The sequence below is a fragment of the Strix uralensis genome, chromosome 4 (genome assembly GCF_047716275.1).
Source record: "Strix uralensis isolate ZFMK-TIS-50842 chromosome 4, bStrUra1, whole genome shotgun sequence".
Taxonomy (NCBI): Eukaryota; Metazoa; Chordata; class Aves; order Strigiformes; family Strigidae; genus Strix; species Strix uralensis.
Window position 1 is genome coordinate 85,433,559 of NC_133975.1, and position 72,089 is coordinate 85,505,647.

A 72,089-nucleotide genomic window follows, 5' to 3' on the forward strand; every position below is an offset into this window, starting at 1 on the left:
TCTTCTAACCCTATGATGCAGGAGTAGGCTTATTCCTAATCATCATCAGATGAGAGATATATTTAGAATCCTCTTGTAAACAAAACCACAGATGGGGAGAATTATTTCCTTGCAGAAGAGGCTGCCAGCACATTTTGTGCCCTTGGAAGGGCTTGGTTTATTATTTATATCAACTCTGGATGATCTGCTCTTCAATAGTGCTCTAAGTAAATACCCCAAAGTGCAGACAATCACTGCACAGAGCACAAAAACCAGTGCCAAGGCAGCTTTGCCATTACATGTGCAAAATGTCAACAGCCTTGACAGGAGAGGGCCTGAGATTTCTGTCTCCCATGGACACATGCATTCACCTACACACACACTCCTCCTATGAAATCCTGGCTCATGCAGTGCACCTGACAGTGAGTCAAAAAAGCAAGAAGGGTCTTCAATAGCAGCTAAGAAGTGCTCATTAGCTCTAGTCTTTACGAGGTGTACTGTAAGCAACAATTCCCGCTGCTGCAAAACAAACATCGTCCCTAAAGAAGACAAATGACCAAATTTTTTGGCCTTGATAATTTTAGCGAAAATATAAGTAAAACCCCAACCATGATTAAAAATAGCTCTTCACATGTTGATCTTGTAGGTCTGGAGAAAAACATAGAAACCTCAAGAGGGATAGAGCAAAAGTGTAAGCCATTTTGGATTCGAGCCTTTCCAGAGATTCCAGGATTTTCAGAATCAATATTTAAATCCTTGATCAGAATATGTACTCAAAGTGGGTAATCATAGAAGCCTAAAAAATACCCTTAAAACAATTGGATTCTCCATTCAGGTCAGCTGTGGGCTACCAAGTCCCCTTCCCCAAGCTTGCTCTGCAGCTGCTATGTGTCCCCCATCAAGAGGGCACAGAAGGCTGCGGAGCCATGACAAGCAGTGTCTGCCACAACAGGGTTGCCTAAGGCTCACAAAGTTCTCTGGTCATTTTGGAGTGTTTTAGAGTTGATTGTAAGAGTAACTGGTATTTTAGAATTAAGATACTGAAAATCAAATAAATGGGGACCTTTCCTTTGGCATGTTTTTATTCAAATGAAGAAGATGGAAGAGGTGTTACCAGTTCTAGGCTTTTCACTGATACAGAAATTAGTCCCTTAGAGCTCTGATCCAGCAAATCAATTAATCTACAAACAGCCCCAGCAAAGCATGCTGCTTTGGATCTAAATAGCAGATATAAACCTAGATAGATAGTTATCAGTAAGATTAAAATGGGTTTACAGCTTCAGACTCTCTAGGACCTTGGAACACCACAGTACTGACCTGAAGCTGAAAAGCTCCATCTTCCTCACTGTGATGGTTTAGCCCCTGCCGGGGTCTGAGACCACGCGGCCGCTGCCCCTCCCCCACAAAGGGAGTGAAATACAAAGCCCCAGGACTGAAATAAGGAGAGGTTTAATACAACAATGCAATAGCAACACAACAAGCAATAACAATAACAGTAATAGTGACAGCAATGAACAGAGCAAAATAGCTACCAAATACAGCAGTTTGAAGCACGATGTACAAGACCACGAGTGCACCGTGCTCCCGCGCCAGGAAAAATGTGACCTGCCAGGATGTGAAGTCGGCATGGTATCTGAATAACCCGGCTAGAGCTCCCCCCCCCACTGCTGGGGAAACTTAACCCTATCCTGGTTAAACCAGGACACTCACAAACCTCCTGAGCCATCCCTAAATGACAATAACACCCCAAAAAAACCACGCTTTGGTCTGAGGAAGTGATTGTGCTAGCTTATTTCTTTCAACTTGTTTCATAAAAGCAGTTAAACCTTCCTTGAATGAGGGCCTAAAATAAACCTGTGAAGGTTTTAATTAATGAAGTATTCAATTAATCTCTAAAATAGAAAAGGTATCTCTTGGGTTTGTCCATCCCATCCCAAAAGAAACAGAGTATCAACTGCATTAGGTACTTTATTCCTTGACGGCTTGTGTATATTCTCCGCAGCCCTGTTCCTTGCAACTACGGTGAATGTTGGAAAAGCAGAACCTTGGGCATGGGTTTGGGAGGAGAAAAAGGATAAACAAATTCCTCCTGTGACTTTCATTAAACAACATCTTCTTATAGGATGATGCATTGCAGAATGTTTGTTTTAAACTAAACACATTTGAAGTCCTTGGGTAAATTAAGACTAAATAAAGCACCCATTTAAGAATGTTTATTTATTTGTTCCAAACTGTTTACATGCAGGAAAAAAAATTATTTCCTCTATCAGTTAGTTAACAAGAGTCTGAGAGGGTCACACTGGGCACACAACAAAAATTCAAAGCTACTTCTTAAAAATAGGAAAACCTCAGTCTTGCCCAAAACTTTCTGGGCATTTTAGCAAGCAGCAACAAGAAATGACTATAGCTAATAGACATAACAAGCCTGCAAATAGTCTTGAAAGACAGGAGACTAAAGGAATCCATGTAAGGAAACAACACAACAGGAGCAATCTAGCAAGCAGAAATCTAAAGAAAATACATATGACTTCAGCTGTTTCTGGAAAGATGCCACAAAGTCTTTCTAGTGTGGATTAAAAATCATGAAGCACTACCATGAAACTAATTGTTTCTGATTTAAATAAGTATGTAACTAAAAACGTTCTGCTTTTTTCCCCTCAATATGTTGAGCAGAGTTAGCTCTCCTTAGACAATATGGAAAACTATACAAGCTTAGAATCACCGTAAAGTCAGTCCTTTTTTTTTTTTTTTTTGGCACTGTACTCCAGCTCTTAGCACCCAGGCTTAATTATTTTAACTACATGTTTAGTTGGAATTCATATTTACTTTCATCAGCAGAGGAATGTAATATTTCCATACTGCAAGTATCTTGTTGCTTGAAACATGCTCTGAAAAATACTTCATGAAGTGAAATATAAAGTAGATGACAAGACACTAACTTTGGACCCACACCACTACTCGAGACCAGATTACATTTCTAACTGCATTTTGTGGTGGTGGTGGTGAAATATTATAAATCTGTAGCGAGGCTCCCATTGAATGAAGTAACTCTGCCTTCAAATTAGAGGGTAGAAGATGACCCTTAGAGAGAACATTCTCTGAAGAAACTAAAAGCACCATGCTGAGGGTACAGGTAAGAATGGGGCGATTATCTTACAGAATAAATGTAACACTTAAAGCAAAGGGCATCTAAATGCAGGTAAACATGCAGGACGTGTTCAAAGGGGGCCCTGGGCAACCTGAAGGCAGGAGTGCAGGGGAGGCAGTGTGCTCAGACCTGGACATTAGTGTTTAGTGAGTGACCCTGCTGTCACAAAGCAGCCTCGGGAGGGGCTACCTTCACTGCTTTGAGGAATGCTCCGAAGCCTCAGTGCAAAATATGACCCATTTTGACATAAAAGAATTCAAGATTATGAGCGAGGGTAATTTGCTCAGGCTAATTTCACACATATCCCCAGCCTCAGCCTATTTATCTCACAGCAGACATTCCCTGAAAAAACCCAGTCCATCACTGACTTTACCCACAAACCGTTCCATGCGGTCTCAAAGCGCTAAGAGGGTGCACTGGGCCGGATGTATCACCGGGTCATCGCCCTGCTCCTCGCAGACTCCCCTCAGCATTGCTACCAACCGCTGCCAGAAACACAGAGAAGGGGACTGCTGCACCTTGAGTCTCACCCAGTGCGGCTACTCGTGTACACCTGGGGTGCACTGCACTCATACTACATGGACACTCATGTTCGCTTGGTATTTTGAAATAATTATATTTACAAAAAAGAAAGTAAAGTCTTTAAACTGTGACGGCTAATGAAAAGCCATGTGATGGATGGTTTAAGGAACATGGCAAGTTCTCTCAAGGGAAGAGAACATGCTCGCCAGAGGCTGGTCACCAAGCAAAATATGCTTTTATATGGTTAAAACTATAATTTGGCCAGTCAGAGCAGAAATTCATGTTAGGCTTTGAAGTTGGTAGCACTCAAAATATTCATGAGTCAAAAGGCTCTTCCTTCAGAGCTAAGCTTATTTGCTGACATCTGAACTAAGCAAAATACATACAACAAAAATCAATGACTAAACAAACCTCAACTGGGTTTGAATTCCTAACCCTGAACAATGGTCAAGACCATAAGATTTCCTCAAACTTGCTACTTATACACTGAAACAGTAAGGCCCTGCAGTCAGGGATGTTGTCTTCCCTTGGGATGATTCTACTGCCCCATAAATAACAACTTGAACCAGAATCAAGCATAAACCAGCTGATGCTGGGCCTCAAAGCTTTAACTGATTATGCTAGAGGTTTAGATCCTACACTCATTTCAAAAGCCTCTTGAAGGAACCCAAGTATAACTTCTCTGCATTACCGGAATGTTTGCAGAGACACACTCTCTGGAATCTCAGGCTGTTTATATATTTTGAAAAACAGAAGATCAAGTGCAAACTACCAACACTAGTCAGAGCCTGGATCCAATTCTACCATTTTTATTTGGATTTCTCCCTCTTTTTTTTTTTTTTTTAACCACAAGGCCTGAAATACTTGGTGAAAAACAGTTCCGTGTGAATCTAATGCATCTCAAACTGATGGCTCGGTTCTTTTCTTAGTGTGGCAACATGCTGCATTACTACTAAAACCTACTGAAAGACCAAGCCAGTCTACACCACAAATCAGCTTTTCAGCAACCACAGCTAGGCATGACTCCATATTCTCTAGGTTAGCACCATCTTCTGGCATGTTTCACGGGGAAGAGGTGTCTAAGCGACAGAAGCAGAATTTTTTTTTGCGTGTCAGAGTTGCTGAAAAACCCCACCAATCAGTTTCTCCTCACTGCCACAAAACAACCTTGCCACAGGGACACTGAAACAGAGCCCTGGCACTCTGTAAGCATGATGGGGAGGTGCAGGGACTGGTACTGCTTGGAACAAACAAACAGCAGGGGCTTAACAACTATAAACGGTGAAAGGGAGCCCATCCAACATAGGCAAATGCTGCAAGGAGTTAACCACAGGTAAGAGAGAAGCTTCATCTCCCTACCAGCCCTGGAGAGGAAAAGAGCCAAGTACCAACAGAGGCTGGAACAGAAAGGCAAGGCTGGCGGGGTGAACGGGGAACTGCTGTAAAATCTTCTATGGGGGGACAGACTCTGAAAGAAATGAGCCCAATGTGATAAGAACTCCTTACTACAGGGCAAGAAATACTAAAAGGAAAGGCAAAAGGGACAGAGGGGGCAACAGACACTCCCTATAGCTGCCTGTGTGTGCCAGTGTTTGTGCTTCCATCTTGGCCTCTCTGGTAGAGTTTGCAACTCTACAAGCCAGGCAGAGGGAAGGAGAGGAAAAGGGGGAATCCATAGGCAAAGAAAGCAAGATGGAAGAGTAGCACAGCACTGAATCACCCAGATGTCAACAGACATGCTATTCTTTCCACTGTCACGCGGAGTGATCAGCTTTTTTGGACAGAGACACTTGTACTATATAGCTGCTTGTATGACCTCTCCCACCCCACACAAGGTGTAAGAACACACTCACGCATGACAATCCCAGTCATGCTATTTCTCTGCAGAACACACCACCTACTTGCTTAAAACCACCACCTTTAACACAATCTCTTATTCTGGTCTGTTAAAACCCTTCAAGTAGCACAGTAGACCACTAAAAATACACTGCTCTAACTCTCTGTATAGGTTTTTCTGTTGTTTTATAGCTGCTTGAATGTTTCTTGTGCTGGATTTAGCAATTCCTTTGGTTTTCCGTAGCCCTTGCAGAAATCCCAACAACTCAACTCCCTCACAACAGTACAGTTCAAAAGAAATTAATAATATCCCTGTGATCAGTAGTGTTTGGGACTCTCAGAGGTAAATTGCATCCAGCTTACCCATAAAATTTCTTAAGGAAACGTACCGAGTTCTGCAGCTGTAAGTACACATTATGCTGCAACACAAAAAACCCCTTTGGTTTCTCCCCTTCCTTCTCTTGCTGTCATTGCTTCAGCTTCCCCTTTCCTTTTTATGTTCCTGATCTCATTAAACTAGACTGAGTTTTTTCATCACTGTGAAGGACCAATTTTATTTTAAGCCTGTTTTATGGTGCAGGCGCTATGTTATTTGGGCAGACAATGAGCTAACATGTTCACTGCATTGCAGCTGGGGTTCTGCTTTCATGTCTCTGGGGCAGAACCATCACTGACTTCATTCTTGAGCCTGTCCTGATAAGTACTCTATGTAATTCAAAAGAGTGAGCTAAATTTAGCTCATTTTTGAAAGTTAAAGCAAAAAGAGCAAAAAAAGGTCTTAATTTGCACTATCACCGTTTTGGATCTCTCAATGTATCTCTTGAAATGGAATAAGGCAACAGAGTCTGCTTGACCTGATCTCTGATTTTGAGAAACTCCATTTATAGCAGTGCCAGATGGAAGTCCCAAGGTTACTAATGTACTATCAGGTATGAACTTGATCGTATAAAAGGAGGTTTGAGGAACTTCAGCCTCTTTAGTAACCCTGTCTAGCGTAGCAAGCAATTGCAGAAACCGTAGAGCTACATCTTCCATCCAACTCGTATTCCTCCTGACTTCCACAAGAAAACAGTACTTCTGTTTATAAAGGAAGGCCAAACACAATTAAGCTGATCTTTGAAAATAATTCCCTCTTAGGACTCCACTATTATCATGTTTGTCTATCCAGGGCAAACAGGGCTCTGCCAGTCATACCTCATTACTAGCACGAGTCCCCTCAGAAAACTGGCAATGGATAAATGACCATAACCATCACATGTGAGCTTTCTGTTAGTCCTCTCTCCAAACCTCACAGTATCCTAGCTATGCACTTCCAGTTTTTTCTTGCACTGCCTGTTACTGCCCTGGTGTCTTCCCTCTTATGTACACTCACTGTGTCTCCCTCTGTACTCAAGTCTGTGTCACACACACTATTTAACAAATTAATCCAAACAGACAAATGACAGCCAAAGCACTTCAAAGACATCTTGAATCCCAGAACTGGCTGATAGCCTGCATGTGCTGGAAAACAAGCATTTTAATTAATCTGACTCTGCTGTTGTTGAGATGTGTTTGTTATTGACCTGCTACATTACAACGCAAACACTTTACTCCTGCAGGCCAAGGTGTGCTATGAAATTCAAGAGAAAACCAAGTTCTAATGAGGCAAGAGATACAAAGAGCACAACTTGATCCCTAGATTTGATGAGAAGTAATGTCTCAAGTCCCAGAGGCATTTGGTGACTGGCCCTAGGTCCAGAATGAGTTTGGGGCATAATCAGAAGCTAAACCCACATGTCCTACATGCCATTTCTACTAGCGTAGAAAACACAAAACCAAAACGGAAACTCAGAATTGAATGGTCTTCTCAGCTATGTCTTTGCAGAAAAAAACTGTCCCTTGAGAGAAGCTGTCCTGCCATGCAATAATGTTAAGTAACTCTCTAAGCAGAGAACAAGTTACCTGAATTAATTTCAAGAGGCTGTGTTCTCATGGGGATCCTTTGATGTCTAATAAAAGGAGATATCATACTACAGCCTTTCCTTGTGAATTCCCTTCTCTTCAGCTGCTTTACTCATGCAGAAGCTGAATTTCCTTCAACCCCGTGTTCTACAAATTTGTAATGTCAACAGTGGCAACAGGGTGGGGAGAAAAATCACAAACATGTTATAAGCATGAAAAAAGCAAAAAAAAATCTCATTTCCCTAGAAAAACAGGCTGAAAGGAGACACCACCAGTACAGCTGTTACATAAAACATGTTCAAGTTTGCACGAAAGTTGCACCCAAATCTAGCAAGTCTGTGAAAGACTTTTCCTTAATAAAGAGACCAACCTGAAATCCTGAAAGAAATCACCCTTAACAACCAGAGCATACAGAAAACATTAGGGAAATTTATTTGAGTAATCAGGGCAAAGTCCTTCAAAAATATTGAGTACTGTAGGTAGCATCCATATCTTGAAAGATCACTATTCCCTAGATACACAGTGAACACGTTTACCCCACCAACCATTTCACAGTTGTCTGATGGGTAAAATTGCTAGACATCATTCAGGTGTACAGAACTGGATGTCCTGGTGGAGGCAGGCACCAGAACCTGCCAACTACTGTCTCTTGTGCCTGTGTGACTGAAATTAAATTTTAATCAGAGCTTTTATAAGCCACCCCCACCACCACTGTGCCAAAACCAACCACATGTGAATTAGATGCAATCAGTAATGTCAGAGAACAGCAACTCTAAGATGCCTGACCACTCGTTTGACAAGCTGGAGGACAACCTGTACCATTCAGGGCTGTCTTCAAACTAACACATCCCCTGTGAACAGAGGTGGTGCTTTTGGAAACAGGCAGCTGTCACCTAACATCCAAGTCCAAGGGAGTAATCAATGTCACCAGTGAGGCCAGTGACAAGACTGATTCTGTAAGAATAACCATTTCCAGACCATGTTTGAAAAACCATTTTTCTCATTCTTGCTTGGAGAGTCTTGCCATCAAACCCTATTATTGCCATAGTTAATCCTGTAACACAGTCCACGCACAGTATTTTCTGTAACAACTTGTGGACTTTCCAAAGCCAGTACAGCACAGAGTGTGGGTGTAACAACAGGAAAAACAATCACAGGCAGAGGAAGTAATAATACTGCATATATTCCCTGCAATTTTATGCCTAGAGATAAGATCTGATAGAAAAAGGTAACTTCATCTGCACTAACCTAGACAATATTCTTTCCCCCAAAGAAGTGTACTAGTACTAGAACTGCACGGTCAGAGCTATGAGTCAACAGTTGTAGATTAACTAGACACTAATTTTGACTAGTATAGGGAATGTAACAAGAAAACTGAAAAGCAGTTGTAGATGTGTGTGGATTGAGAAGGTCTATCTCCTCTCAGTATAGATTGTCCTGATACAAAAACATGTCTTCAGTGTTGCAACTAGCATTCCTGAAATGGTCTTTGATTGTTCTCCCAGGTGCTGGGCTTAATGTTGGAGCAGTCTAGGTGGAAGAGATCTTAACCAGTAAAAGAAGAGCTCCTGAGGCTGTTGGCCAGGTCAGCCTGTAAACTCTTAAAGGGTACCAAGAGATTCTCGATTCCACTATAAATTCAGTTTTATTAGGCCAAATGCTCAGACAGTGCTGTACACAACCACCACATTGACTTCAAAGGAAGTTGACAAGTTCTCATCATCTGTGAGCATCTGTCCCAAGAGGTTGTGTTTTATAGTTCTGGAGCAAGGGAGCATCCATGGAATAATGAACACACTGCTTTGTAGTCCTAGTATGGAATCGGAACTGACACGTAGGTATGAGGTTTGGGTAAAAGCAGTGATTGAATGCATACCACCCAAGGTAGCTTACTCTTTAATTATAAAGAAAGCATCAATCAGTACCTTTCTGGAGCAGTGGCTGCAGGAAAGTCCTTTTCACTACTGTCAAATCATTACCTTTCAATATCTGCACAGCTTCACTTCACTGTTTACAGGAATGGTCTCTGAATAGTGCTGCCAGTGGCCAATGTCAGAGCTTTACAAGCCCATCAAGTGGTGCACAAAGCCCTTTAGAGCACACTCAGCCCACCTTATGTCAGTCAGGCCTGTCTCCCGCTGTTCATTAAAGGCCAGATACTAAGACCTGCTGAGAACCTTCTGTTCAATTTAGCACAAGACTCACATGCTTGTCAGCTTTCAGGATTTAGCTCCAAGCTAAACTCTGTTTTTGAATCCTCATTAGCACAGGAACTTTCTATCTTTCATGCCAGCAATGCTTTTCATAAGGATAAGCCTAGAGATGCTAATGCTGACTGATTTAGAAAAAAAAGCTATTTTTTCTTTTTTGTAATTTCTATCAAAACATTACTCCTGTTAGAAAATGGAGTTGTGTCAGAAGTGACCTTTTCTGAGGGAAATGATCTATTCAAGTGGACTTAATCATCTGGAAAATCAAAGAAGTTTTTCAGCTGGCAAAGGTCAGCACTGGTCTCTGTACCAGAGTCAGCTACTGCAGTTTTGCTCTCCACAGGCTCATGTTATCTCTTGCAGGGCCCATTCCCTGTATGGAGTATGTGCAACTCAACAGTGTCTCTCAGCTGAACTGCTATGGAGTATCATTGAAGAGTAGGGTAGGTGTTACATGATAGATTGACTGTTCTAAGTCCTTTATAATCAATGTTTTGATTTCAGGATGAGATTCAAGAGGGAATTAGTATGTTCTGTGCAACTACTGCTGAAGAGTAAAGCATGTAGATTTATGTCATCCTTCTAGGCATTTTTGCCCTGTGAGAGCAATTCCATAGATCAAAGATAATACAAACAGCTTTATGTAACAGGTTTCACAAACTGTCAGGCTCCTGTCCCTATCTTTGGGAGCATTTGTGGATGCTATAGCTTAATTGCCATGCTGAAACAGCACTGAACGAGCTTCAGCTATGACCTGGGCTAACAAGGTGAGAGTTCACGTTCAGATTGCTGGTCCGCCATAGTGAACGGGAAGCTTTCCACTCTATGCCATGTGATTTGGATGACCAGAGAGATCCCATAAGGATCTGGAAAATGGCAGAAACCAGTTAAAATCAAGTAACACAAACTCTCCTCCTTTTATATTACACTGTCTGGCTAAGATTGCATGTGTCACCTACGGACGACAAGCTATGTGTTTTGCCCTTTTGGCACTTAAAATGCACATCTTTCCACCCCAATTACAACCTCAGTGTCATCAAAGACAGAATATTCTCTTAGATCCTGTTGTTCCTCAAATCTCCTTCAGACCCATCCCTCTTTTTGACTGCAGATGTACATAGGACTTGACCTCTCTCCTGAGGGCCCCTGTGAACAGGATAACATGACCAGGCAGCACGCTTGAGAAAACAGACCAACTCTTCTTGTCTTTTACCTTACCCAACAAGGGAGGTTTCAACAAACCAACTCAACCACCACCCTTCACTACTCAGCCTTGACTCTACAACACACAGTGACATATGTCTCACAGCCCAGAAGTCTGGGAACTATCATTTAGTTTATTTAAGAACCTCAGGTAAAAAGAAAAAAAGCTCCAGCAGCAGCAGCCAGATGTGACAGAGGGAACCTGAGCCTGCTTCCTGATGACCCAGTCCTCCCACTCACTCTCATTTAAGCAGCAGCGTATCAATTACAGCATAAATTAACTGCCACGGTGGGTTAGTTGGTTATTAAACACTGAGAAGCAGTCCAGCCTATAAAGCTGAGAGAGAGAGAAACAACAGAGGAAACTTGGGCTGGGTTGGATCTTCAATGCCCTCTCTGACCAAAGGGCCACTTTCCTGCCTGGAATAGCCAGGAAGCTGAGCTCCGGCATACAAAAGTCATCAGGGTGTGGTGAGGACACGCATGTGGTACAGTCACCTGGGAAACTTTTGCATCATCTTTCTTAAGTGAAAAATTACAAAATTAAATTGTCTCCTGAACTCTTGTTCACTCTTGAGCCTAATAAAAGAATGTTTTCAATATTCACTGAATTTATTGTACACAGAAATACAGTTCCATTTTACATTTCAAGTTATATTCACAAATTCATATCACAGTGTTGGTTATAAACCTATTATTTTCCTCATTAGAGGTTAAAAAGGATCTACGAATGGACATTCTGCACACCAGACCAAATCCAAATATGAAGGGTGTGAGATTGTTTAACTGGTTTCATTAAGGCATCTCAATGTTGGCCTACATCTATAGGATGTGTCAGCATGGTTTAACTGAAACCATTTCCAAGTGACCTTCTGAGGATAACCATCTTTAATACAATGCAAAATTCTGATGGATGAGGGCATATATGAAGACAGACAGACAAAATCCCCCAATGAAAAGATGTCTTTTTCAAGTCTTACACTTCAAGTCTAGTAAAAGACTTGAAGGACTAGATGATCTTCAAGGTCCTTTCCAACGTAGTTGATTCTGTGAAGTCGCAGTTTAAAGTACTAACACAGATCAGAAGCAAGTTCTCACCTGGTAAAAACTACTGCAGGCTTGAAAATAATGCTTGAGTTAGGCCTCAGAAATACATGCTTGACAGGCAATGCTCTGTCAAAGGCTCTTTGACTTGAAAGATTTCAGACTTTCACCTTGGTTTGAAGTATGAAAGTGTGGAAATTTGTCTGAAAGGCTCTGTTCACATCAAACTGAACAAATTAGATGAATGACCATTCAAAATATGAAGGTAAAGAAAACCTTTGGCATTGTTCAGAAGACAGCAACCTAAAATCAGATTAGAAACTTCTGGTTGTGAATTCAGTTCCCAAAATTTCGGGGAAGCACAGAAGTTAAAGCCTAACATGGAGAAGATAGATCATATACATAGAGCTCCAAAAACTTTGCAGAAAATACAAGTATGAGCATCGCCAGAGGAAGATGGAGCTAGAATTGGGAATTAAGGCAAGTACTCAATGAAGGAAATGAAAATTCAGCAGATCTTCTGTCATTCACACTTTCCTACTTAATGCCTGCCTGTGGTCTCTTAACACATTCAGAAAAAAAAAAAAAATCATGTAGAGACATAGGTAGTTTCACCAACTGGAGAGCCAGCAGGAAACTTTCTAGTGATCCAATAAATTGAGCTTATATGGAGGAGTTTGAGAAAAAACTGTTCAGCTCGGAGCATCTAAGAGCTCTAAGTACATTTATGTGGCTTCATGGTACTCCTTGTAAAATTTCACTTTTATTCCATGACACAGTTTAGCAATGAACACTGAATGCGTCACAAAGTGTGTGTTTAGGGCTCGATGTCCAAGCGGAGAGAAGTGATGAGTGGCATTCCTCAGGGGTCTGTACTGGGACTGGTGCTGTTTAACATCTTTGTTGGTGACATGGACACTGGGACTGAATGCACTCTCAGCAAGTTTGCCAACAACACCAAGCTGTGTGGTGCTTTCACACACTGGAGGGCAGGGATGTGCCATCCAGAGGGACCTGGACAGGCTGGAGAGTGGGCCTGTGCAAACCTCATGGAGTTCGACAAGGCCAAGTGCAAGGTCCTGCACACGGGTTGGGGCAATCCCAAGCACAAATACAGGCTGGGCAAGGAGTGGATGGAGAGCAGCCCTGCAGAGAAGGACTTGGGGGGTGATGGTGAATAGAAAACTGACTGTGAGCCAGCAATGTGCACTCGTAGCCCAAAAAGCCAACCATGTCCTGGGCTGCATCCAGAAAAGTGTGGGCAGCAGGGTGAGGGAGGGGATTCTCCCCCTCTACTCTGCCCTCCTGAGACCCCCCTGCAGTCCTGTGTCCAGCTCTGGGGGCACCAACATCAGAAGGACACAGACATGTTCAAGCAGGTCCAGAGGAGGCCACAAAGATGCTCAGGGGGCTGAAGCACGTCCCCTGCGAGGACAGGCTGAGAGAGTTGGGGGTGTTCAGCCTGGAGAAGGCTCCGGGGACACCTGATAGTGGCCTTCCAGGACTTAAAGGGGCTACAGGAAAGATGGGGAGGGACTTTGTCAGGGAGTATAGTGATAGGATGAGGGGTATCATATTTAAACTGAAAGAGGGTAGATTTAGATTAGATATAAGGAAGAAATTCTTTAATGTGAGGGTGGTGAGGCCCTGGCACAGGTTGTCCAGAGAAGCTGTGGCTGGCCCCTCCCTGGAAGGGTTCAAGGCCAGGTTGGACGGGGCTTTGGGCAACCTGGGCTAGTGGAAGGTGTCCCTGCCCAGGGCAGGGGGGGTTGGAACTAGATGATTTTTAAGGTCCCAACGCAAACCATTCTATGATTCTATGACTTAAGACCTGATAAATTACAAATAACACTGGGAAGATATGCCTGAGTAAAGCTTTACTTTCTTTTATTATTATTTTACACAGAAGATTTCATAGTTTTTGCTGTATTGACTATTTCCTTTAGTGTCCAGTACCTAAAGCATGTACTTCATATTACTCTATAGATCTAAATCAGTCAATATGGTCTTCCTAGCTTTCAAACAGCTGTAAGCCCAGCTATGCTTTTAGCGCACGTTCCTTTCAGGCCTTCCAGATGGAGAAGGCAGTACACAAGCCAAGTTACCAGGAAAGCTACAGTACCTTACTCAAAAAAAGGACAGGGGTGACATTGGTCCTCCACTTTGGATATATAAATACCCTGCCAAGAGCCACACCTTTTCAATCCATTTATAAAATGCATAGAAGTTATGCTGATTTACAGAAACAAAGCTAAGTGCTATAGATGGCATCGTATATAGATACAAGGAATAGCATTAATGGGTGGAGGGAAGAGGAAACTGTTTTAACTTGTTATGTTCTTCTGTTGTACCATGCCTCACCATTTAAAAGCCTACTTGGTCTGATTTATATTGCCTTTGGCACTCAGAAAGCACAGTGCATTCCCATCAAGAGAAATGGAATACACGTCTCCTGGAGTTCCTTATTAATCTCTTCAGTTTTCACATCAGCTTGACACAGTTTCTCAGTCTAATGGCAGTTCAGTACTCAAGGACTGCAAATTCAATCTGATCTTGGAAGAAGAGTACAACCTACTTCTTTCATGTTCCCAGATCAGGATTAGTGACACACTTGACACCACACTTCTGGCACTCAAAAAGCATGGGCAGACTTCTTTCTCTTTCCCTTTCTTCCTTGTGCAGGGGAACATGTGAACTAGTTCAGGCCTTGGAACGTGTGTGTAACCCCAGGACACAAGGAGAATCCAGACAGAACCTGAAAACTGTTACTATGCTCTAGGCCTCAATGTCACCATGAGGTAGATAAAGGTCTGATGACATGCGCTACAATCAGAGACATGTTTTCCAAACCTAAGTTTAGAGCTATGCCACACAACCAAGAACCTAAGAAACAGTTCAGGTAAGTGAATGCTTAATCCCATGGGGTTTCCAAGCAGAGACAATCCAATCAGGACCTCCGATTTACAATTTATTTATAAAAATCAGATTATGTCTACAATGAGCATATGTCAAAGCAAGCCATAAATAAGGATCTCAGAAGGAAAGAAGGGATGCCAAGACAAGACGGCTTCAAAATGGTCATTTTCCAACTCCAATGTACTAAAATACCCTTGTCACGGCCATTAAAGAAACACGGAAGTCTTAACTCACCACTGCTGTACCTCACTATTACAGCAGTATAATAGCATCTGGCAATGAGCTAGGCTGCTGTAAAGCTGCCAGTCCAAGCCAGACATCATCAGAATGACAACAAAACAAGTAACTGTTGTAGTATCATATGCTGCTACTTCCCTCTCCAAAATGGTTATCCCCTTTTATAAAGTCAATTCCATACCAGCCATTTACTTTCTGGCAGACATCAGAGAAGTAATTTTTGCCCTATTCTTGAATACACAATAAATAAGACTAATTGTTCACTGGGATTATTTGACTCTCTTTGGTTCAAAACACTTCTTTGGGCAAGTCAAGGCTAACATCTGCTTTGCTCTTCTGCATAATGAAGTTTTCAACTGCATTGCCAGTGTTGTCAGACACCTTGAAATAAAGAACAGCATTTGGAGACAGATGTGGTAGTTTGAGAAATAGGGCAGTAATTGTTACTCATCAACTATAAAGACAAGAAGAAGGATGCTGGAATACACAAGAATACAGAGCTGCACCTCTTCTCCTTTCCTTAGTTTCCTGATACATCTGGAAAAGGCAGAACAGCACATCTGTTCCCATTCTGAATCTGAATTCAGAGCTAAATGGCCTACCTCTTAAATAAACAGATTAAGCAGGGCCGCACCTTCAAACGGAGGAATCCAAGGCACAGGATTTTAAGTGACAAGGTTGAAGGCAGGCAGCATTTCTGCCCTCAGACACATTTGCTATCCATGAGGGCAGACACTGACCATGGGGAACCTGCGCAGAAAATGCTTGCCCAGAGCACCCCGGAAAGCAAGCTGGAAAGCAACACCAGTTGAAAGTTTCCATGTGACAGGTTGGAAAGCTCAGTCAAGATACTTCTTTTGTCAAGCTGCAAGCTGACAGTTAAGTAACTGCTTTGAAAAACTATACTATTTCTGTAGGTGAAAGCACTCATTTAATGAACTGCTAAGATGCTCTTCATTTGTTGCTCTGATACCATCAGTAACACAAATTAGGAAAAAAGCACAGGTTTTGTGATTTGCCATTTTAAATAAGTCTTTTTATGATTTTTCCCAGAGAGTCCATCAGCAGAAATACATGTAAAAGATGACAAGCAATTAACAAATTGTTGAATTCTGTTACTCATTTCCTCAAGGAGACAATGCGGGCTGGTTTTGCTGCCCTTAGCACATAGTACAGCAGTTTATTCACCCTGAGCTTGGTGGGGCTCCTGAGTAACACACTAGCCTCAATGCAGACTGTCCAGAACAACCAGGAGATGCACATTCAGTTCCTCAGTATTGAAATAGTGCTGTCTACAGACATGAGACCACCCAATACAGCCAAACTCTTGGTTAGGTACCAACAGTGCATTCAGTTGTCTAATACTGGGCAACTCCTGGTAGCAAAGTTGGCAACACCATTGCCAGAGATGTAGCAGCCCACATGGTATCTCCATCTGAGAACTTGATCTTCCTCTACACAGTGTCACTTCATATGCTTATAAACAGATTCAGTGCTAGAGCACTGACTTCTCACCACTTTGGAGGGGGAGTCTATGCTGTCTTCCCTCTATAGAGAGCATTAAGAACTCAAGAAATACATTTGTCAGAAGTTTCTAAAGCTAGCCTAGGGTGACACACAAGAAAGATCAAACCATATCCTCTCTCCAGGCTTTCAGTGCTGCTTATACTTCAATTTCTGTACAACTATTACATCAACAGCCGTTTTAGGATTGACCATTTCATCTCCACACCTACCATAAAGCCCCTGGTCCAGAAAGGTCAGCAAGCTCTGGCTTAGTCTGATTCACATGAATAGTTCCACTGAGACTAATAAAATAAGGTAGCATATAGACTTAAGTGCTTTGCTGAATCAGGGCCAAAGCCTACTAAACCATTTTAACCACAAGAGAGACAGAAATCTGAGCCTCAGCATTTTACTCTTGAGCATTATAAAATATTACAAAGTTCCCAGACTCCAGATCCCTTCCTTCTGAATTGGAGCCAAAAAGCAGATACAGGCTTGCCCAGGAAATTACAAAGTTTATTACTTGTCCAGGGTTTTCCCACATCTTGTGCCATTTCACATCTTCTCTCCTTTTGTTTATATGATATTCTAACACCCAGAGACCAGCCCCACTTCCTTAAAGAGAAAAAGTAGGAAACTAATGCCCTAGTGCCAGCATCAGCAACTCGTCCACAACCAGACACCTACGTCAAGCCAACTATAAATGCTTTCTAATGTTTTTTTAGAGAAGCATTAGCCCATGAACTTCAGTACTCTTTCCTAGCAATGTATATCACCAGCCCCTTACCCTGTCCATTTACATCAGATACCTACAGTGCATACTAAAAAGGATCTGACAAATAAAACAGTATTTCCAAACCTGATCTCACTCATCCTAACAAGTTACTTCCTCCACAAAATTTGTACAGTGATCTTTAGAATTGTATGGATTTTGAATATGTTTACAAGTACAGGATCCCTGTCCCATTCTCTTTTCACTTTTGAACCTGCAGGATTTCCAAGAGAGATTATTATTCCAGGATTATTCCAAGCAATAATCACATGAGAAGCTGAAGTTTTCAGAACCATACTTAATAGCCCTGTGATAGACAGTAAACTGTTTGTTCATCAAATTCCATTAAAGATACTGGGAGCTCGTGACATGTTATTCCATAAACTATGTAGGTCTAAGCTTAATCTTAACTATTACACTGTGTAACGACTAACTGACTGCAAGTGCTTATCTAAGTTGAAATGCTGAAGCAAGGACTCCTACTATGCAAAAGACTGAAAAGAGGGAGAAAGGGAAGAAGGACAAAGGGGAGAAAGACAAAGGGGAGAAGAAGAAGAAAAAAGGGGGTAGTGTCTATATTCTGTAAGATATAAACAAAAGCTTTGTGAGCCACTCTCAGGAAAGCAGGAAATACAAGGAGTTGGTGACGCGAGGAAGACCCGGATGGAGCGACCCCCTAGCTGCAAAGTGCGCAGACGCAGAGTACGCCCCTCAGAGAGACCCGATACCGGAAGGCGGAGGATATAAAAAAGACGGACCCTCGGGAAGTGAGTGCGCGCCGTTGGCGGAGCAAGGACTCCCCGGCCGCCCAGCGCTGTTTTGCTTGTTGCCGCTTGCTAAATAAACAATTGAAATTTTGATTGGCTCTGACTCACATCAATTTGAGAAATCTACTTATAACAAAATTGGTGCCGTGACTCGGATAGAGGCAATCTGGTGGGAAACCCCATACGGGGAGGCGCGCCCCGCTGAGTTCAGCGGCCCCGGCTGAGTGCTATCACATCACACCCTCTACCGACGAACTCCAAAACTCGGCAACAAGCAAAAGAATATCGGTAACCCCGTAATCTTTGTGCACGAAGCCCCGGACGAAGACGCAGGGTTGCGTGAGTATAGGCCGGTTACCATTCGGTTGGGGTTGGGTTTCCTGGAGCGTGGTGTGTGAGACGCCCAGCAGGGCGAAGCGAGTGCAGACCCCTCGGTAGTGCAGTTCCCATATTCCACGAGGGCCTGGGTCACGAAAAGGGGGAAGCGAATTGTGTGAGTGTGTGAAGGCACTCCGGAAGATGGGACAGAAGAAGAGCAAGCCTTCTGATCCCATGGGTGGTGTGGGACCCAAGGTGAGGTACCCCCAAATACCACCAGATAGCCCTTTAGGCTTAATGTTAAACCATTGGGAAAATTACCCCTTTAGGCGGGGTAAGGACAAAGTAGAAATGATTTATTATTATATGGAGGTTCGGGGAGGGAAACAAATCAGGGGCGACCATCTCTATTGGCCTGGGTTTTTTTTTTTTGGGTCCTTTGAAGAGTGGGTCTGTCAAGCCTTAAACATTTATGTCAATTCAAAGGAACCCTTTAGTTTGGAAGAAAGTGAATATGCACAGGCATACGAATGATATGCAGTATTAAAGGCTTTACAATTACTAAAAGAAAAAGTGGGAACTATATATACCGATTCTAGATATACCTTTGGAGTAGTACATACCTTTGAAAAATATGGGAAGAGAGAGGCTTAATCAATTCTCGGGGGAAGGACCTAGTACATCAGGAGTTAATATCACAAATTTTACAAGCTATACGAGGGCCCAGCGAAATTGCGGTAGTACACTTAAAGGGACACTAGAGGGGGCTCAATCCTTTAGTACGGGGGAATAACCTTACTGATCAAGAGGTAAAGAGAGCAGCGCTATTAGCACTGCACTTGGATGATCCGATAGAGACCAGAAAGCGGTGTGTTAATTGTGGAGATAATTACCTCCCCTGTTATGCTTGCTGGGACGATTTCGGGGTAGACGGCATAGAATGTGTATGTGAAAGACCAGGGTTTAAGTAGTGCTTTTTCCATGGAAAATCCTATGAAACTTTAAACTTCACTATTCAAGAACAAACAAAATTAAATCAAATGGGGATTAAACAGAAAGCTAATGGAAAATGAGAACTCCCGGACGGCCGAGAAGTTCTCCCAAAACCCATAACTACCAAGATAATACAGCAATTCCATAAAAACACTCATTGGGGAACTCAGGCATTAGTGGATCAATTTACAACTAAATACATGTGCATTGGGATATATGATATAGCCAAACAAGTGATAGGAGAATGTCTCGTTTGTCAAAAAGTAAATAAACATCAAATAAGAAAACAAGTATATGGGGGGCGAGAATTGACTCATAGACCTTTTGCAAAAATACAAATAGACTTTGCCGAATTACCAAAGGTGGGGAGGTATAAATACCTATTAGTAATTATAGATCATTTAACCCAATTTGTAGAAACCTTTCCCACAGCCTTAGCCACAGCTCACACAGTAACAAGGATATTACTTGAAGAAATTATACCTCGGTATGGAACAATAGAAACAATAGACTCAGATAGGAGTCCACATTTTGTATCCAGAGTAACCAAAGAGACTTTGACTGCCCTGGGTACACAGTGGCAATACCATACCCCGTGGCACTCGCAGAGCTCAGGAAAAGTTGAACGTATGAATAAAAAAAAACAAAAACAAAAACAAACAAACAAACAAAAAAAACAACTTACCAAATTGATGTTAGAAACTAAAATGTCATGGATAAAGTATCTCCCTTTAGCATTGTTAAATATCAAAACTCAACCCCGAACCGATGTAAGTATTTCTCCCTTCGAAATGTTATATGGGATGCCCTATGATTTAGAAATACCACCAGATCACCCCCAACTTGAAGAATTAAAGATAAAATCCTATCTAATACAGCTAATGACAAGGAGAAAACAACTACAGGCCTGGGGGATGGTAGTACAAAGGCCTCCATTGGATGTGACCATGCATCAAATCCAACCAGGAGATAAAATACTAACCAAATCATGGAAAGAATCTTCTTTGACCCCCCCGTTGGGAAGGACCCTATGTTGCTCTTATCACTACAGAAACTGCTGTTCGGACTGCTGAGAAGGGGTGGACACACGCAAGCCGAGTAAAGGGACCTATACAGGATCCGACCTGGAAAATGGCCAACTCTCCTGGGGATCTACGAGTCACCCTTCGGAAAACCTGAAAGAACTCTCTACACATTGTGAGATAAGAACCTACGAAGGACTCGATGAGTGAGACCCTAATATTTTGTCCAATTGAAACTTGTATTTGTTTTCCTTTTATATACATAAAGTGTAATATATGTAAAGAAGGCTGGGGGATTCATAATGCACATGGAATAAATCTCCGGTCTGGTTGTAATCAGTGTTATTAACAAGAATGGAGATTAACTAATCAGGCCCTAAAAATTGGAGTAAAAACAGGAAAATAATTGAAGATTCTAAAACTTGATGGGAAATATTTACTAAAGGGATAAATCCTGAAAGAGAGTGCACTCACTCTAATTGACCTACTGAATAACACCCTCAGATCCTAAGGGTGATCTGTAGAAAGCAGATCCCCTGGGTCCCCTGTCGTGAACCCGAGGTCAAAGATAAAAACTGGGAGACCTATGTGTCCTAGAGTAGAGACAAACGTACCCCTGAAGAATACGGCTGCTGCCGAGAAGATGGAACACCCTGCTGCTCTAAGCAACAGAGTAGGCAGAGGAGGCAGAGACGTACCAAAGTGGGGAAAACTCTACTGCCCTACTCTGAAAAAAAAAAGGGCCTCTGAGGGAGAAGGACCAGACGAGAGTGCCAGACGCCCTGATACAAAAGAGACTAAAAAAAAAATAAATAAATAAAAAATAAAATAAAAAAAAAATCTATAGAATCCCGCCAACCTTCTATTGGAGCTATTGGATAGTCTGGCTAAGTGTATTAACTACAATGAATACACTACCAGAATGAGCTAGAACGACTAACCAATCCCACCAGCCTTTTGAACATACCCTAACTAACCAAATTATATGGCCTTGAACAGATGCTTATTATGGACATACAGGAAGTATGGACACAGATTTGTATGGAACAAAATTAACAACTACCATACTAAACAATAACCTAACACTCCAAACATATAAATGGGAGAATTCATCCCATACCCGGACAACTAAAAAAGGAGATGAGATACAGATAAGCTGCAGAGTATTCAATGTAAATGTGATAATAAGTCGACACCCTTTAATTCAAACCGTCCGTCAACCCCCTTTTACTCAAATCATTATCAAAGACAAAACAGAATCTAAAATAACTCAAACCCATTGTGAATCAGAGGCCTGTTGGTATACATTTACTGCAACCCAACCAGTGTCCATAGTTTATTTGAGAGGAACCAGGTCAGGAGATCAAACTATATCTTTCTGATTTCCATTGAACATACAGGAGGAAACTACAACAACCACAACCCACACTCCCAAAGAGACTACTCAGACTACTCATACTATTCCAACACAACCAACAGTCGTGCTTAACCCAAGAATTTTTGAAATTAGACCATATGCAATTAGAAATACAGGTCAACAACAAATGCTGTTTAACCCGACGTGGTCTCTCAAACAAGTTGAATTGCTGATGTAAAATAATGTTTTAAATATGCAGACAACCTGTTCACCTTTCCTAAAGACTTCTTACGAGGGATGAACAACCTGGCTGCGAAAACAAACTCCTCACACAAAAAGAATGCAGAGAGACTTAACCAGTGCATTGGGAACAGGATTGGGAGTTTTAAATAGTATTGATTCGGAGGTGATAATGAACAAATTGACTACCTCAATTAGTGATTTAACTAATATACAACGACCTTTGCAATCTTCCTTATTGACTTTGGGGACTAACCAGTGACTGTTGTCAAATATATTACCAAAAAGGGAAAAGGTAAATATAAAAGATCATGAATTGATTACAGATACACTCAGTGTACTCCAAAATAACCTCTCTTTAACTCTCAGCTGCATCTAGACTCAAATATGGATGCAGTCGATAGCTACCTCAATTATGAGAGAAGGTGAAGAAGGTATTCTTCCTACTGAAATTCGGAGAATAATTTGGGACAGTGCTACTAATTTTGAAAAGAAACTCCAATCCTGGTGGAACCTGGTAAACTTTACCTATGACCCCATCACAAACACAACTACTACCTTTATACTCACTATTTACAATACCACCATATACCAAATTTATCCTGTCATTACATTAGGGCTGAATCACAACGGGACCATACTCTATCCTTCTGAGCATAGAGTATGAGCCCGAAAAGTAAATGAAAAATGGCAAACTGTCAATCTAGAATCTTACATTGTACGAGAACACCAAGGATTCATTTGTGAAGACAATGCAATTGAGACACAAGATATTTGTTTAGATAACAAACAAAATATTTGTCACTTTGAGGTCCATCCCAATGAAAATCCTAAAACAATACTTATATATTGACAAAAGTTGTGTATGTTTAAGGACGGTTTGTGAATTCTTAACCGTAAACAAGGTCATAGTAGAGACAAAAAAATTATTCAAATCTCTGTGTTTACAATTTCACAAAGATAATCGGATGTGACTTTTCCTATTTAACCCCGGTCATGTCTTACCAACTCCTGCAATCCAATTATACATTAATACATAATCTACAACCTACACCCATTGGAATGGATCTCACTTTGGTTAGACAGTTACTTCAACACAAAGACTTAGTTAGAATTTTAGAGAAAGTTAAAGAAAACGGACAGAAAACTCTAATAACTGTTCATCACAATGTGGAAAAATACACGGAGTCTTGGAAAGAACAAAAAAGAATGCAGAACATAACTGGTGAGACACCCTTTTTGGATAGTCACCTACTGCTACAGGCATCTTGAACAAGTTGTGTCACCCCATTGTGGTTCTCTTGATATTAATCTTAATCAGTTTGACTTTGTCAATAATATTATATGTCATAACTTGGAGAATGATGCAATGGGTAACATATCTGATATCTGTCACCCGTCCAATACTCATTAAAACCAAAAACGACCAATTAAATAATGACTTTAAATTGAAAAAAACCTCTCCTGTTAAATCAACAAGAATTACAACGATTTGATGAACAAAATGATAAAAAGAAAAAGGGGGGATTGTGATAGACAGTAAACTGTTTGTTCATCAAATTCCATTAAAGATACTGGGAGCTCGTGACATGTTATTCCATAAACTATGTAGGTCTAAGCTTAATCTTAACTATTACACTGTGTAACGACTAACTGACTGCAAGTGCTTATCTAAGTTGAAATGCTGAAGCAAGGACTCCTACTATGCAAAAGACTGAAAAGAGGGAGAAAGGGAAGAAGGACAAAGGGGAGAAAGACAAAGGGGAGAAGAAGAAGAAAAAAGGGGGTAGTGTCTATATTCTGTAAGATATAAACAAAAGCTTTGTGAGCCACTCTCAGGAAAGCAGGAAATACAAGGAGTTGGTGACGCGAGGAAGACCCGGATGGAGCGACCCCCTAGCTGCAAAGTGCGCAGACGCAGAGTACGCCCCTCAGAGAGACCCGATACCGGAAGGCGGAGGATATAAAAAAGACGGACCCTCGGGAAGTGAGTGCGCGCCGTTGGCGGAGCAAGGACTCCCCGGCCGCCCAGCGCTGTTTTGCTTGTTGCCGCTTGCTAAATAAACAATTGAAATTTTGATTGGCTCTGACTCACATCAATTTGAGAAATCTACTTATAACAGCCCGATTTTGTCAACACCATTCAGGAGGCTGCTGTTGTATGTAGGACCCCTCAGCTTTAAGCTCTTTTTCAAAAAAAAGCTGCTCAGGTTAACCTCTTCAGTGAGAAACACTGCTCAAGACAGCAACTCCTGGCTTGTTTTCAATGCCCTGATGAGCAAAAATAAAGGCAGCGCTTTAGCCAATAATGGGGTGAAGAGGACTCCCACTGTAAGTGGTCTTTTAAAGGAATATAAAATGGTAGCAAAAATACTTAGGCTTTTCCATCATTTACTGCTGGCATCAAAAAGCTGTCCTAGAGACCACTGGTAAGAATCAATGGCAACCACTGAAGAATGTATGAATTCAGAAATGTACACATGTAGGGAAACAGCCTGTCCCATGAGCCAGAGTGCTCTTCAGCAGTAAAACCAGGATGCAGCACTGTAACAGAAAGCTCAGAAGACTAAAGAGAGAACTCACTTTCCAGCATTCACAAGTGTTGTTTCAGAAACTCAGTTATATGTTGAACTGTAACAAGATTATACACTTGAAGGTCAGAGAGAGGCTGTAGCTCTTAGCTGAATCACAGTCTCCTTTTTAACAAGGAGCCTGATCAGACTCCTCCTTTAGATGCCTCATAAACTATACCTGGGAACAGCCCTTGGTGCTTAACCTGAATGAAGTATTCAGGTACATGAGTTCTGCTACCTGAAATGCTGCCTAGGTGATCCAATCCGTGATACTGCTATTTGCCACTCTGGGGGAAGGCAGGGAGGTGGGGGAGTGTCAGAGAGATAAATCACAACTGAGAAAAAACCAAACACACAGGACAACCAGGAGCAGAGGACAAAACAATACAAGCTGCTTACAAAAAAAAGTACCTGCCCCATTCCTGCTTATCTGTGGTTCAAAAGCATTGCTCAGGAGAAGGGAGAGATGGCATAAAGGGTTTAATCAAAGGAAGTAATGGACCTTCATTAGCACATGACTACTTGCCTCCCCCAGCCCTTCTCAATCAGGCTGCTATACCTCACCTTAAACAGAGCAGCAACTCACTCCATGGGTGCTCCCAATACACTGAAAACAGCAGTATTTGCAATTAGGTTCTTCAGAGTCATCAGACCTTTCTATCAGTATTTTCACGGAGCACTTGAAAACAAGTACTTTTAAGACAACAGGCACCACACAATGAAATCAAGTGTATGCTGTGTACTCATCTTGGAAGCAGACTACACACCTATGGTTCAAGACAAAAGCCGGTCACAATTCAAGACGTCCCAAAAGTAAAAATAAGCAATATCCAAATCTAATTCACTGTACCCTGGGGATAAGTACTTTGGCAGGAAGGACACAGAAGTCCAAGGAGAGCAGGCAAGAGCACAGAAATCATGCCAAATTTCCCTTCGGTATGGCAGCAATTTTTCAACAGATGACTTCTGGGAACACTCTGCAACACCCTACTGTAAACAAATAAGTAATCAAGCAGAGTCTGTTTTATCATTTCAGACAAAGGTTCAATAACTTTTCTATTAAAAATGTAAACCCTTCTACATTTCAGGTAGTAAGTGAGGTTTATATAATGGACCTTCTTATCCAGGGAGGAAATGTCTGTCTAATGTCTTCATGGTGAGATAATTTAATAAGTAGCACATACTTTATAAAACTCGTTTGTGTAAAGAGGAATAGGAGCAATTTCAGTCACCTCTTCAATTAGTTTCCCTTTGAACAACAGTTACAAAATGGAAAGCTCCAAGTGGCTGCATAGAAAATCATCTGTGGGCATTTAGAATGAATCTATAGATTCTTAAAAATTAGACAAATAACATTGTGTTAATTAATGTACTGATTTTTAGACTGCTGCAAAAGAGTTTAACATTTGTGAGCTGTTCATATCACCCAACTTAGTGAACAATTTGATCTCCCTTATTTTTATAAATCACTGTTCATTTTGCCACTACTTCTCCAAAGAAGCACCTGTAACCCTTGAACTACAGCATTGCATAGAATATGACAGTACCTGACACAGGCCCTAAGATACCACTCAAGCACTACACAGAAATGATACTTATAAGCTACAATAAATAAGAACAAAGACACAAAGTTAAACTTCCAGTGTTAGAAAATATAAATATTAAGATAATCTGGACATTTAGCAAGAAAAATTTCAGACTTCAAATTTGCCAAGGTCAAAAGCAACTAAAACCAGCCTCTGCTGAATGCTATTGTCTTATATAAACTGAGGACTAATGCTCCACCGTATGTTTGGAGAACATGCCTGATCTCAGTCAGGGTTAATACATGCCTATTATATTACCAAATAAAAAATAGTAATAAGAATTATAAAGCCAGTAATAGTGATACTGCAGTAACAGTTGCAGAACCAGCTGTTAACTTGGTTCACTGACCCATCTTCTATCACCAATGGCTCACGAGACGAGTCTCTAACATCAGTACAAACCATTTTGGCCATATACACAGTGAAACAGCAGATAGAACAGAAAAGAATAATGCAGAAGCTTTTTTCCTTCCATCTTTCCTAACTGGTTCCATCAGGAAAATATTATCTACAAAATACATTCCATAGCACAATACTATAGTGGTTTTAAGGGTGCATGCACCACCATCTCACCTAAGAGAAGGCAAGTAAAACTGGACCTCGGTTGTCACCAAATTTATGGCTGTCCAAATTCAGCACCTGAACTCATTTCTGAGTCTTACAATCTCATAAATCCCCTTTAGCATACACCATCCCTTACCTCTGGTTACTCAAATAACATTCATTAAAATAAACGTATGCCCCCAAGCATAACTATGTTTTGCATAATACTAGACTACTGACCACACAAGGCAAGTTTTGCATTAATTGGCAATCTACTTCCTCTACTGTAAGAAAATGCTCTGCATCTGGACTTCTTCAGCTCCGTTCAAAACCCAGAGAGCAGTCAGAGGATAAGGCTAGATTTCTCATTTGTAAGCCCACAAGCTTCCAAACAGGGATAAAAGATCCAGGTAAAAACACATACAGGGGCTTGGGGCAGGGGAAGCAGCTTCAGTGACTCTAGTGCTGAACTCCAAGACTCCATGCTTTGAACTTCCAAGTAGAAAACAAAATACACTTTTTTTTTCAAACTGAGCAAGAATTGACTGTTCAGATACTCACACATGCAATAAACTTAATTTTCAAGTTGATTTTCCCAAGCACCAATTCTAATACTGCCTATTCAACCAGTCACAATTTATTGTGCAAGCAGATCTAAAAGATCCAGTATTTGTGATTGCCACTGAAGCACCAGTTCCTGGTCACAACAGGAGTGAAATAATGTAAGTGATGCATTGAAACCAGATTGTTGAAAGAACAAAAAAAGAGCACAGAACCAAAATGAACCCTCTTCTGCTCCCAACAATCTGCCCCACTTTACTGCTGTGAAGAAGCCACAGCTTTACTAAGTTTGTGGGTTGTTTTTGAAAGACATCTTTCAAATACCCCTTCTCCCCAGTAGCAATACAGTCATGAAGAGCTAGTGGAAAGCAGGGCACAAAGTGCTAATGAGTAGCTGGTTGAGCCAACAGAATTTGGTGGGGGTTTTTTGGTTTGGTTGTTTGTTTGTTTGTTTGTTGTTTGTTTTTTGTTTTTTTTTTACCACTAGGCCCTAGCATGGCTCTTGACTACCGACCAAAGCAATGACTCCAAAGCTACGGATTGCCTCGCAACAGTTAAATAGCAAGCAGAAATAGTGCACAGAAGATCCATTATTTTCTAAAGTTTGCCACATTTATAACATTCCCTTAATATGCCAGGAGCACATTTTGTTGCCATGATACTTATGTCACTGTCACAGCAGTCTGTAAATGGTATTTAACCACCACGTCCATATGAGCCACAAATTTTCCAGACACAAGGAAAAAAGTGAAGATCACAAGGATTTCAGGTTTACTTCCTATATGCATTTTCACAGTATAACAGATGTTTACAGTTCTTAAAGCAGTTCAAGAAAAAAAAACCCACACCATTGCCTAGAGGCAAACTGCATACAAACACTGAACATATTTCCCTATGCAGCCCTGCAACATCAGTTGCCCACCACAGAAATAAGATCAACACTACCCTTTTGGCAAAAGAAGCCACTGGTTTATTACAAAACATAGCAATAACAACAAAGTGGTCAGTAAGAACAGAACCACATTTGCTTCTGTTCATAGGTCCAAGTGCTCAAAGTCTCATACCTTTGGCCAGGAGACCAAAGATCCATCTAATTTTGTCCACTCTACCTGTGTCCAAGTTTTGTCACCATGAATTTCCTTTATGGACTTTGGAACTAAGACATACAAATGCCCTGGGTCTAGATTTCACTGGGTTTATAGCAGAGCAACTTAAAAGTCAAGAAAATTAGCTGGAACTAGAATCAGCTGAGGGCCGCCCACCATTACTTTAATGATTTCTAACAGTGAAGAACTGAATTTTTGTTGTTTCCTGTAGTGCTCTGCACACATACCTATAACCATAGAATACCACTGTGACTAGAGATGCTGTAACAGGTCTCACTGATGGAACATTTCATGTTGTCTGTACTTGTGCAGTTCAACCTCTGCCTTCTGCACAGAAGAACAAGTCCCACCCATCATCAAGAATGTTTGCTCTCAAGCAATAGAAAGGACATCACTGCCAACACTCTGGAAACATACCAAGGTGACACCATAACAGCTAATTCTTACGAACCGGGAGAACACATTGAGTATCAAGTACAAAGAGAATTTGCTCATTCATATACAAGTATTTTGATGACCTTGTGATGTAAATTATTGAAGCTCTTGGCATATGCATGCTTATGGTCTGGTCTGTCCTGAACTGACGACCACCTAGGGAAAAGATCACTTTATCTTCTAACATCTTTAGGTTGATCTTCTGCAAGGTAGGAATACGGTGTTGTGTCTCATGCTAACGTCTTTGTGACTGTAGTTTCATCATACCTTTTGGTCAGACTTTCCATCTCTTGTCCAAGTGACCAGATAACACACATCCCACCCTCCTGTCATAGAGACATGTCTTAGAATCAGGCAAGCTCCTCTCCTCCAAGCTCCATTTTTTCACTTAATTTCTTAAGCTTGCATGTCATGTGAGCTTGTGTGATGATAATTCACTAGCTCCAGACAAACAGCCTTTTTGCTTTGGAACTGTCAGAACTAGTTTGAGAGCTGAAATTACAGGTAAGCCTGTAATTAGCTTTAAATAAAAGTCCCTTCAACAGGAAATTAAATAGCAGGACCATTTAACAAAGACTACCACAGCAGACATGGCTTTCACTCCTTTGCCTCCAACACAAAACTAGCTTTCCTGCCAAGCACAACCCAAGCAGGATCCTGAAGCACTACAGAAATGACCATTTACAAAAGGGTCCTCTTTCATCTCTGAAAGAGGACACTTAAGATTGGCATGATGCATTTTCATCTACAAATCAATTGTTCCCAATTGGAGAACTGCATTAATTCCCTGCAATCACAACCACAGACATGAGAAAGCCATTAGCAACCTAACCACATGACAAAGCCTGAGGCATCCACAAACGCTACATCAAAAGACTGACTTTTGAATGGACCAAAGGGCCAGATGTGGCTGCTGGCTGAGGGCTGCTCAGCCTGGCTCCCCAGAGCAAAATGCTGAGACAGTGGGAAGTGGGTTGAGTGTATTTTTCCAAAGGAGTCCTCCAGTCAGAACAGGGAGCTGCAGGAACTACTCCACACAGAGACACCTGTAAGGACAGAGGGTAGCTGTCACCCTCACCTGAGGGACACATCCACTGTCATGGCTGCACCATGGGCAAGCACCAACTCCACCTCTACCAGGGCTTATGACAGGAATATGAAGCCTACTCAAGCTTTTCCTGACCTTCATAAGAAGCTGAGCCAAAGCATCCTATGATTTTTTCCCATTTTTCTATTTCTGAGAATTACTAAAATAGATTGGAAGCTTTCGTTCATCTAGAAGAGAATTAAGAGTGCTCGTTGAAAGAGCTGTTAAAACTTACTTTCTTTAAAGGTTATATGACCTACGGATAGTTAAAAAAAATTAATCAAGAGGCAGGCTGTCATTTCAATGTACACAACATTTAGCTGAAGGTAATATAACTTTTGCTTGCATTCATAATGTCTTACATCTGCTTTGCTCTGTCTCATCCATTTGATAGTGCTGCAACCAAGTAATCAAAACATTGAATCCTCCTGTCTTCATTTCTATGTATTAAGTTTCACAGAAGCAGCTGTGACAATTTTTTCCTAGAAAAGTATTTCTGGGTTTCATTCTAGTTATCTATACAGCCTGAGATTTTTTTTTGAGCTACGACTGACTCACTGCCCATAACTGATATTGCTCTGGCATAAAGCTGAAAATTGAGAGAGTGTCTCTTGCTGTCTACTAGAAATAAAATAGAAAGATAAAACCATACAAATATATCTCGCTATAAAATCACTCAGGAAAATGTTACCACAGTACTTCCTGAACCTGACATTCTCAGCTCAAGAGACAAATGCTTGACATGAAATTGCTACAATGAGAATGTCTGCTCAACACCCTTTGCAAGCCATACAATTACAAGAAGTAAAGTTGAGAACACACTAAAAAGTTATAGGCAAAATTAAAAGAACTGAGACTTGCACTATAGGCAAAATTAAAAGAACTGAGACTTGCACTGAGGCCCATTTACTGTTATTGTCTATATATAATCTGGACAGTACCCTTGGCCCCGCATTTGAGGAAAAGCAATCTGTGACTAGGATTTCAGTGCTGCTTGCTGTGAGACCGATGGAGAAGGAGAGAAAGCAACAGATGGAGCCAAAGACTTGGTGAGATTTAACTCTCTTATTTTCAAGTAGGATTATAGATTGAAAGAGACCACACTTCTTTCCTTCCCTCCTAGATAGTCTAGCATAGAAATGGTATTTCAAAACATTAACAGCACTGCAGTTTGTCTGAAGGGTACATATGCAGTGATTATTACAGAGGAATATTGCACAGCTGGGACGTAGTTGCATTCTACCCTTTATACTGAAAAGCTGTTGAAAAACATCTATCTGTATAAGTGTGTAAAGAAACTACATCTGCAAGCAATGCCCCAAAGGAAACAATTTTCTAATGAATATAAGCAGTGTTGTGACCAGATTGACTCCTAATGCTCTTTCTCTGACCTGACATTTGGAATTTTAGTTACCCACTTGGGATCAAGCAAGCATGGACATTTCTGGATAGCAGCTGCCTATGAGTTAAATGCGACACAAATATTCCTTATGGACTCTGTCTGCCCAAGATGAAGCCCTACTCTTTTCAGAACAGGGCAAACTGTGTCAAATAAGCAAGCCCTCTGAGTGTCTCTGATACTTGACCACAACGCTGAAGCAAAACTTCCTCTCCTCTTTTTAACTAAGTGGTTTTCTTCAACCTCTTTTACACTTCTGGGCTCCCTTTAAAGTCTTTTGGAGAGTCAAGAAACCTATGAACAGTAACATTAAGGTGGGATGGGCAGCATTTGCTTGCTCATTTTAACAAACCACTGAGAAGCCAACAGACCACCAGATGTCCATTAGTAAGAGACTAAAACCTGGTTTTCCAGACTGGGGTAGAACAGTGGTGCATTATAATAAAGTGCCGATAACATATTTAGGCCTTAACTTGAATCCTCAAGTTTTCTCTGTAAGAACACTGCCCAAACAATGCAAACACTGCAGTTCATGAAGTGATGGAAGGATATTGCTTTTACAGTCATGAAGGTGGGAAGACAAAAGGCTATGTTCGATTTGATTGGCCTAATAACGTTGCGTATCTGGAAGTGCTGACTTCAAGAAAGCGTATATGCATAAGACACTGCCATCCTTCTCACTGTCTTCCTTCATATAGAGATCTTGCATTTCCAAGGCCACACTCTCAAGTCGCCTCAATTGAATTAGCAGTTTCAAAGCCAATAACAGTTTTCAGTGCCAGAACTCTGTGTGAAAGCTTCCAAGTTCATTTAAAAGAGCCATATCTGGTTAGTCAAGAAGCCAGTTAAACCAGTGAGACTGTGAAGGTCCATCAAAGCTTGGTTTTGAGACTAAAATTTAATTTGGGAGTTCTGAGCAACTTAACAAATTCTCTATCACTGCTTCAAAATGATAGGTAACAACTAGAAACAGCAGTCCAAGAAACTTGGCCTAAGTTATCACACTCTTGCAAAAGAAGCAAATAATATCCTGTCAGCTTTCTTTTATCCACGGGAGACAGCAGCAGGACAGTGTTGAGAGCTAAGTCACTGTGTAAATGTAAAGCAGTGATGGAAAATGAATTCAGGTTATCTTCTTGACTGTCACTTCTGTGTTCCCACCACAAAGCCACCCTCATCACAACCACACTGTGTGATGACAGATGACTTGCTGCAGTTCATTCCCCCTCCTTCAGAGCTTCCTCGTTACTATTCAAAAACGTAAAATAGCTCTAGACCCATAACCAGCAGTCTCCTCTCTTCTCTTGCTCTGCTCTCCCATGCTTCTACCCCAAATGTAATTGATTACTTGCAAGACAGCTATCAAGAGCTATTGTAGTACTTACCTTCAAGCCTGAGGCTCTTATGTTTTGTTTCTCCTGTGTGTATCCCTCAACTCCCTTTTTCTAACCCTGACTTCTCTTCTATACATCTCAGCACTTTCCCCTTAATTTCAGTCATACATAGAGGACTGTTCCTTCTCCCTTCTGACACACCTTTCCCACTTCTTATAAAGCTACCAGTTTCCACATTTTTACTGTTCCCTCCTTTCTTCAATAGCCCTTCCTACCCCAGGAAGGCATATGATTTGGTATTACAAGATGTTTGATTAAATTAGAACATAAAATGTGCAGTAAGAGTGCGATTCAGCTTCCAGGCTATCTTGTCTCCGCTTCTATAAGCTCCATTGTCTGTTATAGATCTCCACTGACTATAAACAGAGCCAAGATGCTTGGCTGTAGCTTACATGCCTACACATGAACACCTAAGTTTAGGTGCCTTAAGCTACAACCCAAATCCCACGCAGTGTCTTAACCACTAGCTAAGAGAGCGTTCTCAGAACACAATTACAAACAGTAAATAATCACTAGATGCATTTAATTCCATAGCAGGGGTTCCACAGAAATCAGATCTTGGCCTACAGTTTCCAAACACCAAAAAATCCCAAGGAAGCATAGGACTAAGGTATAATAAACTTGCAAACAAGTCAAATAACATGAACTGCCATCACTGGTAAAAGATATGGCGAATATTAGATGGCTTTCTAAACTAAAAATGCTACTGTAAAAACAAATTAATTTCCAGATATCTTTTGGCCCACACACTCTACAGACTGGATTACAGTCTTTCCAGTTTTATAGTGCATGAAGAAGTCATTTCACTTCTGAAAGTGAAGTGAATCTTCTTAGATTCTTCTCTTCAAAACTCTTCAGTACAGCAACTATTATCTTCACCTGCTTCTGTAATGACCTTCTAGGTAGAGTTGCTTTCTACCCTTATTCCCTCCCTTCTTGGCACATGTCCTGCCTACTCTGGGGAAGACTTTGCTGAACTGAGTTCTCTATTAGCACTGCCTGCACCACTATCATCTGCAGATTTCTTTTCTTCCCATCCTTGCACTAGGAAACTCCACAGGCACTCTCATCCTGATCTTCGTGGTCACACAACAGACTGAACAGGAGACACTTTGCATCTTGGCAAATTATCTATAAATATCTAGCTTTCTAGCATGCTTGCTTGCAGCATGACTCAAACCACAGATCTCTTACACAGCAAGCAAAAAGCCCTAAGAACAGGATTTACAACTGACAGACATCAGCATTTTCCTAGGCTTTAATTTCTTCAGAACTCCTTTTTGAACATAGCAAGTAAAACAAGCCTCATCATCAAAAAGAGTTTAACACACAGGACTAATTCAATTTCTGAGTTTTCTTCAGCAATACAAGCAATAATGCCAATTAATAGCAACACCTCTCTCCCAAGTCTCTTTGATAAATGAATCCCTTACCTCTTCACCTCCTTTATTTTCTTAATGCATTTTCTGTTCTTAAAACTTCTTAGGAAAAGGTGTACTTGAATAATTTGTTAGAAGCGTGCTGAGTGTTTGATGACAGCAGGCATCCTAAAGAATGTTTATACTTTTCCTTGTCAAACAGGGTAGCCAAAAGATTATTTCACCATAAACATTGAGTATGGACCTTCAATAAATACTTTAAATTCTATGGATACTTTTGTCCTTTGTGTAGAACATATGAACTTAATTGTTATTGAATATGGACCTTCAAGAAATACTTTAATGCTAGGCATACTTTTGTGCTTTGTGTAGAGCATACAAACTTAAGTATTAACACTACCCCAAAGTCAAACAGAAAAAAAAACAGCGCAGAAAAGCCTTCTCTCTATACCTGGTAGATACAAACCCCAGTCAATTCCACTTGCAGGTGATTTGTTTGGCAAGAGATCAGCACAGCATTGAGAGCTAAGTCACTGCATAAATGTAGTATTCCCATGGCTTGTGGGACAGAGTTTCACTGAAAAGGTGACCATTCATCCAGAAATTCGCCCCTCTGGCAGCAAGGAGAGAGATCAGTGATTACAAGATGTCCTGAGACCACTGCCAACCTGTTAGGAAGTCATTACAGTGGGCTGTTTTCTCTGCAGGGTGAATTATGCCACAGCATAATTGAACCATTGCCTTTTTAAGGGTACTGATTTTCCACTTAGGCACAACACCAATGTTAGCTCTTTTGGCCATGGGCCTAGAGCACAAAAAGAACACACAAGACAAACTTGTGGAATATCAAGGCAGCCTGATGTGTTTGTCACAGTTAGGTACCCAGTAAAATCAGCAAACACCATTCAAGAAAAATATCTAAGAAAGTTCCAGCAGAAAATTTAATACAGTGTGTCCTGCTCAGCCCTGAAAGACCTCCAGGTAAGACTTTCTGGGGGATTTATGCTCATAAGTATCAAAAAAACAGGTTAAAAACAAAGTGAAATTAAATACTGACATATGTGCACTTACATCCTTCTACAAATACTGATATATATCTATCTACGGCAAGCACTCTTCGCCCTGAGACAAGCTTCCTCCAGCTATGCATACGTAAACTACTATACTAAGGCCTTATATCAAAACCAAAATGCTTTATCCAAAAAGAGAGGATGATGTTTCAAGTAGTCCATTGAGACTTTTTTTCCCCCAGATCTGAATTTGTTTTAGATATCTCAACACAGAAAAACAACATTATAGTATTCAGTTTCCCAGTGTTTCCACTTAAAGCACAGGTAAGCTTTTACTTGGCTGAGGTCCTACAGCAAGTGTAAAGCACTCCAAGTCACTGTCTTGCAGTAGTTCCAACAGTCTGTTTGTCCAGGCCTCAGCAGTAGTAACGCACTGCTCAGCCCTCTCACACTATGATTAACACAGCTACTGCTCCACATTGATCAGAAGCTCATTCTAAACTACCAGGCCCACAAAAGTTTTAGCTAAAGAACTTAAATGGAAGTCTGGCTGTTTCCTACTTACTTCTCTTTCCAGAGTCCTCCATCTCCCCCTCTTTTCTTCTGTGGCTTGCTTTAACAACTTACTAATGTGATGAGACTAAAAGCACAAGATAGAGTTTAAGTAGGTACAAACAGCAGCCCCAATATCTTTTATAGCCAGAAAGGAGCAGGCAACTAGCTTTTGATTCAGCCATGTTAAAGCAGGGAGAACAAAGTCTGTCAGGAAGGCATCCATCCCTTCAAACCTGGGATACTGCTGTAAGAGAGGTAAATGCTAGCATAGCCCTTGCTGCTCTTGTATCCCAACTTTCCTGTAACCACCCAGACAAACCTGTCAGCCCTACACCTTGTATGCCAACAGGGAAGTCCCATGAAGCACAGCTCTGCAGTTCTCAGCTCCTTCCTGCTTCTCATCCTATTGGGCCACAGAGAAAGGGCCTTAAAACTACAGACTATACATTAAAAAATCTAAGTCATCTTTGTGACAACCAACTCACAGCAACTCTGTTATTAGTTCAGTTACCTGCAACATTTAACACATACTGTGATTGCCAAAGACTGGCATTCACCAGGGGGTCAGCCAAAGGTCATACTGCCTGTGTGCTAACCATACGTGTGTCCAGGAATGGATACTAAGAGAGCCAAAAGAGAGTAAGGCAAGTATTCTGTGCAGGATAACTGGTGCCAGGCCTCAGACAAGTTGGAGAAGCCATGAGAAGTACCAAAAGCAACTGTGAAAGGTCTATGGGGCCATGGGTCAAATCACTGCAATACAGGCTGACTGACTCTGGGATCAGCTGGGAGAAGAGGGAGAAGAAATCAGTCATAACTTCTTCAAATGAATCTTTAAAATCTTCTCCAGCACACACAACCTTCCTCCCTGCCTGGGTAACCAGTGATCCTGACAAAACCAAACATCCCCCATATTTGATGACTAGGAACAGATACAATGCATTCTGCTACTCTTCCACAATATGCTGTTTGGCACTTGGAAAGAGAGCAAAGGAATCCCCTGAGCCTACACATTACTTTGCGCTGAAAAGTTCCCATGCCAGTTTTCTCCCTGGGCAACCCTCAATACCTTCACATGTAAGGAGGCTAGCCAGATCAGTGCCCAGGTGGGGGGGTCCTTGAAAACTGTATTTTTTTAATCCTATAAAAAAAAAAAAAAAGAACTTCAAGTGCAATTCATCAAGAGTGCAGACTTCAAATGAAATTTTACTCATCTGTTCTTAGTGATTTAAAGCAATGCTTAAAATTTGGAGGGACAAAAAGCAAAATCCATTCTTATTTATTATTCTGGTATCTATTAACTACAACTCCGTAGGTTCCCAGAAAAATAAAAGTTGCAATTTTTTCAAAAATATTGCTCTTGGCCTTACTTCAACCTCAGGCCAGATCAAGGGTAATGAATATTTAGTTTTGCAAATCTATTGTATATATTAATTTTGAGAATAAGCACATGATTATTTTCATATATTTATTTCCTTTTAATCACAATTGCTAGTATTATCTCAGATGTGTTTTCATATGAAGAACCACCTGGAAATCCACAAAACCCGAACATTACTTCTCCAAGAAAGAATCCCACCGCTCTTATATGATAATATACAAACCTATCAAAGCTACAATTAATTCAAACGGCATGCCTTGACACCTGCACAGCTGCAGTCCTGCTTTAAGTAAAGCTATTGGCAAAACTCCAATTTGCTTCAATAACAGGATTTGACACTATGGGACCGACAGGGTGTCTGTATTATGTTCTTTGAGTGCATCACCATGATTTTATAAGAATACTAAATGAATCCAAGCATGGGGGGGGAAACTTTTTGTTTTGAATGTCATTTATCATTACATAGTTTACTCAGCAGTTGTATTAACACACAAACGTTGCCCAAATGTCAACAACTTAAAGGTAAGCTTATGGTCATGACACAGCTGTCACTGATTTTTAGGGAGTCAGAATTTCTTCCTGAATGCAGGCTCCCAAATAGACAACTGCATACAACATTTGACCTAGGCAGGGCTGTCTACCTTTCGCTTCTTCCAAAAGTTAAAAAATGCTTTTGTGGACGGTGAGGAAAATCAACATAAACTCCCAGTAGATACCGCCAGCTTTGGGATAGGAGCCAGGAGAACTGCGTCTGTGGAAACACTTCTTCTACACAAGCTAATGTGGAAAATCAAAACTGCAAAAGTTGGACAAGTAGTACTCTGCACAAGATGACTGACTTACTTTCCCAATCTGTACTGCTCTCTCAATTTTTCTGCTCAACACCTCTTATGTTTAAGAAAATCTGTCATCTATAATGAGCAAAAAAAGACTGAAGACAGTATTCCACAATCCATTCCTCTACTGTCAAGCAACCCAGCATCTGGCATTTATCTCAGCCATCAGCACAGAAGAAAGTGGCAGGCACAGCAGCATTGGGATATCTTTCTTTGACAGTTGGTACCGTCAAGATAAATTACTGACAAGGGTGTGCAGACCTTCTGGCAAACTCCTATAAACTAAGGGATTACACTATCACTGTCCACCTGCCAGCCTTCACCCAGGAACAGAGCAACCTGACTTCCCTCTTGGTCCTTCACACCTCTTTCCATCTAAAGCTGTTTGTTCTCAGCAAGACCCAAGGCAGCTCTCGCATCTTGCAGCAGTTATGTGGGAGTCTGCACAGATCCTTCTCCTTTGATTTGCCATCTTGGTACATACATTATTTTTCATATCACATCCGGAAAATGTCAACTCCCAAAAGCCTTCAGAAACAGCCATTTTCAAGACCTGTATAATACTTTTATTTTCTTAAAGTGAGTATTATAAAAGCTTACCACTACCTCTATTTTTGTATGCTACCTCTTCACAGATCCAAAATGTTTTCTTATATGAAATATCCCTAGCTGTTTTCTCTGCTGTCTTCTCATCTTCAGTTTTGCACATGCAGGGCCATACCGTGCTGCAAGTTCAGTGCTGTGAGTCCTCTCTTCTGCTATATGCTAAATGCTCTGCTGCATTTACAAAGCTCATTTCATCCTTCCTCTAGCTGGGCAATACAAAATTAAAAGTGCAAGAGCAAAAAAGCTGTTGATTTCTGACATTTGGATATCCATTAATTGCCTATCCAATTTGATAATGAACTCTTCTGCAACAGCTATCACTGAATACAACTCTAGACTGTAATCAGCAATACGTACTGCAAAAATCTGCGCTTCTCTCTCCCTATAGATATTACAATCCATCATTTCCATCCAACAGTATCTGCTGCCCAGAAAGATTATTTTTGGCTTCTACCTTTCCCTTCCCTTGCTTGAAAAGGAACTAAAGTCCCATTTTCACATATATTAGATATATTTCTACTCTTAAAAATGTTTCAGGGGCACTTTATATTAGATTTGTTAAAAAAATTGTGTCAATAACTGAATTGTCTGGTCTGACATTCAAACTGTGGGTCTCAAATACTGAGCCAGATCTTCCTCCTTTCTCTCAATTACACTCCGGTAGTTTGCTTGTAGATAGCTGATTTACATCTACATTACAGAAGTTCACTTGGATAAGCTTACCTCTCTACCCTTCCTAAAAATGACTCAGATGCTTGAGTGCTGGAGGCTTGGTTTTTCTCTCCTCCTGTCCTCCCCCAACTTCGCAGGGCATATTTTCTCCTGTTGAAGTTCCACTAGCACGTGTAGTTATATTCAGTCAATTTTTCCCTGCAGACACAAGGCTGGAAAACTCAGTTTACTTATACCTATCATAATCTTGTGACTTCATGGCAATTACAGCTATTAACTCCTATATTCTAATTTACTATTCTCATAATCTACCTTCTGAAATAGAAGAAATCAAGCCATGTCATAAAGGGAACCCTATAACCATTCTTTACACAACTGTTCCTCATTTTCAGTAGACATTTGTACAGAGGATCATGGTTTTCATTACTACTTGCCTAAAGAGAAATCTAGATGCTTAAAAAAATTATAGCCTGAAACAAAACCATCAGGTATCAACCAGTTATATATCTAATATAATGGTTTTTCTCTGAAGTGCATCCAGGAAGCTATCCTGTAATTACAAACATTAGAGGAATCACACACAAGCAAATGCAGCCTGAGTACCAGAGAACCTTTTTCATGCAAAATGTACTAAAAGCTTGCAGTGAAGAGCTGAATACTTGCGGGCTTAGCACTTACAAAGAAATGCAAGTATATCTGCACCTTTCATCCATCTCTTTACAATGTGTAAATGAATGGTTCTCATCAAAACATCTAAGCCATCTTTCAGCAGATTAACTATCATTTTAAGAAAATGACCTTTCTCAAAAAAAAACAACCGGCTTTCACCCAAACCTGACAGCACACCATCACATAAGGAGCATGTGTCAGGCTCAGTGCTAACCAGCAAGTTCACAAGGACAAGCAAGTTCTAGCCTAACAATAGGTGCAAAGTTTTTGAAACAGAAATGGTTCTCTTTGTTGATCATAGGAAAGCTCAGTTATATTGCATGCCTGTTTCCAGAAGGTTTAAAGAAAACAATGCTTTAATCATAATTAAAGGCAGTTATATATTACAAAGACATGTTTCCAAAAAATTACACAAACTGTTAAGAGTAACTTTATCACAAATTTTACAACAGCCAAGACACAAGCAAATAGCTGGTATCATAAACTTTATATTGTCAACATCATAGCAACATATAAGAACCTGAACTACATTTCTCATGGTAATTAGCACCCATGCATTACTCCTTTGTTTGAAAAACTGTTTGGGTGTATGTCTCAATTTACACAATTAAACATGTTGCATTTTCCTTTAGGTTAAAACTGAGGTTGACACTTTATGTAAATGTCACATAATGCACGAAAAGACACTGAAGCATTGCCAGAGGAAGTCTGCTACTTCAGACCTCTAGTTTGAAACAACAGCCTCCAGCCTGGGGCAAGACCAGTTTTAACTGCTCTGTCTCATACGAAGTCACTCATTGTTGCATCAGCTGAGCAACCAAGTTTTGCACTGGTTTCAGAGACAGCTCACGTGCCCTGATATTCACTGGGTAGCTTAGCTTCACCATAGCCTTGGCTTCACACAGGCTGCTTCTCAATCTCTGCTCGATGACTACAAAGTCAGTTGGTTCAGCTCACTAATCTGACCTAAAATCATGCCTTATTATTAATCATTGCTTTCTATTAGAGCAAGAAAGTGTTCCAGTTCCCCCGCAGCTATACAAGCACTAGCTCAGATCAAAGAGAGATGATGGATATACAGTATGGGATAGAAAGAGCACAGTTCCCCCTTTCAGGAGCACTCTGTACTTGAGCAACATTAGATCAAAGTCATACCACAAACCCTCAAGATCGCCTTGACCCTTTATCAGCCAAACCTGGAAAATGGCTCATTGGTGACTTTCCAAAGGAAAATTCTGACAGGGAATAATGGAAGAGGGGTGGCAGTAGCATATCTTGGCCTTTTTTTTTTTTTCTTTTGAAAGATATATAGTAGGTTCAGGGACTGAGCATAAGGGCTGCACAGTTCAGCCCTGTACACAGGGCTGCCTCTGGGCCTATTCTCCCTCTCTTCCAGCTCTGTTGGCAGCATTTTCATCTACCTTTCTCTGAAGCAACATGGCCCTTCTTTTCTAATGAAATAACCTCTCTATATTTCTCATATGCAATACTGAGATGAAATCAATAGAGACAAGTCATCATTAATGAATAAGTCCCAATCAACTTCACTGCACTTGAAGAGCTTTGATCAGAAACTGTAACATTCATCACACTGAGAACTGAAAGCCGATCTAAAAAATAACTTTCACAGCATGCAGTCAGTATATGCTGTTCTCAGCCTTCTTCTTAATCCAGGTGGGCAGGTAAAGAAATTAATCAGTATGAATGGTTTTGACATTCGATGCTGAATCACTGATTAATATAGAACTGAAAGGTAATTTGGATCCAGGATGGTTGCAACTGCTGCTGTTCCTGACACTAGCATACCATGTAGTCCTTCAGAAAGTCCACCTTTCATGTTTTGGGGGGACTCTTTCTTTAAAAGATTTGAAGGGAAATAAATCATGGGAGCAAAATGGAGTTCTGAGGCATGCTAAACAGAAAAATGACTGTTGAGAAAATAACAAGTACCACTGCTCTTATTTGGTGAAACCAGAAAGAGCAAAGTATTTGGTTTTCAGATGCATAAACATGTTGAAACAAAAACCCCTTACTGCCTTCCAATGAAGTGACTAAGACACAGACAGCTCTTGATCATCATACAGAGCCACTCATTTGTATAAATTATGTGCCTATTAAGGTCTTTCAACTAGCAACTCCTGTTGGATGAGACACTTCTAAAAGTGATAATTCCACAAAGAAACCTAGTGCTTGCTAATTAAATTGGGACAAATACTACCTGAGCACAAAAGGCTGCCAGGGGACTTAGGCACAGAGTCTAGCTGTTCTCACTTGAATCATCCTGCTGCTTGGTGACCTGCTCCCCACCGTCTCTGGATACACAGGGAAGTGCCAGACCTCACTGCAGTGATAGTGCTCTAAGGGGAAGAAAACGCTACAGTTCAAATTCGTAGCTATTTCACCATCTTCACGTCAGAGAAGACTCCTCTGAGGCAAGAAGCTTAGATTCTTTATCGGTGGTGCTGACAGCTGCAAGATCAACAAGTCACAATCACTCCATAACATGAGTACGGCTATTCATATAGTAAGCAAGTAATTACACATTTCCCAAAGGGTGCCAATTTTGTGATTAACTGCTATTGACAATTTGTTATGCCTGATCACCAGACGCCCTTCATCAGAGAAACTGCAGCAACATCATCAACACTACCATTGCACAACTTCTCTCACACTTACACTCATGACGCATCAACCGTACTTTAGTTGTGGAAAAGGCTTCACAAATGCTTCCCAAAAGACTGTAAGCACACAGAGTGAAGATATCCCACCATTTGTCAAGAATATCAATATTGAAATACAGCTTTGACATGTTCCAAAACACAGGCCTAAGAGATAAAGCAGGATGAAATCCTCACTTGCTGATCACAGTAGCGAGTTTACCTTCTGATTTTATATTCTTGCAAGTTTCTGTCTCGAGGCAGTCATTAGCCCAGACTGCCCAGTTGTTAATAATTCTGATCAAACAGAAGACAATTACTCATCAAGTAAATGAATTTCCAAGTATTTGTTAGCACAGAAAATTGGCAGAGATAATGGCTGCACAGTGACTCCAGTACTTTGAACAGCTAGCCATTTCCATGCTGAAAGCTTGAAGTCAGGAGAATGGCAGATGCTGAAGCACCTGACAGCACATCTCAGCTGATTCACTGGTTTACAGAGCAATAAAGGGCTAGGGGACTTTCCCGACCAGCCATGCAAGTACAATGCTTACTGGTGTTCCATTCTCAACCATTAGTATAAAATGTCATGCATTTTCAACTACTACATGTTTGGCCCTTACGTTTCCATGCAGGATTTATTCCTTGTGAGGTACAGGACAATACAAAGGACAATTCAAGAGACCGCACATTCTGAGATCCGAGTTGGATCCACATTTTCTTACCATATCTCTAGAGCTACTGTAAGACAAAGGGTATTTTGGTGGCTCTTTCTGTACCTTGGAGCTCTAAATTGTGAACCTTTCAGGATTTAGCTGAGGTGCTTAAAGCTTATTGTAAGATACTGTCACCTGTCCAACCCAAACATAAAACAGCAGTAGTAGTCAGATGGAGATGATGTGCTATAGCTCCAGGTCTTTACATTAGCACAGATCATGGTGTGTATGAGACGGAGCAAGGAGAGCGAGAAACTAAACACACTGTGTAATTCCCTGCAGCAACAACTGGCCACATCATGTTTTGCTGCAAAGGCTCCTACAGAAACAGTAACCTCTGTCAAGAGCAGAGAAGCAGGGACAGTACTGCTTTCCACAGCCCCAAGCACATTTGGTTGAATCTGCGAGTCAGAGCCCACAGTTTCTTCTTTGGCAAAAGACACTCCAGAATTTAAGACTCTCTGGGATGCTGTTCCATTCTCTTTGCAAATACACATTCAGATCAGCATATGTTAACAATAAAAGAGCAATCTCAAGTTCCGAGAATATACATCCATTGTTTTAAATGCTAGAGAGAGTATATGTAAATGCAGTCCAACACTCAACCCTTTTTGAAGGGCAGCAATAATTAACACTTACATGTCATCCTGCTTTGAAGTTCTCCCCTTACATATTATACCTCATACTGTGTGGCTTTGCCTGAGAAAGTGAACTGTTACAGCAGCTGGACATCTTATTCATGTATAAAGCTGAAAGAGAAAAAAAATCTTGTAGTGAATAATAAAGGCCTTCACCAAAGGAGATCTTTTGGGAGGACTGTGTGTCCATGAATTAGCTATCAAGGTCAGCCCTATTGAGTAGTCTCTTTTTTCCCCCAGTCATTTCCAAGGCATTTACTGCCTACAAAGATACTTCCATTTTCTCTGTGAACATATAAAATTTCTATTAGCTGAAGTCAGTTACAACCACAGCAGTATTTTAACAGTGAGGACAAGGAATCAGAACAGGGTCCAAGAAAAATAGGGACCAAGGAAGCATTCTGTATTTGTTATAAGAGCATGTGAAAGCAGGTGTTCAGGCTGAGTCAGAAGCACAGAAAGTTGCAGAAAGAGTAAAGTCCTATGGGTTGTCACTGGAGTTCTTGGTTCCGTTTTCCCCTCAGAAAACTGACATGACTGCTAGGGAAACACTAAGAAAGCAAAATCTTTGACATTGTTTAGTCAAGCCTTGGGCTGTCAGCACACAAAACATCAACTCTGTTTCCAGTAAACATACATATTGAAATTGCCATCTTCCCAAAGGAAACTTGGCAGGCACTTCTTACTTTCTAGAGCTCTTATGGTACCACTGCCCAAATAAACTGGCCACTAACCAAGTCACAAGCTGAAAACAGCTGAAAGAGCTGTAGCAGTTTCAAGCTAAACTCAGCCTGACTGCAGATGTGCTGTTCTATCTCTCCAGATTACTCTACCAGACCACAGTATTTGTACTGCTTTTTACCAATTCATTTCCCACAGAACTTAAGACAGTTGAAAAAGCAAAGTAGCTGATGAAACTCTGAGAAAAGTTTGCTTGTTGATTTTCCTGGACAGTTAAGCAGTGTACATAAAGTACCAAACAATGAGGTGCTCAGAGGTGCAAATGATTAATGCATGCAATTTCTTGTCTTAAAAAATGTCCTCCTTTTACATGACAAAATGAGAGCTTTCTGGAGAAATCTTTATCCCTGAAACATCTTTTAATTGCAGGAAAAATAGCATATAGAGAACCATCCTTGACCATAAACCACAATAAACTTCTTAAGCCAGACATGCTTACTGAAATACAGCTCAGGACTTCAACACGTAATAGAAGAATGGCTAGTTAGAGCACGTAACAGTAATGAAGGATTGTTTCAAGTATTATCAGTGTGCACCTTATGTCAAAAAACTCTTCTACAGCTGAAGAGAGAATTTTGAGTCAGATTTTCCCAGCTATTTAACCAGCCTCTTTCCCACCATCACCATCTCACCTCCAGGTATCTTATTTAAACCAATACGTTAACAAATATATCGAACACATATTACTAAACAGATCTTAGGGACCCAAAAAGTTCCAATAAGACTGTGCATAAAGAGGTTAATGAAAGGCTCTAGGTCAGCCAAGAGAAACACTCTCTGGCTGAAGATGTCTTGATGCTGCATTTTCATTAAAGGAATAATTATATGCACATCACAACTCATTTGCCACTTAGTGGCATACAGAGAGAATTCATTATTTAATACTCGAAGCACATCTGCTGATGCTTTATCTCATCTTCCTGGATATGTGACTGACTTGACAGTCTAAAAGACGAATGTCACTTGTCCTGTTTGTAAGCAAAATACTATAATACTAGGGGATGGAGTAACTTAACTAAAAGCTGTCAATTCCATACATTTATATTGAGCATGAGTGGCAAGCTGCAAGATCTTTCCAAAGGAGACAAAATTAACAACAACAGCAGAAATCCATTGAGGACAGATCTTAATACTATTGAAAGCTTCTTTCTAACCCAACAGAAGAAGATGGAACGAGAGAAAGGGAAACTGGGATGTGAATTCCAGAACATTTGCCACCAGCATGAAGCCAAGTTGATACAGTTACATAGGTAACTCTCTTCAGAAAGTACCTTTGACCCTCTGCCCCATGTGGCATCATCAGGAAGGCCCTCAAAGGCTCTCTGAGTCACTATCCAGCTGATTTGTTTACCACAGCACAACAGTCATTTCCTCCTGTAAACACAACTCAAGTCAATTGCATTTCTGTCATGGTTTTAAGCAGAACAGTTCTGCAGTCCTTCCTGGCAATGATCCCGTTGTGGGACAGTGCCACTTTGTGGATACTGCGGGTATGAAACAAGAAGCAGAAGAACCAAGGCAAACAGTTTAGACATCAGTGGTCCAAGTAAAATGCCGAACCCCGGTTCAGAAATATTTTGGTTCCCACGTTTATTAATTCAAAGAGCACTTCTCTGAAACCTAACCCACAGAAAAGCTTAAAATAAAATCAGACAAAATGAACCCTTTTAGCTGAAAGCTGACGAAAATTGATCCACAAATTCGAGCCCTAGATCAGCTTTCTAAGCAAGACACCGCAATGTGCATCATGCAGACCATGTGAAAAGCTATTCTAAGGCGCTGCAAGGTTGTTTTTCTTTTTTTCCCTTCCTCCTTGACTGCATTTGTGACCAAGTACCTGCAAATGTGTGAGTAACTAGGAGCCTAGTGGTTATGATGGGTTGAAAAAATAGTATTTTCTTGCTAAGAAGTTAATACAACAGATCAGTTGCCCATCTAAGCTTCAGTTTTCAGTGTTATTAGCTCCCAATTTAAAGGCCAAGTGGACCTGCCAAGACAAAACCTCTCTTCAAAGAAGTCCATGGAACTAAAGATTTGCATTGCATGTCCTGAGTGGATTTCATTCAGAGTCAAATTTCATTTCCTGTGATAAAACCCGCAAATATAATCTGATAATCCTTTTAAGAAATTATCATTTTGCCCTTATTTATTTCTACAAACTGTTGAGGTCTCAAATGCTTTTTAAACTGTGCTCTTTGCTTTTACTCATAACACAGTGGGACTGACAAATCTTGTTTCATTTGTTTTGTGAATATATCCACTCGCGAAGTACACCAGCGGTGATCAACAGTTTGAGTGCCAGATACATTTAGGCATTCTCTGCTCCAAGGATCACTACCTCTTCTAAGTACACAGGTTAAAAATTTCCAGAGAATCCAAATCAGAACTGAAGAAGTTTTCAAGACATTAAAATTCTCTGCCCATTTCTGTTCAGCTTTTAGACTCATCAAAGACACACAAAGCTGTCATCACTTTTGTTAGTCTGTTTGTCACTAAGCACCCTTCCTGTTATCCCAAAATCTGGGTTCTTTTACTCGGTGTGCAGTGAGTCAAAAAACACACAGTGTCAAGACACTTGTTAATCCCTATGTGCACATAGATAGGTGCTAGGTGGTAATTCAACAAAGCTAGGACCCCTTGGTTAACACATGATACAAGGAAATGATCACCTACTTTGCAACTAATTTACTTACAGCAACTTATACTGATTTCTGAATATTGCTTAATAATCCTGCTTGCCCTGACTGTTCTGTGGAAGCTTACCAAGGACTACTGTGTTCATCAAAACAAAGCAGTTTTCTGTGGAAAATTACCAAGAATTACTGTGTTTCACAAAAATAAGAGACATGTCCTTGGAAAGCAGATGGGTTCTAGCAAGTTTAGTCTTTGTAATGGATACATAGTCATATATGGGCGGTAGAAACTAATAGACTGGTGCTTTTAGATAAGATAGAGGTGGTAAACCAGCAGGAACCACTCTTGCTGTTCAAGAAATTGGCTAAGAGAATCTGCCATGCTCCGAGGAAAAGTACAAGGTGAGGAGGACTGTGAGCCTTCCTCCAACAGAACCCTCCCAGAGACGCCCACCAGGAGGCAGTGCGCAGGTGCAAAGAGAACATAAACTGCTGACACCAGCCTCTAGAGCTAACCCAGCCTCACTTATGTATATGGATATTTGTGTTATGTAATCCAATGAATATGTATATCCACACTCCATACGTTTCTGGTAAAATGTGCTGTTGGGGGTGCAAGCTTTGTGGAGAAATCCCCTTGCACCCCGGCGCCGGAGTGAACATATCTGCTGTATAACTCTCCGAGTTGCAGAGTCTGTTTTCCAAAGGCCACTTGGTAGACGGCTTTTCCCTACTCAAGCAAGAGTTTTTACTATTTGAATGAGGAAGGGTCTTTCATAGCTCTAGTAGTTCTCTCCTTGGTTTTATCAGCAGCTTTTATTCCTGTGTGCTTATCTTGTCATTTCCCTACTTGATGGTCTCATGGTTTCATCCCTGGTGCTCATCTTGGTATTTCATTGTTTTATTCACAGTGTTGCTTCTTCAGGGTCCCTCTGTTAGCTTTACGAGTTCCTTTATCAATTCTCGGCATTCTTTCACAACTCTCCTTTGGTCATTTTATCAACTAAGACATAACACTTCCGAAGAGTACAAAATTCAAGTAATCCACAGAATCATAGAATCATTTAGGTTGGAAAAGACCTTTAAGACCATTGAGCCGAACCTTAGATGGAAGCCCTTCGTCATACAGAAATGACACCACTGTACTTCAATTTCCTCCTGCAATTCATTTAGAACTGTGTTTGGTGTTCAAAAAAGTGATAGAGAATACTAATGACTTTTACTGGCTAAAAGCAGCAACCCCATTAGTGAAAATCAGAAGCAGAACCTCGTTCCATCCAGTTGCCATGTGAAATCACCACCTCTGTCTCAAAATCCTAGCTACATCAGGATACTCACCTGCTTCCTGTGCAGATGAATAGGCCTTACTATGAAGAAAATCGTTACTTAATTTTTACTTGTATAATACACTCGATGAAAACAAGAGTGTTTTCTGCATTAGGCTGATTTGAGATGACTGGATCATTCTGAATGAATGTTCCCTTAATTAAGACTCATCCACTCTTAAAAGCTTATTTCAAACAATCTTTTCCATTGCAATAACTTTACAAAACATCCAGGTTTCTTAGCATTCAGTGTTGCTACCTTGCCAAACAGTGGAACACAGAACTTACAGGCCTATTGACCACCAGAAGAGAGATCAATTTCAGAACTGTTTCACTGCTACTATCCAGTTTTCTATTTCTGAGTCAGAAGACAGAGGCAATCACAAAAAGCATGTAGTTTTACAGTATATGTATCTTGCACGCCTAACCAAAGTCTTGTTCCTTGCCTTAGTCTTTAACACAAATTCTGCTGCTGTTTACCAAAACTTGCACCAGTGGTTCCCGTATCACAAAACCAGTAACACTACAAGCTGCTCTTTATACTGAGCAGCATTCATATGCTCACAAAAACTGACAGTAACATTTTGTACAATAGCATGATCTCAATACTCCTATCAGTAGCATGTTTGTTAGCATGCTATCTATCTTTTCCGTGTGTTCATCTTTGTACTTAACCTTGAAGGTGAGTTGAGTTCAAAACTAATGTACACAGGGCCAAATCATTGGCAGATCATGATTTATATTGATTGAGCATCAGAAAACAAGGATGCCTTGGATTTTTTCCCCCCCCTCCCATCCAAGGTGCAGTGCCTTCTCCACTTTTCAATTCCGCCACCCAATCTTTCAGAGAGTTCAATGGAAGAAGGACGAAACCCACTAATATGTGCATACAAACCTATAAGACTGCTTGTTTCAGCCAGATATTCAAGTGTACCCACTTGGCTTCACTGCTAAGTGGAATCCTATTCCTAGGCCTGGACTCATGGCTGTTCTTTGGCACAAACTAGCCTGTACCACCCACTGTGGGGATAACGCAGACGGAGGCATCACACATCAACTCCCCAAACTGCCCGCACAATTGCAGCAAGCAGAACTAAACCTCCTGGTAGTCACAGATGCAGCCTCTGGGCAATACTGCTTTGCATCCTTACAAGGCATTACTCCTGATCCTATGCAGCTAAAAAGAATGTAGCGGTACAAGCTGCATGAGTCTGTGCAATTCTAGTAAAATCCTTTTATTTTTCTGCTCTAGTAACTTTAAAGCGAGCATTTCTAAACACCTAATCATATCACTTAGCACTATAAGTCACTGCAGATGTGGCAGCCAACATGTGGATCTGACAGCTTGTTTTATTTCCTGTGTATTACCAGCTATTCTTTACAAAGTTATTGCAACACACTTTGCAGTATTTGTTTTTCCTCCCCTTTGTGTTTCCAACATTTGAAAGCATGAAACTGATAAGTAACCAATGGCTGATACAGTACAAATGAACCAAAGTAGCAACATGACCTTGCAGCCACATCAGAGCGACATCTACTTTCAAGTTTCATGCCAACAGCAGCAGGTTGTGCTGCAAGGAGAACCTGCCATTGTTCCAGCCTCTCCAAAGCTTGCCGGCTCTGCTTTAAGCCCCAGGGGAAAGTTGAGGGGCAAACAAAGGAAAAAAAGGAGGAAGAAGGCCTGTGATGATAGTTGCCATTAAATAGTTTTAATTTGGACAGGTCCCCAGGATGTTTAATGTATTAATCAAAGATGCTTTTGAAAGTTTGTGTATATACTAGAAACTAAGCTGTCGTTGGGAAAGTTGTATGCAGACACAGAGGTGGTATGCCTTCAAAGCCTTCTAGTTTCAAATCAGTCTAAATCCTCTCCCTTTTAGGCCAGCAACACTGTATCAGATATAACCCATTGTGAAATCCATGTAATCTCTTCAATGACACTTTCTCTACAGCAATAGAAAGGCAATTGTGGGTACATTGCCACAGACACCAGGCAAACCATCACAGAGCCCATCCCTTCTAGGTCACTGGTCCAAGCTCACAGCAGATTAGAATGGCACAGAAGGCATTACCATCTGCTGTCTCTCTAGCATACTGTGCAGAGTGAGCTTTGTTAATCCTAGACCAGATCCCAGAAGACAAGTATTCACAAAGACACTAGCATTAACTGGAGACAATCCAGTACGTCTCAGAAGTCTTCCACATCACTGCCAAATCCCACTTAAGCAGCTGTACCAGATGGCACCTACCTCTCACCAGACAGAGCTGAGCATCAGCCTGGCAGGAGCAGAGAGCTCACACCATCAGGCATATAAATCCACCTCTGGTCTCCAGTGTCCAACACACTGTGAGGCTGGATGAAATCTCCAATACAGAGTAGTCAAACAGTCCACGTGCCTTGACGACATGAAACTCCACAGTAAAGAGGCAGACAGAGACAATGACTATTGTGGAAAATAGGAAGACGTATTAAGAAAAATGTATACACACAAAACACAGAACCTCATGAGTGTCAGTTCAGTGTAAAAGACCCAAGCAACAGCAGAAAAAGGAAAGGCAGGAAAAAAAGCAAGAAAATGAGGACACGTGTATAACAACTTGGCGGTAGCTCTCTGTCTAGGTGCCTTTGGGATAGACAGGGAATTTCCACTACTTAAAAAGTGACTTCTCCTTCCAGAACTACCTGTCTGGCAACTTTCATCAGCACACAAATTAAAAGCAATTCAATGCACTCCTAAGAGCAGCACTACAAAGAAGACACTGCAGACCTGGCACAATGCATTTCTGTCAGGAAGGTGCAGGAAAGGAAAAGATACCAGAAAATGCAACCTTGAGGCAAATCACACCAAGTCTCCAATGTTCTAGACTCATTCCATGGTATTTCCTAATGCCCATACAAATGGCTGCAGCGGACCTCAAACACACTGTGCTAATATGACCTGCTAAATGTTCAGCTCTCAGATTTTATATGCAACTTACATCATTCATCTGTGCCACTGTTTCCTGCATATTTCACGTCTTCAGACATCTTTTCTATAGTTGACCCAAACACAAGAAAAATAAAACAGGCAGACAAACACTTAGCTCGAGGTGTAGTGGAATTCAGTAGCTGAAGTTGGTGATGGCAGCTGAACAAGAAAAGGTGATGCTGCAAGCACAGGAACAACAGAGTAGTGCAGGCATTTGAGTGTTTTCATAGTGTCCTAGTAACTCCTACACTACCAGCACAACTGATATTAACAAGTTGATAGGGGAGACTTGGTTTATATTTTTTCCATGCCCCATGCAGTGTTAACATGCACCTTTCATTCCGAACAAGTGTTAGTATTTTCTGCAAAAAAGCGATTCTGCGCAACAATGTGAACACTTCTGCTTCCCAGGCACAGAGAAGGTGCTAGCAGGGAATTCTCTGCCTGCCTTTCCCCAGTGCTCTGCAAGCTCTCCAGGACAACATAAAATCTGGGGCTCTGTGCTTTCTTTCGTTCTGAACAAGTGTTACTGTTTTCTGCACAAAAGCGATTCTGCGAAGCAATGTGAACACTTCTGCTTCCCAGGCACAGAGAAGGTGCTAGCAGGGAATTCTCTGCCTGCCTTTCCCCAGTGCTCTGCAAGCTCTCCAGGACAACAAAAAATCTGGGGCTCTGTGCTTTCTTTCGTTCTGAACAAGTGTTAGTATTTTCTGCACAAAAGCGATTCTGCCAAGCAATGTGAACACTTCTGCTTCCCAGGCATAGAGAAGGTGCTAGTCGGGAATTCTTTGCCTGTCTTTCCCCAGTGCTCTACAAGCTCTCCAGGGCAACAGCGAATTTGTGTCTCTGTGCTTTCTTTCGCCCTGAACATGTATTAGTTTCCTCTGCTCTATGGTTCGAATGTTAATCGTGGGAAGCTGGATGGTGGATGTGGATTCGTGGATGGTGTGGATCTGGTTGTGTGCATGGTGGATTTTGGGGGTGGTGGGTGGTAAATGGTGGATTGTTGATGATGGATGGTACATGTTGAATGGTGGATGGTGGAAAGGTGGATGGTGGATAGTGGATTGTGGGATGGTGGAGTGTGGATGGTGATTTGTGGGATGTTAGATTTTGGATGGTATCAAGGTGGTTTGTGGGCAGGTGGATGGTCGATGGTTGCTGTTTGATGGTGGGAAGTTGGATGTTGGATTGTGGATTGCGGGATGGTGGCTGTTCGATTGTGGGAGGAAGGATAGTGGATGCTGGATGGTGGAAGGTGGTAGGTGGATGGTGGAAAGCTGGATGATGGATGGGGAATGGTGTGAAGTGCTTGGTGGATGGTGGGAAGCTGGATGGTGGATGGTGTATGGTGGGAAGATTGATGTTGCATGGTGGATGTTGTATTGTGGGATGATTGATGGTGGATTGTGGATGGTGTATGGTGGATGTTGAATGGTCTAACAGTCAGTCAGAAGATCAGCATTGTCTCAACATTGTCATCGGGGACATGGACAGTGAGGTACCCGACAACGGCCTGTTTGGAACACAGTTGCCGAGCCCTGGAGTGGAATATGGTGCAAAGGCTCCTGAATGCAGAACTGTGTGGCATAGCGAGTGCTGTGCTGTTCTCCTGAGTGCTGAACCGTGTGGTGCAGGGTGCGCAGTGCTGTTCTTCGGTGCCTGAGCCGTGTAGTACAAAGAGTGCTGTGCTATTGTTCGGTACCTGGTCCTAGCCAGAGCTGTTAGAGATAATTGCATAGCCACTGTCAAAAAAGATGGATTGCAAGAGCTGATGTTGCCATAATATCGATGAAGAAATCATGAACTTCAGACGAACTTTGCTTCATTATAATACCAAAACACACCTCCTCGTCGAAGACTACCCACCTCGAAGACTGACCAGGCCTCGGACACCCCCCCCCGCCGTGCATGCGCGATGGCCTTGTTTGAGAAGCGCGGAAATATGATAATTGAATTCTGAGAAGGGCAGAGACCCCTGAGGCAGAGGTGGACCAAGGTGCGTTACTAAGCATAAAAGATGACTTCTGGGCAACGAAAATTGGGAGCTTCCCCACCAAGGACCACGATGATCGACGACGCAGCATCAGCTGGACCCAGGAGTGTTAGGACGTCGTGAGATCAGCGGTGGTAGCTATAACCTCTCTCCCTCCTCTCTCTAAACTTATCTTTACTTTTCTCCTTTCTTTCACCCATCTCTAAATATCGCATGCCACGTCACAGGCAAGACAATAACGTTTTACTGTTTAATTACTGCTATCCCCTCTGGTGTTGGTCACCTCAATTTTGCATTTTCAAGATCACAGAATCACAGAATTATCTAAGTTGTAAAGGAACTTCAAGATCATCTAGTCCAAGCGTTAACCTAGCACTGACAGTTCCCAAGTACACCATATCCCTGAATGCTATATCAACCCGCCTCTAAAACACCTCCAGGGGTGGGGATTCCAGCACCTCCCTGGGCAGCCCGTTCCAACGCATGGTGGATGGTGGGAAGGTGGATGGTAGATGTTGGACTGTGCGATGGTTCACGGTGGATTGTGGATGGTAGATGCTGGATGGTTCGAATGCAGATGATGGATGGCGGGTTGTGGGATGGTGGATAGCAGATGGTGGATTGTGGGATGGTGGATAGAGGATGGTGGGAAGATGGATGGTGGATTGTGGGATGTTGGACGGTGGATGTTGAGAAGGTGGATGGTGGGTGGTGGGAAGGTGGAAGGTCGATGGTGGATGGTGTGATGGTAGATTGTGGGATGTTGAATGGTGGCTTGTGGGTGTTGGATAGTGGATTGTACTTTGATAGTGGATGGTGAGAAGGTCCATGGTTGATTGTGGATGGTGAATAGTTGGATTGAGGATGGTGGATTGGGGATTGTGGGATGCTGGATAGTAGATGGTGTGAACTTGGATGGTGGTACAGTGTTGAAACGAGGATGGTGGGAATCAGGATGGTAGATGGGAGATTTTGGATTGTGGAAAGGAGGATGTTGGATGCTGGATGGTGGGTTGTCGGATGGTGGATGGTTTGAAGGTAGTTGGTGGATTCTGGATTGTGGGATGATGGCAGTAGGATGGTGGAAAGGTGGTTGGCAGACGGTAGATGGTGCATTTTGGGATGGTGAATGTTTCATGTTGGGATGGTGGACGGTGAGTGGTGGGAAGGTGGATGGTGGATTTTGGGAAGGAGGATGGTTGATGGTGGGTGTTGGATGATGGACTGGGAATTGTGCGATGGTGGATGGTTGATTGCTCGAAGGGGATGGTGGATGGTTGGAAGGAAGATGGTAAATGGTGGATAGTGGTATGTGGGATGGCGGATGGGTAAAAGGTGGGTGGTGGGAAGGTGGATGGTGGACAGTGGATGGTGGATTATGGGATGGTGGATGGTGGACTGTGAGAATTTGGATATTAGATGGTAGGAAGTTGGATGGTGGATTTTGGGATGGTTGATGGTGGGAAGGTGCATGGTGGATGATTGATGATGGATGTTGGGAAGGTCGATATTTTAAGAAAAATCTTATTTAAGAGAAATCTTGTTCAGATTGAAAGGTGCTAGCAGGGAATTCTCTGCCTGCCTTTCCCCAGTTCTCTGCAAGCTCTCCAGGACAACATAAAATCTGGGGCTCTGTGCTTTCTTTCGTTCTGAACAAGTGTTACTGTTTTCTGCACAAAAGCGATTCTGCGAAGCAATGTGAACACTTCTGCTTCCCAGGCACAGAGAAGGTGCTAGCAGGGAATTCTCTGCCTGCCTTTCCCCAGTGCTCTGCAAGCTCTCCAGGACAACAGCAAATCTGGGGCTCTGTGCTTTCTTTCGTTCTGAACAAGTGTTACTGTTTTCTGCACAAAAGCGATTCTGCCAAACAATGTGAACAGGCACAGAAAAGCTGCTAGCAGGGAATTCTCTGCCTGCTTTACCCCAGTGCTCTGCAAGCTCTCCAGGACAACAGCAAATCTGGGGCTCTGTGCTTTCTTTCGTTCTGAACAAGTGTTACTGTTTTCTGCACAAAAGCGATTCTGCCAAGCAATGTGAACACTTCTGCTTCCCAGGCACAGAGAAGGTGCTAGCAGGGAATTCTCTGCCTGCCTTTCCCCAGTGCTCTGCAAGCTCTCCAGGACAACATAAAATCTGGGGCTCTGTGCTTTCTTTCGTTCTGAACAAGTGTTAATGTTCTCTGCACAAAAGCGATTCGGCGAAGCAATTTGAATATGCACAGAGAAGGTGCTAGCAGGGAATTCTCTGCCTGCCTTTCCCCAGTGCTCTGAAAGCTCTCCAGGACAACATAAAATCTGGGGCTCTGTGCTTTCTTTCATTCTGAACAAGTGTTACTGTTTTCTGCACAAAAGCGATTCTGCGAAGCAATGTGAACACTTCTGCTTCCCAGGCACAGAGAAGGTGCTAGCAGGGAATTCTCTGCCTGTCTTTCCCCAGGGCTCTGCAAGCTCTCCAGGACAACATAAAATCTGGGGCTCTGTGCTTTCTTTCATTCTGAACAAGTGTTACTCTTTTCTGCACAAAAGCGATTCTGCGAAGCTATGTGAACACTTCTGCTTCCCAGGCACAGAGAAGGTGCTAGCAGGGAATTCTCTGCCTGCCTTTCCCCAGTGCTCTGCAAGCTCTCCAGGACAACAGCAAATCTGGGGCTCTGTGCTTTCTTTCGTTCTGAACAAGTGTTACTGTTTTCTGCACAAAAGCGATTTTGCGAAGCAATGTGAAGAGGCACAGAGAAGGTGCTAGCAGGGAAATCTCTGCCTGCCTTTCCCCAGTGCTCTGCAAGCTCTCCAGGACAACAGCAAATCTGGGGCTCTGTGCTTTCTTTCGTTCTGAACAAGTGTTAGTGTTTTCTGCACAAAAGCGATTCTGCGAAGCAATGTGAACACTTCTGCTTCCCAGGCACAGAGAAGGAGCTAGCAGGGAACTCTCTGCCTGCCTTTCCCCAGTGCTCTGCAAGCTCTCCAGGACAACATAAAGTCTGGGGCTCTGTGCTTTCTTTCGTTCTGAACAAGTGTTACTGTTTTCTGCACAAAAGCGATTCTGCGAAGCAATGTGAACACTTCTGCTTCCCAGGCACAGAGAAGGTGCTAGCAGGGAATTCTCTGCCTGCCTTTCCCCAGTGATCTGCAAGCTCTCCAGGACAACATAAAATCTGGGGCTCTGTGCTTTCTTTCATTCTGAAAAAGTGTTACAGTTCTCTGCACAAAAGCGATTCTGCGAAGCAATTTGAATATGCACAGAGAAGGTGCTAGCAGGGAATTCTCTGCCTGCCTTTCCCCAGGGCTCTGCAAGCTCTCCAGGTCAACAGCAGATCTGGGGCTCTGTGCCTTCTTTCGTTGTGAACACGTGTTACTGTTTTCTGCACAAAATCGATTCTGCGAAGCAATGTGAACACTTCTGCTTCCCAGGCACAGAGAAGGTGCTAGCAGGGAATTCTCTGCCTGCCTTTCCCCAGGGCTCTGCAAGCTCTCCAGGACAACAGCAAATCTGGGGCTCTGTGCTTTCTTTCGTTCTGAACAAGTGTTACTGTTTTCTGCACAAAAGCGATTCTGCGAAGCAATGTGAACACTTCTGCTTCCCAGGCACAGAGAAGGTGCTAGCAGGGAATTCTCTGCCTGCCTTTCCCCAGTGCTCTGCAAGCTCTCCAGGACAACAACAAATCTGGGTCTCTGTGCTTTCTTTCGTTCTGAACAAGTGTTACTGTTTTCTGCACAAAAGCGATTCTGCGAAGCAATGTGAACACTTCTGCTTCCCAGGCACAGAGAAGGTGCTAGCAGGGAATTCTCTGCCTGCCTTTCCCCAGTGCTCTGCAAGCTCTCCAGGACAACATAAAATCTGGGGCTCTGTGCTTTCTTTCGTTCTGAACAAGTGTTACTGTTTTCTGCACAAAAGCGATTCTGCGAAGCAATGTGAACAGGCACAGAGAAGGTGCTAGCAGGGAAATCTCTGCCTGCCTTTCCCCAGTTCTCTGCAAGCTCTCCAGGACAACATAAAATCTGGGGCTCTGTGCTTTCTTTCGTTCTGAACAAGTGTTACTGTTTTCTGCACAAAAGCGATTCTGCGAAGCAATGTGAACACTTCTGCTTCCCAGGCACAGAGAAGGTGCTAGCAGGGAATTCTCTGCCTGCCTTTCCCCAGTGCTCTGCAAGCTCTCCAGGTCAACAGCAGATCTGGGGCTCTGTGCTTTCTTTCGTTGTGAACACGTGTTACTGTTTTCTGCACAAAATCGATACTGCGCAGCAATGTGAACACTTCTGCTTCCAAGGCACAGAGAAGGTGCTAGCAGGGAATTCTCTGCCTGCCTTTCCCCAGTTCTCTGCAAGCTCTCCAGGACAACAGCAAATCTGGGGCTCTGTGCCTTCTTTCGTTCTGAACAAGTGTTACTGTTCTCTGCACAAAAGCGATTCTGCGAAGCAATGTGAACAGGCACAGAGAAGGTGCTAGCAGGGAATTCTCTGCCTGCCTTTCCCCAGTGCTCTGCAAGCTCTCCAGGACAACAGCAGATCTGGGGCTCTGTGCTTTCTTTCGTTGTGAACAAGTGTTACTGTTTTCTGCACAAAAGCGATTCTGCGAAGCAATGTGAACAGGCACAGAGAAGGTGCTAGCAGGGAAATCTCTGCCTGCCTTTCCCCAGTTCTCTGCAAGCTCTCCAGGACAACATAAAATCTGGGGCTCTGTGCTTTCTTTCGTTCTGAACAAGTGTTACTGTATTCTGCACAAAAGCGATTCTGCGAAGCAATGTGAACACTTCTGCTTCCCAGGCACAGAGAAGGTGCTAGCAGGGAATTCTCTGCCTGCCTTTCCCCAGTGCTCTGCAAGCTGTCCAGGACAACAACAAATCTGGGGCTCTGTGCTCCCTTTCGTTCTGAACACGTGTTACTGTTTTCTGCACAAAATCGATACTGCGCAGCAATGTGAACAATTCTGCTTCCCAGGCACAGAGAAGGTGCTAGCAGGGAATTCTCTGCCTGCCTTTCCCCCGTGCTCTGCAAGCTATCCAGGACAACAGCAAATCTGGGGCTCTGTGCTTTCTTTCGTTCTGAACAAGTGTTAGTGTTTTCTGCACAAAAGCGATTCTGCGAAGCAATGTGAAGAGGCACAGAGAAGGTGCTAGCAGGGAATTCTCTGCCTGCCTTTCCCCAGTTCTCTGCAAGCTCTCCAGGACAACAGCAAATCTGGGTCTCTGTGCTTTCTTTCGTTCTGAACAAGTGTTACTGTTTTCTGCACAAAAGCGATTCTGCGAAGCAATGTGAACAATTCTGCTTCCCAGGCACAGAGAAGGTGCTAGCAGGGAAATCTCTGCCTGCCTTTCCCCAGTTCTCTGCAATCTCTCCAGGACAACATAAAATCTGGGGCTCTGTGCTTTCTTTCGTTGTGAACAAGTGTTACTGTTTTCTGCACAAAAGCGATTCTGCGAAGCAATGTGAACACTTCTGCTTCCCAGGCACAGAGAAGGTGCTAGCAGGGAATTCTCTGCCTGCCTTTCCCCAGGGCTCTGCAATCTCTCCAGGTCAACAGCATATCTGGGGCTCTGTGCCTTCTTTCGTTGTGAACACGTGTTACTGTTTTCTGCACAAAAGCGATTCTGCGAAGCAATGTGAACAGGCACAGAGAAGGTGCTAGCAGGGAATTCTCTGCCTGCCTTTCCCAAGGCTCTGCAAGCTCTCCAGGACAACAGCAAATCTGGGGCTCTGTGCTTTCTTTCGTTCTGAACAAGTGTTACTGTTTTCTGCACAAAAGCGATTCTGCGAAGCAATGTGAACAATTCTGCTTCCCAGGCACAGAGAAGGTGCTAGCAGGGAATTCTCTGCCTGCCTTTCCCCAGTGCTCTGCAAGCTCTCCAGGACAACAACAAATCTGGGGCTCTGTGCTTTCTTTCGTTCTGAACAAGTGTTACTGTTTTCTGCACAAAAGCGATTCTGCGAAGCAATGTGAACACTTCTGCTTCCCAGGCACAGAGAAGGTGCTAGCAGGGAATTCTCTGCCTGCCTTTCCCCAGTGCTCTGCAAGCTCTCCAGGACAACAGCAAATCTGGGGCTCTGTGCTTTCTTTCGTTCTGAACAAGTGTTACTGTTTTCTGCACAAAAGAGATTCTGCGAAGCAATGCGAACACTTCTGCTTCCCAGGCACAGAGAAGGTGCTAGCAGGGAAATCTCTGCCTGCCTTTCCCCAGTGCTCTGCAAGCTCTCCAGGTCAACAGCAGATCTGGGGCTCTGTGCTTTCTTTCGTTGTGAACACCTGTCACTGTTTTCTGCACAAAATCGATATTGCGCAGCAATGTGAACACTTCTGCTTCCCAGGCACAGAGAAGGTGCTAGCAGGGAATTCTCTGCCTGCCTTTCCCCAGTTCTCTGCAAGCTCTCCAGGACAACAGCAAATCTGGGGCTCTGTGCCTTCTTTCGTTCTGAACAAGTGTTACTGTTCTCTGCACAAAAGCGATTCTGCGAAGCAATGTGAACAGGCACAGAGAAGGTGCTAGCAGGGAATTCTCTGCCTGCCTTTCCCCAGTGCTCTGCAAGCTCTCCAGGACAACAGCAGATCTGGGGCTCTGTGCTTTCTTTCGTTCTGAACAAGTGTTACTGTTCTCTGCACAAAAGCGATTCTGCGAAGCAATTTGAATATGCACAGAGAAGGTGCTAGCAGGGAATTCTCTGCCTGCCTTTCCCCAGTGCTCTGCAAGCTCTCCAGGACAACAGCAAATCTGGGGCTCTGTGCTTTCTTTCGTTCTGAACAAGTGTTAGTGTTTTCTGCACAAAAGCGATTCTGCGAAGCAATGTGAACACTTCTGCTTCCCAGGCACAGAGAAGGTGCTAGCAGGGAATTCTCTGCCTGCCTTTCCCCAGTGCTCTGCAAGCTCTCCAGGACAACAACAAATCTGGGTCTCTGTGCTTTCTTTCGTTCTGAACAAGTGTTACTGTTTTCTGCACAAAAGCGATTCTGCGAAGCAATGTGAACAGGCACAGAGAAGGTGCTAGCAGGGAAATCTCTGCCTGCCTTTCCCCAGTTCTCTGCAAGCTCTCCAGGACAACAGCAAATCTGGGGCTCTGTGCTTTCTTTCGTTCTGAACAAGTGTTACTGCTTTCAGCACAAAAGCGATTCTGCGAAGCAATGTGAACACTTCTGCTTCCCAGGCACAGAGAAGGTGCTAGCAGGGAATTCTCTGCCTGCCTTTCCCCAGTGCTCTGCAAGCTCTCCAGGACAACAGCAAATCTGGGGCTCTGTGCTTTCTTTCGTTCTGAACAAGTGTTACTGTTTTCTGCACAAAAGCGATTCTGCGAAGCAATGTGAAGAGGCACAGAGAAGGTGCTAGTAGGGAATTCTCTGCCTGCCTTTCCCCAGTTCTCTGCAATCTCTCCAGGACAACATAAAATCTGGGGCTCTGTGCTTTCTTTCGTTCTGAACAAGTGTTACTGTATTCTGCACAAAAGCGATTCTGCGAAGCAATGTGAACACTTCTGCTTCCCAGGCACAGAGAAGGTGCTAGCAGGGAATTCTCTGCCTGCCTTTCCCCAGTGCTCTGCAAGCTGTCCAGGACAACAACAAATCTGGGGCTCTGTGCTTCCTTTCGTTCTGAACACGTGTTAATGTTTTCTGCACATAATCGATACTGCGCAGCAATGTGAACAATTCTGCTTCCCAGGCACAGAGAAGGTGCTAGCAGGGAATTCTCTGCCTGCCTTTCCCCAGTGCTCTGCAAGCTCTCCAGGACAACATAAAATCTGGGGCTCTGTGCTTTCTTTCGTTATGAACAAGTGTTACTGTATTCTGCACAAAAGCGATTCTGCGAAGCAATGTGAACACTTCTGCTTCCCAGGCACAGAGAAGGTGCTAGCAGGGAATTCTCTGCCTGCCTTTCCCCAGTGCTCTGCAAGCTCTCCAGGACAACAGCAAATCTGGGGCTCTGTGCTTTCTTTCGTTCTGAACAAATGTTACTGTTTTCTGCACAAAAGCGATTCTGCGAAGCAATGTGAACAGGCACAGAGAAGGTGCTAGCAGGGAATTCTCTGCCTGCCTTTCCCCAGGGCTCTGCAAGCTCTCCAGGACAACAACAAATCTGGGTCTCTGTGCTTTCTTTCGTTCTGAACAAGTGTTACTGTTTTCTGCACAAAAGCGATTCTGCGAAGCAATGTGAACAGGCACAGAGAAGGTGCTAGCAGGGAATTCTCTGCCTGCCTTTCCCCAGTGCTCTGCAAGCTCTCCAGGACAACATAAAGTCTGGGGCTCTGTGCTTTCTTTCGTTGTGAACAAGTGTTACTGTTTTCTGCACAAAAGCGATTCTGCGAAGCAATGTGAACAGGCACAGAGAAGGTGCTAGCAGGGAATTCTCTGCCTGCCTTTCCCCAGGGCTCTGCAAGCTCTCCAGGACAACATAAAATCTGGGGCTCTGTGCTTTCTTTCGTTCTGAACAAGTGTTACTGTTTTCTGCACAAAAGCGATTCTGCGAAGCAATGTGAACAGGCACAGAGAAGGTGCTAGCAGGGAATTCTCTGCCTGCCTTTCCCCAGTGCTCTGCAAGCTCTCCAGGACAACATAAAATCTGGGGCTCTGTGCTTTCTTTCGTTCTGAACAAGTGTTACTGTTTTCTGCACAAAAGCGATTCTGCGAAGCAATGTGAACAGGCACAGAGAAGGTGCTAGCAGGGAATTCTCTGCCTGCCTTTCCCCAGTGCTCTGCAAGCTCTCCAGGACAACAACAAATCTGGTTCTCTGTGGTTTCTTTCGTTCTGAACAAGTGTTACTGTTTTCTGCACAAAAGCGATTCTGTGAAGCAATGTGAACAGGCACAGAGAAGGTGCTAGCAGGGAATCCTCTGCCTGCCTTTCCCCAGTGCTCTGCAAGCTCTCCAGGACAACATAAAGTCTGGGGCTCTGTGCTTTCTTTCGTTGTGAACAAGTGTTACTGTTTTCTGCACAAAAGCGATTCTGCGAAGCAATGTGAACACTTCTGCTTCCCAGGCACAGAGAAGGTGCTAGAAGGGAATTCTCTGCCTGCCTTCCCCCACTGCTCTGCAGATCCCCAGGACAACAGGAAATCTGGGGCTCTGTGCTTTCTTTCGTTCTGAACAAGTGTTACTGTTTTCTGCACAAAAGCGATTCTGCGAAGCAATTTGAATATGCACAGAGAAGGTGCTAGCAGGGAATTCTCTGCCTGCCTTTCCCCATGGCTGTGCAAGCTCTCCAGGACAACATAAAATCTGGGGCTCTGTGCTTTCTTTCATTCTGAACAAGTGTTAGTGTTTTCTGCACAAAAGCGATTCTGCGAAGCAATGTGAACACTTCTGCTTCCCAGGCACAGAGAAGGTGCTAGCAGGGAATACTCTGCCTGCTTTTCCCCAGTGCTCTGCAAGCTCTCCAGGACAACATAAAGTCTGGGGCTCTGTGCTTTCTTTCGTTCTGAACAAGTGTTACTGTTTTCTGCACAAAAGCGATTCTGCGAAGCAATGTGAAGAGGCACAGAGAAGGTGCTAGCAGGGAATTCTCTGCCTGCCTTTCCCCAGTTCTCTGCAAGCTCTCCAGGACAACATAAAATCTGGGGCTCTGTGCTTTCTTTCGTTCTGAACAAGTGTTACTGTATTCTGCACAAAAGCGATTCTGCGAAGCAATGTGAACACTTCTGCTTCCCAGGCACAGAGAAGGTGCTAGCAGGGAATTCTCTGCCTGCCTTTCCCCAGTGCTCTGCAAGCTGTCCAGGACAACAACAAATCTGGGGCTCTGTGCTTCCTTTCGTTCTGAACACGTGTTAATGTTTTCTGCACATAATCGATACTGCGCAGCAATGTGAACACTTCTGCTTCCCAGGCACAGAGAAGGTGCTAGCAGGGAATTCTCTGCCTGCCTTTCCCCAGTGCTCTGCAAGCTGTCCAGGACAACAACAAATCTGGGGCTCTGTGCTTCCTTTCGTTCTGAACACGTGTTAATGTTTTCTGCACATAATCGATACTGCGCAGCAATGTGAACAATTCTGCTTCCCAGGCACAGAGAAGGTGCTAGCAGGGAATTCTCTGCCTGCCTTTCCCCAGTGCTCTGCAAGCTCTCCAGGACAACATAAAATCTGGGGCTCTGTGCTTTCTTTCGTTATGAACAAGTGTTACTGTATTCTGCACAAAAGCGATTCTGCGAAGCAATGTGAACACTTCTGCTTCCCAGGCACAGAGAAGGTGCTAGCAGGGAATTCTCTGCCTGCCTTTCCCCAGTGCTCTGCAAGCTCTCCAGGACAACAGCAAATCTGGGGCTCTGTGCTTTCTTTCGTTCTGAACAAATGTTACTGTTTTCTGCACAAAAGCGATTCTGCGAAGCAATGTGAACAGGCACAGAGAAGGTGCTAGCAGGGAATTCTCTGCCTGCCTTTCCCCAGGGCTCTGCAAGCTCTCCAGGACAACAACAAATCTGGGTCTCTGTGCTTTCTTTCGTTCTGAACAAGTGTTACTGTTTTCTGCACAAAAGCGATTCTGCGAAGCAATGTGAACAGGCACAGAGAAGGTGCTAGCAGGGAATTCTCTGCCTGCCTTTCCCCAGTGCTCTGCAAGCTCTCCAGGACAACATAAAGTCTGGGGCTCTGTGCTTTCTTTCGTTGTGAACAAGTGTTACTGTTTTCTGCACAAAAGCGATTCTGCGAAGCAATGTGAACAGGCACAGAGAAGGTGCTAGCAGGGAATTCTCTGCCTGCCTTTCCCCAGTGCTCTGCAAGCTCTCCAGGACAACATAAAATCTGGGGCTCTGTGCTTTCTTTCGTTCTGAACAAGTGTTACTGTTTTCTGCACAAAAGCGATTCTGCGAAGCAATGTGAACAGGCACAGAGAAGGTGCTAGCAGGGAATTCTCTGCCTGCCTTTCCCCAGTGCTCTGCAAGCTCTCCAGGACAACATAAAATCTGGGGCTCTGTGCTTTCTTTCGTTCTGAACAAGTGTTACTGTTTTCTGCACAAAAGCGATTCTGCGAAGCAATGTGAACAGGCACAGAGAAGGTGCTAGCAGGGAATTCTCTGCCTGCCTTTCCCCAGTGCTCTGCAAGCTCTCCAGGACAACAACAAATCTGGTTCTCTGTGGTTTCTTTCGTTCTGAACAAGTGTTACTGTTTTCTGCACAAAAGCGATTCTGTGAAGCAATGTGAACAGGCACAGAGAAGGTGCTAGCAGGGAATCCTCTGCCTGCCTTTCCCCAGTGCTCTGCAAGCTCTCCAGGACAACATAAAGTCTGGGGCTCTGTGCTTTCTTTCGTTGTGAACAAGTGTTACTGTTTTCTGCACAAAAGCGATTCTGCGAAGCAATGTGAACACTTCTGCTTCCCAGGCACAGAGAAGGTGCTAGAAGGGAATTCTCTGCCTGCCTTCCCCCACTGCTCTGCAGATCCCCAGGACAACAGGAAATCTGGGGCTCTGTGCTTTCTTTCGTTCTGAACAAGTGTTACTGTTTTCTGCACAAAAGCGATTCTGCGAAGCAATTTGAATATGCACAGAAAAGGTGCTAGCAGGGAATTCTCTGCCTGCCTTTCCCCATGGCTGTGCAAGCTCTCCAGGACAACATAAAATCTGGGGCTCTGTGCTTTCTTTCATTCTGAACAAGTGTTAGTGTTTTCTGCACAAAAGCGATTCTGCGAAGCAATGTGAACACTTCTGCTTCCCAGGCACAGAGAAGGTGCTAGCAGGGAATACTCTGCCTGCTTTTCCCCAGTGCTCTGCAAGCTCTCCAGGACAACATAAAGTCTGGGGCTCTGTGCTTTCTTTCGTTCTGAACAAGTGTTACTGTTTTCTGCACAAAAGCGATTCTGCGAAGCAATGTGAAGAGGCACAGAGAAGGTGCTAGCAGGGAAATCTCTGCCTGCCTTTCCCCAGTTCTCTGCAATCTCTCCAGGACAACATAAAATCTGGGGCTCTGTGCTTTCTTTCGTTCTGAACAAGTGTTACTGTATTCTGCACAAAAGCGATTCTGCGAAGCAATGTGAACACTTCTGCTTCCCAGGCACAGAGAAGGTGCTAGCAGGGAATTCTCTGCCTGCCTTTCCCCAGTGCTCTGCAAGCTGTCCAGGACAACAACAAATCTGGGGCTCTGTGCTTCCTTTCGTTCTGAACACGTGTTAATGTTTTCTGCACATAATCGATACTGCGCAGCAATGTGAACAATTCTGCTTCCCAGGCACAGAGAAGGTGCTAGCAGGGAATTCTCTGCCTGCCTTTCCCCAGTGCTCTGCAAGCTCTCCAGGACAACATAAAATCTGGGGCTCTGTGCTTTCTTTCGTTATGAACAAGTGTTACTGTATTCTGCACAAAAGCGATTCTGCGAAGCAATGTGAACAATTCTGCTTCCCAGGCACAGAGAAGGTGCTAGCAGGGAATTCTCTGCCTGCCTTTCCCCAGTGCTCTGCAAGCTCTCCAGGACAACAGCAAATCTGGGGCTCTGTGCTTTCTTTCGTTCTGAACAAATGTTACTGTTTTCTGCACAAAAGCGATTCTGCGAAGCAATGTGAACAGGCACAGAGAAGGTGCTAGCAGGGAATTCTCTGCCTGCCTTTCCCCAGGGCTCTGCAAGCTCTCCAGGACAACAACAAATCTGGGTCTCTGTGCTTTCTTTCGTTCTGAACAAGTGTTACTGTTTTCTGCACAAAAGCGATTCTGCGAAGCAATGTGAACAGGCACAGAGAAGGTGCTAGCAGGGAATTCTCTGCCTGCCTTTCCCCAGTGCTCTGCAAGCTCTCCAGGACAACATAAAGTCTGGGGCTCTGTGCTTTCTTTCGTTGTGAACAAGTGTTACTGTTTTCTGCACAAAAGCGATTCTGCGAAGCAATGTGAACACTTCTGCTTCCCAGGCACAGAGAAGGTGCTAGAAGGGAATTCTCTGCCTGCCTTCCCCCACTGCTCTGCAGATCCCCAGGACAACAGGAAATCTGGGGCTCTGTGCTTTCTTTCGTTCTGAACAAGTGTTACTGTTTTCTGCACAAAAGCGATTCTGCGAAGCAATTTGAATATGCACAGAGAAGGTGCTAGCAGGGAATTCTCTGCCTGCCTTTCCCCATGGCTGTGCAAGCTCTCCAGGACAACATAAAATCTGGGGCTCTGTGCTTTCTTTCATTCTGAACAAGTGTTAGTGTTTTCTGCACAAAAGCGATTCTGCGAAGCAATGTGAACACTTCTGCTTCCCAGGCACAGAGAAGGTGCTAGCAGGGAATACTCTGCCTGCTTTTCCCCAGTGCTCTGCAAGCTCTCCAGGACAACATAAAGTCTGGGGCTCTGTGCTTTCTTTCGTTCTGAACAAGTGTTACTGTTTTCTGCACAAAAGCGATTCTGCGAAGCAATGTGAAGAGGCACAGAGAAGGTGCTAGCAGGGAATTCTCTGCCTGCCTTTCCCCAGTTCTCTGCAAGCTCTCCAGGACAACATAAAATCTGGGGCTCTGTGCTTTCTTTCGTTCTGAACAAGTGTTACTGTATTCTGCACAAAAGCGATTCTGCGAAGCAATGTGAACACTTCTGCTTCCCAGGCACAGAGAAGGTGCTAGCAGGGAATTCTCTGCCTGCCTTTCCCCAGTGCTCTGCAAGCTGTCCAGGACAACAACAAATCTGGGGCTCTGTGCTTCCTTTCGTTCTGAACACGTGTTAATGTTTTCTGCACATAATCGATACTGCGCAGCAATGTGAACACTTCTGCTTCCCAGGCACAGAGAAGGTGCTAGCAGGGAATTCTCTGCCTGCCTTTCCCCAGTGCTCTGCAAGCTGTCCAGGACAACAACAAATCTGGGGCTCTGTGCTTCCTTTCGTTCTGAACACGTGTTAATGTTTTCTGCACATAATCGATACTGCGCAGCAATGTGAACAATTCTGCTTCCCAGGCACAGAGAAGGTGCTAGCAGGGAATTCTCTGCCTGCCTTTCCCCAGTGCTCTGCAAGCTCTCCAGGACAACATAAAATCTGGGGCTCTGTGCTTTCTTTCGTTATGAACAAGTGTTACTGTATTCTGCACAAAAGCGATTCTGCGAAGCAATGTGAACACTTCTGCTTCCCAGGCACAGAGAAGGTGCTAGCAGGGAATTCTCTGCCTGCCTTTCCCCAGTGCTCTGCAAGCTCTCCAGGACAACAGCAAATCTGGGGCTCTGTGCTTTCTTTCGTTCTGAACAAATGTTACTGTTTTCTGCACAAAAGCGATTCTGCGAAGCAATGTGAACAGGCACAGAGAAGGTGCTAGCAGGGAATTCTCTGCCTGCCTTTCCCCAGGGCTCTGCAAGCTCTCCAGGACAACAACAAATCTGGGTCTCTGTGCTTTCTTTCGTTCTGAACAAGTGTTACTGTTTTCTGCACAAAAGCGATTCTGCGAAGCAATGTGAACAGGCACAGAGAAGGTGCTAGCAGGGAATTCTCTGCCTGCCTTTCCCCAGTGCTCTGCAAGCTCTCCAGGACAACATAAAGTCTGGGGCTCTGTGCTTTCTTTCGTTGTGAACAAGTGTTACTGTTTTCTGCACAAAAGCGATTCTGCGAAGCAATGTGAACAGGCACAGAGAAGGTGCTAGCAGGGAATTCTCTGCCTGCCTTTCCCCAGTGCTCTGCAAGCTCTCCAGGACAACATAAAATCTGGGGCTCTGTGCTTTCTTTCGTTCTGAACAAGTGTTACTGTTTTCTGCACAAAAGCGATTCTGCGAAGCAATGTGAACAGGCACAGAGAAGGTGCTAGCAGGGAATTCTCTGCCTGCCTTTCCCCAGTGCTCTGCAAGCTCTCCAGGACAACATAAAATCTGGGGCTCTGTGCTTTCTTTCGTTCTGAACAAGTGTTACTGTTTTCTGCACAAAAGCGATTCTGCGAAGCAATGTGAACAGGCACAGAGAAGGTGCTAGCAGGGAATTCTCTGCCTGCCTTTCCCCAGTGCTCTGCAAGCTCTCCAGGACAACAACAAATCTGGTTCTCTGTGGTTTCTTTCGTTCTGAACAAGTGTTACTGTTTTCTGCACAAAAGCGATTCTGTGAAGCAATGTGAACAGGCACAGAGAAGGTGCTAGCAGGGAATCCTCTGCCTGCCTTTCCCCAGTGCTCTGCAAGCTCTCCAGGACAACATAAAGTCTGGGGCTCTGTGCTTTCTTTCGTTGTGAACAAGTGTTACTGTTTTCTGCACAAAAGCGATTCTGCGAAGCAATGTGAACACTTCTGCTTCCCAGGCACAGAGAAGGTGCTAGAAGGGAATTCTCTGCCTGCCTTCCCCCACTGCTCTGCAGATCCCCAGGACAACAGGAAATCTGGGGCTCTGTGCTTTCTTTCGTTCTGAACAAGTGTTACTGTTTTCTGCACAAAAGCGATTCTGCGAAGCAATTTGAATATGCACAGAAAAGGTGCTAGCAGGGAATTCTCTGCCTGCCTTTCCCCATGGCTGTGCAAGCTCTCCAGGACAACATAAAATCTGGGGCTCTGTGCTTTCTTTCATTCTGAACAAGTGTTAGTGTTTTCTGCACAAAAGCGATTCTGCGAAGCAATGTGAACACTTCTGCTTCCCAGGCACAGAGAAGGTGCTAGCAGGGAATACTCTGCCTGCTTTTCCCCAGTGCTCTGCAAGCTCTCCAGGACAACATAAAGTCTGGGGCTCTGTGCTTTCTTTCGTTCTGAACAAGTGTTACTGTTTTCTGCACAAAAGCGATTCTGCGAAGCAATGTGAAGAGGCACAGAGAAGGTGCTAGCAGGGAAATCTCTGCCTGCCTTTCCCCAGTTCTCTGCAATCTCTCCAGGACAACATAAAATCTGGGGCTCTGTGCTTTCTTTCGTTCTGAACAAGTGTTACTGTATTCTGCACAAAAGCGATTCTGCGAAGCAATGTGAACACTTCTGCTTCCCAGGCACAGAGAAGGTGCTAGCAGGGAATTCTCTGCCTGCCTTTCCCCAGTGCTCTGCAAGCTGTCCAGGACAACAACAAATCTGGGGCTCTGTGCTTCCTTTCGTTCTGAACACGTGTTAATGTTTTCTGCACATAATCGATACTGCGCAGCAATGTGAACAATTCTGCTTCCCAGGCACAGAGAAGGTGCTAGCAGGGAATTCTCTGCCTGCCTTTCCCCAGTGCTCTGCAAGCTCTCCAGGACAACATAAAATCTGGGGCTCTGTGCTTTCTTTCGTTATGAACAAGTGTTACTGTATTCTGCACAAAAGCGATTCTGCGAAGCAATGTGAACAATTCTGCTTCCCAGGCACAGAGAAGGTGCTAGCAGGGAATTCTCTGCCTGCCTTTCCCCAGTGCTCTGCAAGCTCTCCAGGACAACAGCAAATCTGGGGCTCTGTGCTTTCTTTCGTTCTGAACAAATGTTACTGTTTTCTGCACAAAAGCGATTCTGCGAAGCAATGTGAACAGGCACAGAGAAGGTGCTAGCAGGGAATTCTCTGCCTGCCTTTCCCCAGGGCTCTGCAAGCTCTCCAGGACAACAACAAATCTGGGTCTCTGTGCTTTCTTTCGTTCTGAACAAGTGTTACTGTTTTCTGCACAAAAGCGATTCTGCGAAGCAATGTGAACAGGCACAGAGAAGGTGCTAGCAGGGAATTCTCTGCCTGCCTTTCCCCAGTGCTCTGCAAGCTCTCCAGGACAACATAAAGTCTGGGGCTCTGTGCTTTCTTTCGTTGTGAACAAGTGTTACTGTTTTCTGCACAAAAGCGATTCTGCGAAGCAATGTGAACAGGCACAGAGAAGGTGCTAGCAGGGAATTCTCTGCCTGCCTTTCCCCAGTGCTCTGCAAGCTCTCCAGGACAACATAAAATCTGGGGCTCTGTGCTTTCTTTCGTTCTGAACAAGTGTTACTGTTTTCTGCACAAAAGCGATTCTGCGAAGCAATGTGAACAGGCACAGAGAAGGTGCTAGCAGGGAATTCTCTGCCTGCCTTTCCCCAGTGCTCTGCAAGCTCTCCAGGACAACATAAAATCTGGGTCTCTGTGCTTTCTTTCGTTCTGAACAAGTGTTACTGTCTTCTGCACAAAAGCGATTCTGCGAAGCAATGTGAACAGGCACAGAGAAGGTGCTAGCAGGGAATTCTCTGCCTGCCTTTCCCCAGTGCTCTGCAAGCTCTCCAGGACAACAACAAATCTGGTTCTCTGTGGTTTCTTTCGTTCTGAACAAGTGTTACTGTTTTCTGCACAAAAGCGATTCTGCGAAGCAATGTGAACAGGCACAGAGAAGGTGCTAGCAGGGAATCCTCTGCCTGCCTTTCCCCAGTGCTCTGCAAGCTCTCCAGGACAACATAAAGTCTGGGGCTCTGTGCTTTCTTTCGTTGTGAACAAGTGTTACTGTTTTCTGCACAAAAGCGATTCTGCGAAGCAATGTGAACACTTCTGCTTCCCAGGCACAGAGAAGGTGCTAGAAGGGAATTCTCTGCCTGCCTTCCCCCACTGCTCTGCAGCTCCCCAGGACAACAGGAAATCTGGGGCTCTGTGCTTTCTTTCGTTCTGAACAAGTGTTACTGTTTTCTGCACAAAAGCGATTCTGCGAAGCAATGTGAACAATTCTGCTTCCCAGGCACAGAGAAGGTGCTAGCAGGGAATTCTCTGCCTGCCTTTCCCCAGTGCTCTGCAAGCTCTCCAGGACAACATAAAATCTGGGGCTCTGTGCTTTCTTTCGTTCTGAACAAGTGTTACTGTTTTCTGCACAAAAGCGATTATGCGAAGCAATGTGAAGAGGCACAGAGAAGGTGCTAGCAGGGAAATCTCTGCCTGCCTTTCCCCAGTTCTCTGCAATCTCTCCAGGACAACATAAAATCTGGGGCTCTGTGCTTTCTTTCGTTGTGAACAAGTGTTACTGTATTCTGCACAAAATCGATTCTGCGAAGCAATGTGAACACTTCTGCTTCCCAGGCACAGAGAAGGTGCTAGCAGGGAATTCTCTGCCTGCCTTTCCCCAGGGCTCTGCAAGCTCTCCAGGTCAACAGCATATCTGGGGCTCTGTGCCTTCTTTCGTTGTGAACACGTGTTACTGTTTTCTGCACAAAAGCGATTCTGCGAAGCAATGTGAACAGGCACAGAGAAGGTGCTAGCAGGGAATTCTCTGCCTGCCTTTCCCCAGGGCTCTGCAATCTCTCCAGGACAACATAAAATCTGGGGCTCTGTGCTTTCTTTCGTTGTGAACAAGTGTTACTGTATTCTGCACAAAATCGATTCTGCGAAGCAATGTGAACACTTCTGCTTCCCAGGCACAGAGAAGGTGCTAGCAGGGAATTCTCTGCCTGCCTTTCCCCAGGGCTCTGCAAGCTCTCCAGGACAACAGCAAATCTGGGGCTCTGTGCTTTCTTTCGTTCTGAACAAGTGTTACTGTTTTCTGCACAAAAGCGATTCTGCGAAGCAATGTGAACACTTCTGCTTCCCAGGCACAGAGAAGGTGCTAGCAGGGAATTCTCTGCCTGCCTTTCCCCAGTGCTCTGCAAGCTCTCCAGGACAACAACAAATCTGGGGCTCTGTGCTTTCTTTCGTTCTGAACAAGTGTTACTGTTTTCTGCACAAAAGCGATTCTGCGAAGCAATGTGAACACTTCTGCTTCCCAGGCACAGAGAAGGTGCTAGCAGGGAATTCTCTGCCTGCCTTTCCCCAGTGCTCTGCAAGCTCTCCAGGACAACAGCAAATCTGGGGCTCTGTGCTTTCTTTCGTTCTGAACAAGTGTTACTGTTTTCTGCACAAAA

The 72,089-nt window shown here is 43.2% G+C and overlaps 1 long non-coding RNA gene across 1 annotated transcript; it reads left to right on the top strand.

The window, feature by feature from the left end:
- Positions 1 to 17,641: 17,641 nt before the first annotated feature.
- On the top strand, positions 17,642 to 23,469 carry LOC141943074 (uncharacterized). The gene is made up of 2 exons (XR_012628841.1): positions 17,642 to 18,420; positions 20,444 to 23,469. It is a non-coding gene; the product is annotated as an uncharacterized LOC141943074 (long non-coding RNA).
- The last annotated feature ends 48,620 nt before the right edge of the window (positions 23,470 to 72,089 follow it).